Source organism: Mirounga leonina, unplaced genomic scaffold (genome assembly GCF_011800145.1).
Source record: "Mirounga leonina isolate KUSES-001 unplaced genomic scaffold, KU_Mleo_1.0 Mir_54, whole genome shotgun sequence".
NCBI lineage: Eukaryota > Metazoa > Chordata > Mammalia > Carnivora > Phocidae > Mirounga > Mirounga leonina.
Genome location: NW_023270812.1, coordinates 2487276 through 2559364, shown reverse-complemented (window position 1 = coordinate 2559364; position 72089 = coordinate 2487276). Strand labels below are relative to the sequence as shown.

The 72089-nt window shown below is 42.5% G+C and overlaps 1 long non-coding RNA gene across 1 annotated transcript; it reads right to left on the bottom strand.

Annotated features, from left to right (window-relative positions):
* Nucleotides 1-18263: 18263 nt before the first annotated feature.
* LOC118001810 lies at nt 18264-63445 on the bottom strand. Its single transcript, XR_004676843.1, has 4 exons — nt 62023-63445; nt 60629-60661; nt 45208-45428; nt 18264-18610 (listed from the first exon to the last, which is right to left on the bottom strand). It is a non-coding gene; the product is annotated as an uncharacterized LOC118001810 (long non-coding RNA).
* Nucleotides 63446-72089: the final 8644 nt, after the last annotated feature.

The window sequence follows — 72089 nt, the reverse complement described above, 5'->3', positions numbered from 1 at the left end:
TTCAAAAATGATTAAGAATTTCAAAAGAATGAAATCAATCTTATCTCACACCATATACAAAGGTCAACTTGAAATAGATTAAATGTAAGATCAGAAACTATAAATAACTTCTAGAAAAAAATGTAGGGGAAAATCTCCTTGACATTGGTCCTGGCAAAGGTTTTTTGTATCTGACACCAAAAATACAGCAAAAAAGCAAAAATAAGTCAGTGGGACTACACCAAACTAAAGAGCTCTGCACAACAAAGCAAACGACAAAATGAAAAGGCAACCTATGAAATGGGAGAAATATTTGTAAACCACATATCTAAGGGGTTAATATCTAAAATGTATAAGGAAGTCATATAACTCAATAGCAAAAATCCAAAATAACCTGATTAGAAAATGGGCAGAGGACCTGAATAGACATTTTTCCAAAGAAAATATACAAATAGCCAATGGGTATATGAAAAGGTATTCAACATTGCTAATCATCAGGGAAATTCAAATAGAAATCACAATAAGATACCATTTCACACCTGTTAGAAGGGCTATTATCAAAGACAAGACATAACAAATATTGATGAGGGTCTGAAGAAAAGGGAACCCTTGGGCACTATTGGTAGGAATGTAAACTGGTGCAGCCATATAGAAACCAGTATGGAGGTTTCTCAAGAAATTAGAAATAGAACCACCATATGATCCAGCAATCCCACCTTTGGGCATATATTCAGAGGAAATGAAATCACTATCTTGAACAGATATCTGCACTCCCATGTTCATTGCAGCATTATTTGAAATAGCTAAGTTATGGCAACAACCTAAAAGTCCTTTGACAGATGAGTGGATAAAGAAAATATGACACAATGGAATATTATTCAGCCATAAAAAAGGACATCCTGATGTTTATGACCTAGATGAACTTGGAGGACATTATGCTAAGTGAGATAAGCCAGATACAAAGTGACAAATACTACATGATTTCACTTACACATGGAATCTTAAAAAAAAAAAAAAAAGTCAAGTTCATAGTACCAGCAAATAAATGATGGTTTTTAGGGGCTGGAGGGTGAGGAAAATGGGGAGATGTTGGTCAAAGGGTAAAAATTTTTAGTTACAAGATGAGTAAGTTCTGGTGATGTCATGTACAGCATGGCGACTATAGTTAATCATACTGTGTTGTATACTTGAAATTTGGTAAGAGAGTAGATATTAAGTGTTCTCATCACACATACAAAAATAACTATGTGAGGATAGATATGTTAGTGAACTTGATTGTGGTAATCAATTTCACAATGTATACATATATTAAATCATCATTTTGTACACCCTAAATAACAAATAATTTCTCAATTATAAGTTAAAAAAGCTGGAACAAATGAAGAAAATTTAAAATAAAGCTGAAAAAAAAAAAAAAAGGCAAAGATCCCAACAAAAACACTGGGTGAACAATGTTGGAGAATTCAGGACAGAGTTAAAGGATAAGTGGGATGTGATTAAAAGGGGAGTAGAGAGCGTAGAGAGGAATTGATATCAGAAGAGAAAATACAGAAGCCCGTTCCAAACTGATGAAAGACATCAATCCACAGATTCCATTTTCAATTAACTCCACATCCCCTAAGCAGAGTAAGTACACAGGAAACAACAAGCTACACTATCATCTAAAGAACAAAGATAATGAGAAAGATTTTAGAGAATACAGAAGCCAAATACACAAGAAAAAAGCTGATAGCTGAGATCTCAATATAAACAAAATGAGACATCAGTGAAGCATCATTTTTAAAGTGGTAAAGAAATCTCTTGGTAAAACAGAATTCTATGCCCAGTGGCAATACTGCCCCCAAATAAAGATTTCTTTTCTTTTTTTTTTTTTTTTTAAGATTTTTATTTATTTATTTGCCAGAGAGAGAGAGAGCGAGCACAAACAGGGGAGCGGCAGGCAGAGGGAGAAGCAAGCTCCCTGCTGAGCAAGGACCCCCCGATGCGGGACTCGATCCCAGGACTCTGGAATCATGACCTGAGCTGACAGCAGATGCTTAACCTACTGAGCCACCCAGGCATCCCCAAATAAAGATTTCTTAAGACAACCTTAAGCTGAAATATTTTGTTATTAACAGCATTGATTTAGAAAAAACACTAGAGTGAGTTCTTCAGTCCAAAGGAAAATAATCCCAGGTTGAACTGGAAATGCAGAAAGGAATGAAGAATAGCAAAAAAGATAATTCATAGATAAATATAAACGAATACTTTTTTTTTTTAAGATTTTATTTATTTATTTGACAGAGAGAGAGAGAGCTAGAGAGGGAACACAAGCAGGCGGAGTGGGAGAGGGAGAAGCAGGCTTCCCGTGGAGCAGGGAGCCCGATGCAGGGCTCGATCCCAGGACCCTGGGACCATGACCTGAGCCGAAGGCAGACGCTTAACGACTGAGCCACCCAGGCACCCCTAAACGAATACTGTTTTATGAAGTGATACTGGAAATGTCTCATGGAAATTAAAATATATGTAGAATTAAAATGAATGACAAGGGTAATACAAAAGTCAGTAAGGGTAACAATAGAATTAAAAGTGTTTGAAGGTGTTAGAATTTGAGGGTATAGTTTATTAGACTCCATTAAGTATTCATGATTTAGTCATTAGTGTAACTACACAAAGATTTGTGTATGATTAAAACTAACAAGTTTATAGAGGGGTCAATGGAATAATAATATACTTAATTCAAAGCAAGGGTAAATACTTATTTAGGTAAAGAGATTAAGGAAACTTTAACCAGTTAGATCAAAGCTTGGGGTAAGAGTAAGATGGTTGAAATAATCTCAAATTTACATCAATTACATGAAATGTAAATTTACAAAATATTAATTTCTTTTTAATGGCTGTGTGAATTTTTGACAAATATTTTGGACATTCCTTTATTAAAAAAAAAAGAATTTCAAGACAGCAAGAGCAGAGCATTAAACCAAGTGTGGGGCCCTTTTAAGCATGGGGTTCCTGTGCAACTGTACAAGCTGGACCCCAATGATGCCTGCCTTGACAATTATTAAGTTTTTCCACAAGAGATAGTTGTCACCTATGGTTGGTATAATCAGAAAACTTCAAAAGAAGGTAGAATCTGAGCTACATCTTGAAAGACAGGTGAATATTCAATTTTTTAATGTAGAAAGAATGGTGTAAGCAAGAATACAACAACGAAAGAGTTCAGGCTGTATTCTCTTGATGTCAATTAGACCAAGTTTACTGGGGCAGAGGTTGTCATGTGGGAAATAGAGCCTGAAAGATAGGGAAAGGGTAGATTATGACTTGGGAGGCCATGAGAAACCATTAGGAAGTGTCTGAAAGTAATGTTTCTGGAAAATGAATCTGGCAGTGATATGTAGGAAGCATTGGAGCAGGTGGACCTGATAGGGAAGGAGACAGATGAGAAAACCCTAGTAGTTAAAGGTATTCATTCATATAGTAGTTATGGCCACACTATTCTGCAATGTCCTACTCTCTTACCTAGGAACTTGGGACTAAGAGAAATGATATACCTGTTAGATTCTTAAAGGTCAAGACAAGGCTGATAAGAGCAGAAATATCCAAAGACCCCTTAAAGAGATAAAATTGTTCCTTGGCATGCAATATTCAACAATAATTAGATTAAAGGTATTAACATTATTTGAAGAAAGGAAGCGCTTGTCAGTAGGGGGCGTTTGACTTGATTTGGTAACAAAGGAAAGGAGAGCCCAGAATTCAATGTGGCAGGTATAGGAGCACCTATCCAGGCTTCTGGTGCCTTCCTTGTCTCGGCCTTGTGGGGAAGACTACCTTGGCCTGATGCCAGTAAACATATGCAAAGCATGATTAACTTTCCGGACTCCGATTCCAAGCCCATAAAACACTGTATAGCTTGCCTAGAGGGAGAGAAGCTGGTAGCAAAAGGACTCAAGTACCCCACACCCTCGTCAGTTAGACTCCATTATAGGCGAGTATATTGGCATTCCAAAGTAGCTGTCACTCTCCTGAGCCTCGTTCATGAGATCTGCCCCTCTGATGTAGAGCCACGACTAAGGTGGTGACAAATCACTTTCTGAGCCTGAGAGGTGGGTGGCCACAAAGCACCCAAGGCAGATGCACTGAGGAAACATGCCACTATGGCCCTCTGGTGTGACAGGCCAACATTTCCCAGGGAATACGCTCCTCAGCATTGCTACTCGTCAAGTATCTTCTTGCTTCCTTCAATGTCTGAACAATGGCATGGGAAGAAAAGAATCATCATGAGAGATAATTTTGTTGTTTTTAAAATTTCTATTATGGAGAATTTCAAACATTCAAAAGTAGATAGAATGGTAAAATGAACTTCCATGTACCTCTTATCCAGACCCAGATATCATCAACCCATGCATGGCCAATCCAATCCTACACGCACCTGCTGTTTGCCTCCCCTATTATATTTAGTAAACCCTAGACATCATATCATTTTATTGGGAAGAGCATGCAGGACTTAGTGGCCAATCATATGTATGCAGTGTTGGGAGGAAAAATTTTATTCTACCCTCAAGATTCTTTTGGCTGGTCTAAGAATTTAATCAACCTGAGACAGATTAACAGGAGAAAAATCACATTTCATTGCATATGTATGGGGGCTCCATAAGAATTCAAGGCCACCATGCAGTCAGGCAATTGAGGCTTACATGCCATCCCGAGGTAAGGAGAAGGGGGTAGGGTCTGGGACTTCCAAAAGAGGGAAGATAATTCATAGGAAAATGAAAAAAAGGAAATGTTTGTTGGGCCATTCATAAACAGTGGGACAGAGAGTGGAATTTTAACAAGCACACTGCTAATTTCCTCCCTGCCTACATACCTAGCTCATGTTATACTCTAGTTATCTAGATCCTTCCTGGAGCAGCTCGTTTATCGAAATTCTATTAGGCAGTTAGGAGGAAAGTCGAAGATTCTTCCTGAGCTTTCTGTTTCTTAAAAACAATCGGTCTAAATAATCCACATGCCACAGAGACACATTTTGGGGTGGTGAATTTTGCTCTCCTACAGTGGAAAGGGAAAAATTAAGGTAGCCATGGTTCTACTGCTGAATAATAGTAATTGCTAACATTTTCTTAGCACACACGGGGTGCCAGAGACAGTCCTTGGCGCGTCACATACTAACTTTGCTAGAGAAGGGTGAAGCCGTGAATAAAAATGAGGTGCTGGGGAGGAGCCCAGTGTCTGACTCCCTTTCCCTGCAGCTGGGTTTCTGCACATCTGAGACTAACATGATCTTTGAAAAGAAAAATTTTACGGGCCATGGCCCAACAACACTTAGGGAGAGTCTCAGAGGTGGGGGTGGCAAGGGGGTGAGGGTCAGTGATGGCAAATGAGGGTCAGTGATGGCAGTGAGTGCAATTTTAATGATTATCAGAGGCCATATGCAAACCCTTCTACAAGACCCTTCTACTCTGATGCTAGATATTTGCTTGGCCTGCTATTGTCTGTGGCTTTCCCTTTAGCCTCGGAGCGTTAGCGGGCTTCCTCCTGGGGCGGGCAGCCCCTGCAGTTCTATCCCAGGTCTCCTTCACCCGGAGGAGGGGTCAAATTCTCAGCTCCAGATCCCCCCGGATGGCTGGGCTGAGCCTGACTCCGTCTTAAGAGCTGTTATCAAGATGGAAACACTCAGGAGATGTCTGGAAAGGGGAATGGGGTTCTACAGAGAAATTAGGCCTGAAAATGAAGATTTTGAGATGATAGAGCAAAGATCTGAGATGTTGGAGGGATTTCCTGTGGAAGCATTGTAGCAGGGCCGAAGACCAAGCTCTGTGTAGTGTGACCAGGAACACAGGAATTCCTAGCAGGTCAGGAAAGATGTGGAGAGAGAAACACAGCTTTTCCATATGTCCTGTGGTGCAGGAACAAGCTCTTTCATTAAAGATGCGGAGCTTTGTGTACTTTAATGCTATGAGAACCAATTTTTTGAATTATAAATTTTTAATTGAAATAAAAAAATTTGTATTTGTAAGGGTCTTTTCCAGCTCTAAAGTCCCTTAGACAGCAACAGAATCGACTTGCAATTTGAACACAAAATGATTGTATTTCAGATACTAAACCTAGAAGTATAATTTAATAACGTGTTGATTGAAATGTTCAGATCAGGACCCCCGGCTGGCTCAGCTGGTAGAGCCCTCGACTCTTGATCTCAGGGTCGTGAGTTCCAGCCCCACGCTGGGTGTAGAGATTACTTAAAAAAATGTTTCGATTGGGGCACCTGGGTGGCTCAGTCAGTTGAGCGTTGCCTTCAGCTCAGGTCATGATCCCAGGGTCCTGGGATTGAGCCCTGCATCCGGCTCCCTGCTCAGCAGGGGGTCTGCTTCTCTCTCTCCATCTGCCTCTCCCCCTGCTGTGCTCTCTCTCGCTCACTCTCTCGCTTTCAAATGAATAAATAAAACCTTTTAAAAAAAAATGTTCAGATCACTTGAACATTATTTTAGCTTTTTTTTTGTCATTACCAACTCCTTAAAATCACATGAAACTTGAGAAAAGTTAGCATAAACAAAGAGTTTTAATTTTTTTTTTTTTTTCCTTTTATGTTCAGCAAAATGTTAAGTGACACACGAGAAAAAAAAAAATTTCAGCCTCTGGGATGAGTAAAAGAGAAACAAACGACCCAGCCCTTTCCAGCAGTCATCCGCCCAGTCAGGTCCTTGGATGCATCGCCACAGCTCCGGGGGCCTTCCTTGGTCATCTCCGGAAGATTCTGCTGACTTCTGAAAACTGTTTTTACAGGGTTGGTTATAAGCTTCTCTACCGTTCACATGGTATCATATTTCTTGACAGCATCATGAGTATTTCCATAAAAGAGACTAATTTTTTCTCATGCTACAGAAAATGGAGTGTGAGGAATCACAAAGTCGATACCACTCAAAGATCCTGGCCTTTGTTGTGGGAGGAAGAAGCTCCTACTGCGTTAGGACGGCGTCTGGTGAGCTCAGGCCGGGAGGCTTACATGGTAGACGTGTACTGTCTTCGGGTACTGGAGGCTTGAAGTCTGACATCAGGGTTGGTTTCTTCCTTCTAAGGGCTCTCAGGAGAATCTGTTCCAGGCCTCCTGTCCCCTACTATGTTAGTTAGGTTTCTCCAGAGAAACAGGACCAACAGGGTGTGTGTGTGGAGAGAGAGAGAGAGAGGGAAAGAAAGAGAGAGAGAGAGATTTATTTTAAGGAACTGACCCAGGGAATGTGGAGACTTGGTGAGGCCAAAATCCGATGGAGTAGGCCAGCAGGGGGGAGACTCAGGGAAGAACGTCAGATCAAGCCTGAAGGCAGTCTGCTCCCGTCTCTTTCATTCACTGAACACATTTTCGTGGCGAGTCCACCGGACTTTTATGGTAGGCAGCCTCTAGATAGTCTCCAGTGATCCCCTGCTCCTAGTATTTATTTCCTTGTATAACCCCCTCACTTTGAGCATGGGCTGAACTTACAGGAGCTTTTAATGAATAGAATAGGGCCAAAGACGTGGATGTCACCACTGAGGTGGTTCTAAAAAGACTGTGGTTTCCACCTCGGATGCTCTGGCACTCGCTCTTTCTCTCTCTCTCACTCTCTCTCATCCCAGCTGCCATGTCATGAGGATATCTGGGCAGCCACCAGAGAATTCCTCATGGCAAGGAGCTGGGATCTGCCTGCAAAAACATGGATAAGCTGGGATTTTCCTGAGCTCTTCTGAGGTCTGCCAACAGTCACGTGAGTGAGCTTGGAGATGACTTCTGCCCTGGCTGACAGCCTGAACTCAATCTCAGGCGACCCCCAGCTGGAGACCCCCAGCTAAGTTGTGCCCTAGACGAATGTTGGCTGTTTTTAGCTATTAAATAGTGGGGTAATTAGTTATGTAGCATTAGGTCATGAACACAAATTTGTACTAGTAACTGGGAACAAAGTAATTAATAAGGCACACCTTGATTAATGAGTCACCGTCCATACTCTCCTCCCAAGTATGAAATCTAATTCTTACTTTAAAAAATGGGTGCCCCAGGGAGTCCCAACGTCAGTTGTCCAGATTGACCCCATATTTTTAGCGTCCACTTTGGGACGTAGCCTACCATCCTTCCCTGTCTTCTCCTGGTGTGCTTTCCTCTACCTCCCTCATTGTCTGACCCTGCGTTAGTAGCAGTTAATCTCTAATTACTCCAGTTACGCCTTTTACTTATTACATTTATTTATTATAATTAATTGAGTTATATAAATATAATTTATACAGGACTATAGTACTCTAAACTTCTGGATGGCAGAGTGGGGAGGCCCCCCCAATTGTAGCTCTAGCATAGACTGCATAGTGACTCCAAGTCTGCAGATCTGGGGAATGCAGGAGGACCCTCTCGAGATTATGCAGATGCAAATTGCTATCATTCAGGTTAGTTGCGTCTTTAACACTTTAAGAAAAGGATTCTTTTATTTCATAAATAAGGAGCAAGGAAAGATAAGAACCGGTAAAGGGCCGTTCCTTAAGTGTGGTATCAAGCTATAGTTTTTGTTTTTGTTTTTTAAAGATTTTATTTACTTATTTCAGAGAGAAAGAGAGAGAGAGAGTGCACGAGGGGGTGGAGGGGCAGAGGAAGAAGCAGACTCCCAGCTGAGCAGGGACCCTGACGGGGGGGCTCGATCCCACAACCCTGGGATCATGACCTGAGCCAAACGCAGCCTCTTAACTGACTGAGCCACCCAGGTGCCCCGCATCAAGCTATAGTTTTAAATGAGCATTGCCAGATTCACATCAATCACTATTCAGTGAGCGTTTATGGAATTCCTTCTGTGTGTTGGGCTGAGGAATTAAAAAAAGATGAATAACATGAGGCACCTGGGTGGCTCAGTCGGTTAAGCATCTGCCTTCAGTTCAGGTCATGATCTCAGGGTCCTGGGATTCAGCCCCACATGGAGCTCCCTGCTCAGCTGGGAGTCTGCTTCTTCCTCTCCCTCTGCCTGTCCCCCCAACTTGTGCTCGAGCTCTCTCTTAAATAAATAAATAAATAAATAAATAAATAAGTCTTTAAAAAAAAAGATGAACAATGCCATGGTTGTGTGCTGTTGAAGAATTTATAAATCAGTGGAGGGAAAGCACCCCTAAGCAAATGATTGTACCACAGTAAGTAAAGGATTAAGGAGCAGTATCAGATTGGCTACAGTGACATTTCCTCTCTCTAATCCCGGTCCCAGGCAACCCACTCCTTGTAACCATATTTTTGCCATTTATAAAATGACATATAAATGAAACCATACTATAGTTATAGTCTTTTGTGGCTGGCTTTTCTAGCTTAGCATGCTAGTTTTTGAAATTCATTCGTGTTAGCTGTCATTCTTTTTTATTTCCAAGTAGTATTCCATTACACGGACGTGGTACTATTTATCTGTTCTCTAGTTGATAAATGTTTGGGCTGTTTCCAGTTGGGGGCTCTAATGAGTAGTGTTTTGATGGACATGGCAGCCTATTTTTTTTTTTCCAGACATACATTTTTATTTCTCTTGGATAGATACCTAGAAATGGAACTGAGTAATCATGTGACCAGTGTATTTTTTTAAAAAAGATTTATTTATTTTAGAGATAGAGAGAGTGCACGAGTGTGGGGTGGGGCAGAGGGAGGAGAGAGAAACCCTAGCAGACTCCTCACTGAGCTCAGAGCCCAACACGGGGCTCATTCCCACAACCCCGAGATTATGACTTGAGCCAAAACCAAGAGTCAGACGCCCAACTCACTGCTCCACCCAGGGGCCCCTGATTAGTGTATGCTTAATTTTACAAGAAACAGACATACCTTTTTCCATAATGACTGTATCATTTTCCATTCCCAACACAGATACATGAGACTTTCAGTTGCTCCACATCCTCACCAACACAGTGTTGTCAATCCTTTTTGTTTTCATCATTCTAGAGGGGAGATAGTTGTATTTCATTATTCTAACTTGCATGTTCCTGATAACTAGTGATGTTGAGTATCCTATAACTCTTTCGTGTGAAGTGTCTGTTAAAATCTTTCATCCATTTTAAAATTTGGTCATTTGTCTCATCATTTAGTGGCAAGATTCTTAATCTATTTTGGAAACAAGTTCTTTAATCAGATATATGTTTTGTAAATATTTTCTCCCAGTCTGTGTTTTGCTTTTTCATACTTTTTTCGCCTTTTTCTTTTTCTTCCTTTTTTTTTTAAGATTTATTCATTATTTGAGAGAGAGAATGTGTGTGTGAGTGGGGGGAGGGGCAAAGGAAGAGGGAGAGAGAAATCCTCAAGCAGACTCCCGGTTGAGCCTGATGCAGGGCTAGATACCAGGACTCTGAGATCATTACTTGAGCCGAAATCAAGAATTGGACACTTAACCAATTGAGCCACCCAGGCGCCCTTCATTTTCATTTTTAATGTTATTTTTCAGAGACCAAAACACTTTAGTTTCAAAGTCCAACTTATATTTTTCTTTTATAGTTTGTGTCCCATCTAAAAAAAGTCTTTGCCTACCACAAGAGCACAAAGATTCTCTCATTTGTTTTCTGACTTTAGCTCTTATATGTAGATCCATGATCCATTTTGAGCTAACTTTTATGTATGGAATGAGACAAAGGTTGAGGTTCAAACTTCTTGTCGGGACAACCAGTGATTCAGGCCCCATTGGCAGAAGGGGCTTTCTCTCCTCCAGGGAATCGCCTTGGCAACTTTGTTGCAAATCAATTGAGCAAAGAATTGTGGGGCAATTCCCGGGCTTTCTATTGTGTGCTGCACATCGTCTTGTATATTGTCAGTGAATGTAAAGTTTTGAAATCAGGTAATGTAAGCCCTTTAACTTTCTTCTTTTTAAAAACTGTCTTGTCTATTCTAAGTTCTCATTTTCAGATAAATTTGAGAATCATTTGTAGTTGAGTTCTACGAAAAACAATTCTGGGATTGTGACTGTGATTGTTCAAATCCATGGACCAATCCAATAAGATAGAATTGCCATCTCCACCTTAAATCTGCCAACACAAGAATGATTAATCTTTCCATGTATTCAGGTTCTCTTTAATTTCTCTCAGAAGTGTTTTATAGCGGAAAAAAAAAAAAAAAGAAGTGTTTTATAACGTTCAGTGCTTAGGTCTTACATGTTGTCTTTTAAGTTCATTCCAACATTTTGTGATGCTATTGCAAATAAGCGTTTTAGATTTTATCTTTGAATTATTCATTCATATAGAAATACAAATGATTTTTGTTGACCAGCTTTATATCTTACAGCCTTGCTAAATTCACATGTTAGTTCTAGAATATTTTAAAAGATTCCTCAACATTTTCTATATTAGACAATGATGTCCATGAGAAAAAGGCAGTTTTATTTATTCCTTTCTAATCTATATGTCTTTTGTTTTTTCTCTTACATTATCATACTGTGTAGGCCCTTCAGAACAATGATGACTAGAAATGATGAGTGTAGATATACGTGCCTTGCTCACAATCCTAGATAGGAAGCTTTCATTCTTTCACCATAAGTATGATGTTAGCCAGAGTTTTTTCACAAATGCTCTTTATTGGGCTGCCTGGGTGGCTCAGTCATTAAGTGTCTGCCTTCGGCTCAGGTCATGATCCCAGGGTCCTGGGATCAAGCCCCACATCGGGCTCCCTGCTCAGCGGGGAGCCTGCTTCTCCCTCTCCCACTCCCCCTGCTCGTGTTCCCTCTCTTGCTGTGTCTCTCTCTGTCAAATAAATAAAAATCTTAAAAAAACAAATGCTCTTTATCAGGTTGAGGCAGTTCCCTTCTATTTCTCATGTACTGAAAATTGATTTTTTAAATCATAAATAGGTATTAAATTATATCAAATGTGGTTTTTTTGCATCTACTGATATGATCACATTTTTAGTTTTTCAGTCTATTGATATAGTGCATTACACTAATTTACAAATTAGTGTAATGCACTATATCAATAGACTGAAATACAACCAAACTTGTATTCATGGAATGCAAGTGGAGATAAACCCCACTTCATTAGGAATATGTTATTCTTTTTAGACATTACTGCATTCGATGTGATCACATTTTATGAAGATTTCTTTGCATCTTTAATCATAACTAGTATAGATCTTTCCGTGGAATGTTGTTGACTGGCTTTAAGAGCAGGGTGGTACTGGGCGCCTGGGTGGCTCAGTTGGTTAAGTGACTGCCTTCGGCTCAGGTCATGATCCTGGAGTCCTGGGATCGAGTCCCGCATCGGGCTCCCTGCTCAGCAGGGAGTCTGCTTCTCCCTCTGACCCTCCCCCCTCTCATGCTCTCTCTATCTCATTCTCTCTCTCAAATAAATAAATAAAATCTTAAAAAAAAAAAAAAGAGCAGGGTGGTACTAACCTCATAGGATGAGTTAGGAAGTGTTCCCTCCACCTTTACTTTCTTGAAGACTTTATGTAGACCTGGTATTGTTTCCTCTTTAAAGTTTTGATAGAGTTCATTGTAGGGTCAAAGATGTAGCCTGGGAATTTCATTGTGGGAAAATTAAAAATTACAAATTCAATTTTTTAGTTGATATAGATTTATTTATATTTTCTTTTTTCCTTGAGTTAGTTTTGGTAATATGCATCTTTAAAGGAATTTTTCCACTTCATCTAAATTATCAAATTAAATTGTTAATAATATTCCCATATTACTGTTTTTGAAAGAGTTGTAAAAAAACACATTTATTTATTTATTTGAGAGAGAGAGCTCACGAGTGGGGGGGAGGGGCAGAGGGAGAGAATCTGCAAGCAGACTCCCGGCTCAGTACGGAGCCAGTCACGGGACTCAATCGCATGACCTATGAGATCATGGCCTGAGCCAAAACTAAGATTCGGATGGGGAAGCCATGCACACTGCAAGCACGCCAGAACCAGAAAGAATAACTCTGCCTTTCTACAATGTTTGCCAAGTGCTCACAAAGCTTAACATCAAGCCATCTGGCAAAGGAAAAATAAGACTTAAATATTACTTAAATCTATAAAGGGCCCAGATCCATTTTCACAGAACTGGCAAAAAGTAGAATTTAGAGCCAAGAGGCCATAAGTCGATAAGCAGCACAGAGTGCTTTGTTAAGCAGCAAAAGCTAACTCATATATGTTAGACCTTCTTGGTTTATCTTCCAAGGGTCTAGATTTCTCTTTTTCTAAAACTTTCTCTGTGTTGCGGTCTGGGAAATTTCTTTAAGATACAAGACTTTTTTTTCAGCTCTGTCCAACATCTGTTGTTAATCTACCCACTGGATTTTAAATTTCAAAAATGAATTTTCTTTTTTCATTTCTAAGGAGCTATTTGGATTTTGTCACAGTCCTATTTTTTCATGATGATTTCTACATCTTTTAAAATACAATTTTAAACACCCTTATTTTATCATATCTTTCCAATTCTTCTATTATCTCAGGTTCTTGCTAATCTTTCTGTTTCATGTATTTCTGGTGAGTTTTTTCTTGTGGTTTATAATTTTTGTTTGTGAGCTTATTTCTTTAGGATTTTTTTTTTTTTTCCCTGAGAAAGTCACTTGTATTTTCAACTAAGAAAATATCCCTGGAGAATAGTTTATATTTTCTTCTTCTAGGCAACTAGGAGTTTCACCAGCCTGAGACTAATTTTCATGCTAAAATCTAGCTTGGAAACTCCCCCATAACGAGGGTACTATAAATTTCAACTCCACACCCCTACATGGTGCAGGTTTGGAACCTCAATATTTCATAGGAGGTGTTTTTCCAGGACCCTGGGCAGAGTTCACTTTATTGCTTCTTTCTTGGGAAAGTAGGGAGAGTTTTTTAGCCCCTTTTTAATGAAAGGACAGCTCGTTCAGGGTTTCAGTTTGTTTAAGGATCTTGGTTCCAGCTCCTTGCTTCCTGTGGGTCCAAGAACACATTTCCTGCCCTTGCTTGAGTGTTAAAATCCCATTCCTAGCCTTTGGGGCCCACATCCAGATCTAATTCCTGCCCTCACCCCACATCTGAGACATCAGGTTGTAAGTTTGTGACTCACTCTGACACCTGGAGCTTTTGAGCTCGTTTATGCATTCAAAATAATTCCTGCTATCTTTTACCTAATATTTCTCTGTGATTGTGAAAATGTTATAAGGTTGGCAGTAAGGTTTGCATTAACTCAGTATGCCATATTTCTGGAACCGGAATTTTAGATCTTTCATCATTCTAGAATTTACAGCTGAAGATTTTAAAGAGGAGAGGGACACGATCAAATTTGTTTTACAGTGATCACTCTGGTAGATCTAAGAGTGAATTTTAGAAGAAAGTGATTCATGACTGGAGGATCCTTTAGAACACTATTGCAACAGCCCAGATTTAAAGATGATGAGATAGTGAAGGGTCTCCCTTCCCCCACCTCACTCAAGGAGAATCCTTGTCCTTTAAGAAGGGAAGACTGAACTTGCATGGTCGAGGGACGATTCAAGGAGGAGGTGACCCCTGTTTTCATCTTTGAAAAAGGGAGAGGAATTATTTGGATGGTGAGAAGAGTAAAGAGCCTTCTTTTAGGGTGGACAGGCCCAGGATGAGGCCAAGAAAGGAAATGGTAGGAATGCACATGGCTTATAGTAAAGGACTGGGGAGTAGGACAGCATGACCAGAGTGGAGGGCCAAACGGGGGACCATGGGATGTAGTTGGAATGACCACTGAAACCTGATTGGGAAGCTGTTTAATCCCCCATAGATATTCTCCTTGTGGGTGATTACTAATATTTTTGGAAACACAGTCCTGGGTTTTGCCAGTGCAGAAGCCACAAAGGGTATTTTGGTTGGATTGACATATGAAGGAAGTTGGATCCCAAAATGTAGTTGTCCCAATTTTCAGATCATCTACACGTTCTGTTGCCATGAGAATCTAAGAAAATAAATGTTTGGCAATTGATTTAAATCATCCACTTCCAACTATATCAAAACAAAGTATTGGTTTGGTTGCTACCTGCTGCCATTTTCCACTTGATTTTAAGATTATTTAGTAGAGAGCAGGACACAGATGGGTGTTTGATTTGCTTTGTGTTTTTTAAAAATGAGATGGGTGGGTGTTTCGAGAGAAACTTTAGGATGTTTTATTTTTCCCACTCAAAGTGGCATAGCCAAAATTATATGCATGGAGTAATGTCTCACAAATGTGCTCCTTTCCACAATTATCAAATATTTTGGAGAGTTTGAGTAACGGTTCCATCTGTTAAAGATAAGTCACTCAGTAACCTCTGGCTTATGCAGAAATCAGAATGGAAATAAGGAGACAGAAAAAACCTTAGGTGATGGATTTACCATACTGAGCAGAAAAAGAAGCCAAGAGAAAGAGACACTTTTTATTTTTTGTTCTTTTTAAAATGATGAGTAGTTACAGAGAGGCTTACTTCTAGGCCAGAATTGTTTTGGCCATTTATCTTTCTTAATAGACTGGTGAGTGAGATAAACACATTTTTATTAATTTGTGTGTGTGTGTGTGGAGTTCCAATAAAATGTTCAAATAACAATTTTTGACTCACAGGCTCCCAGCAGGAAGGGTGCCTATTACCGTGGCAGGCACTTAATAGTCCTACCCGGCTACCAGGCCCATGGCCAGGAAGAACTGATGTATGTGCTAAACCGTAACAGACGGGCCTTTTCTGACACATCTGGGAACATTCAGTGCCTGACATGGTACCAGACGGACGGGAGACACTCAATGAAGCTTCGCTGAGTGACTGAGTATGTGTGTAAATGAACACAAGATAGGGTTCCATAAATATATATTTAGATAATAGGTTATATACAATAGGGGCTATTAACTGAGTGAACACTTTATCCAGAAAGTGCATCTAAGTGGAGTGACTCTAAGCTTCATTTTACCTCCTCAGGTGGGAAAAGTAAAATTTAAAAAAATTGTGTACTTTCCACCTTTTTATTGGCATCAAGGTGTTCTGTTCTCATTTGTGGTGGGACACAATGCAGCCTAGCACCTCTATCTGTCTCAAAACATCAGAAAATTCTGTCAAGAGTCCCCTACATCTGGCAAATTGGAACAGGTGCTGCCTGTCTCCATATTCTGAGCATGGGACCCACACTCCGGGGATGGGACCCACACTCTGGGGATGGGACCCACACTATGGGGATGGGACCCACACTCCGGGGATGGGACCCATACTCCGGGGATGGGACCCACACTCCGGGGAGGGGACCCACACTCTAGGGATGGGATCCACAGGCAGACGGGCAAGGCTCAGAACAGCGGGGTGTGTGTCGTTTCTCAGAAGTCAGCTCTGAGGGCCTAGAAGGATGGTTAGAGGTGGCAGAGAAGGGAGTATGGGAGGCAAGATCAACTGGGAGATTCAGGTTCTAGTCCAGGTGAGACATGATGAAAACCTGGGCCAGGCTGGTGGCCACAGGGACAGAAAGGAGGGATATTTGAGATGACAGGATTGGGGGCTGATGGAATGTGGGCACTGAGGCAGAGGAAGGATTGAAGATAAAGTCCAGATTTCTGGTGTGGGTGCCCAGGGGCTTGTGATGTGGTTGCCCAACATGGAAGAGTCTGGAAGAGGGAATCACTGTGGGTGCGGGAGCTGCTGGGTTAGAGGGTGAAGTCACAAAATCCTGCTAATGTGAGTCATGGTCCTTGAATCTCACTAAAAGCTTGCTGCTAGACCTGAAAGCCCTTAGTGAGGAGAAAAAGATATTTTTTTGTTTATAACTGCGCCAAATGTTTGTCATTTTTGACGCTGTGCAGGCTTTAGCTTCCCCTCTGATGTCTGGGCACCCCTCATTAGGGAGGACTGGTGAGGCACAGAGCCCCACTTCTCAGTGTAGGAGTGAAGGTGGGCTTCTCCCTCCCCCCACATTCTGGCTGCCAGGATTCCAGCAAGCTCCCGGGTTCAGCAATTGGATGCTGTGATAGTTAATTGTCCATTTCCAACTTGCCTAGGCCACAGTACCCAGATATTTGGTTGAACGCTAGTCTAGATGTTGCTGTGAAGGAATTTTTAGATGAGATTAACATTGAAGTCAGGAGTCATTGAGTAAAGCAGATCACCCTCCACAATGTGGGTGGGCCTCACCCAATCAGTTGAAGGCCTTAAGGGGGGGCAGGGGAAGACTGATGTTCCCCTGGAAGCAGAGGGAATTCTGCAAGTTGCAATATCAGTTCTCCCCTGAGCCTCCAGCTTGTCTGCTTGCCCTGCAGAGGGAAGATAGCCAGAGTCAGTTTCTGCTGCTCGCAATAATGAGCCTTGCCTAATACAATAATACATGCTCATTGTTGACGAATCACAAACACCAGAAAAGGTGAAAACAAAACTAAACTAAACTAAGACTAAAAAATTCACATATACCCTGATACAATGAATTTAAACATTTTCCCAGTTTCCTTCCAGATTCTTCTATACATGCTTTACACAGTTGCGTCCGTATGTGTATGGTATTTTATCCTGCTGATTCACTGAGCATTCTATTATCACTAAAGCATTTAGATGTGCCCTTAACTACTGATTATCTTACTGATACTCTTGGTCCTGTTTCAGTCTTCTTGATGTATGCTTTCTGTTTGTTAGGCTTCTTAATTTCTTTGTCTGTTTCCTGCCATCTGGGACTTATGCTGTATTTTATTTGCATTTAGCTCCAAAATTTTTGGAAGTAGACACCCCATTTAAATTTGTTTGGGGTTACCTTTAAGTTTAAGAGCCACGTGGTTAAAATCAATTTCTCTAGTTACTAAAGTTAAGAACAGATGCACAGATGTACAGATCTCCTTTCCCCATATCCTCTCCCTGGTTTTCATGTAATATCCTAACATATGTTAAATATTTGCTCATATAAATATTTTCTTAAGAATTGTTTTTTGCTTTGTCGATTTTGAAACCGTATCCCCCAAATTATGTATACGTTCAATTGGTTTTAATACTTATTGTATGGCATTCCTATTCTTGGAAATGGTGCTTTCGGGAAGATATTAGAATGGTGCATTTTTTTGAGCCCTTGTCTATTTGAGATCATCTTTGTTACTTTCACACATGAATGACAAGTTGGCTTGCTCAGAGAAGTGTTCTCAAGCTATTAATAGAAACTTTTAATAGAGGTGAGTCAGACCTCCTTACCGTCTTACTGGCCATCCATTACATCGACAGGGAGGGATGGTTCAAAAGGGTAATTTTCTTTTTTTTTTTTTAAAGATTTTATTTATTTATTTGACAGAGAGAGAGACAGCGAGAGAGGGAACACAAGCAGGGGGAGTGGGAAAGGGAGAAGCAGGCTTCCCACCAAGCTGGGAGCCCGATGTGGGACTCGATCCCAGGACTCCAGGATCATGACCTGAGCCGAAGGCAGTCGCTTAACCAACTGAGCCACCCAGCGCCCCCAAAAGGGTAATTTTCAATCCAACCTCATCCATTCTGAAGTCAGTGGAAATCCCGCCCCCCCCCCCATTCTGGCCCACGTGCTCTCCCCTCTCTAATATCCAGTGACGTCACAAGTTCCCATATTTCTGTATACCTTCACAGGTATTCCAGTGGACGGTTCGGAGAAGATCTACGAAGTAAGGCCTGAGATCTACCATCACATTACCTCCAAATACCGGCACTGTGTTTGTCAGCTCCTCTTAGGTCCTTAGCTTCATTGGCAGTAGTCACTTTAGAGTCAGCCCTCTTTCATCTCTGTTAGTCAAGCTTCTGTGGTTTCATGTTCGCTGAAACTAACCTTAGTGTAAGCAAAAAAGGAACTATCTTAGAAGAATGCAGGAAAGCTTCATGGAACCCAAGAGCAAACAATGTAATTGGGTCTTAATAGGGAAGTGGAAAGTTCTTAGGACCTCCACTTCTTATTTCTGTTTCTCTCTGCAGTTGACTCATAGAGATAGACAGAGATTGCTGATGTCCACTTAGTACTTAGTCTTTGCCACAAGGACTCTTGCAGAAAGGTATCCGTTAGCATCTCCACTGTGCAGATGAGGAAGCCGAGACATAGGAATTAAGTTGCCACTCCATTTGGAGGTTGCAAACACAGGATTTAGATCTCCAGCGTTGACACCGCTCATCTGTGTCATACTCACGTGTAGCTACCCTACACACATAACTTAAAAACAAACATAAGGTTCTAATTATGAAATTAAGGAAGAATAAGGGAAAGTAACTTATGAGAAACTAATATGTAAATGCTGATGCAGAGCTACACTGGAAGGCACAGGAAGTGGTTATTTGCACTTTCTTATAATAAATATCTGTAGTCACAACAAGTAAGAAGATCAGGTGGCTCTTTGTAGAAAAAGTATAGAAAAAGAAAGAGTAAAGTTATGAGTAAGCATTAGGAGAAATAACAGGCCAAAATTATTTATATATGATGAAAGAAAGAGGAAAAAAACCTTCTTTAAAGTCATGATATGTGTCAAAAACAAATTATAGACTTCTGAAAATGAGGAAGTATGATTTTCTCACAGGTGACCTTGTAAGAATTCACTTATAAGCATACTGTCAAATAATTTCCTGACTTTTGACATGGGACAGTGGGTTGCCAAAAGCCTATCTGCTACACTGTTTTCCTTAAAGTCACTCTGCAGTCAATGAAACTTTGGAGGCTGTGGGCTTCGATGGGCCACGGGGCAGAGAGGATAGAGTAGAAAGAGAAACAGTGGAACAGGGGCGAAAGGGCCTGGGGCAGACCCCTGGCCCAGCGTCAGGAAAAGACTAGAAAATAAAATGGGCACAAAAGAAGAATTCCAATATGCAACTTCACAATGCATGTCTCATCCTTGAGCGACAGAATCAATATACATATGATAACAATCATAGGAAGTATTTTAAAAGAATCCTTTTAGTGAAATTAAACTCGATCTCTGTATTCACGTCTCTGCCAATTTAATAAGTTTCTGGTTGGAAGGCAGTTACAAGGAGACTCCAGACAGCCCTGTTGCCTAGTTGTGTGTGAAAATTGCAAAAGCAGAGCTAGCAAGGTGTGTCTACCAGCCCCTTGAACACCACAGGCAGGGAGCCCTGTGAGGGGTGACCTCATTTTTCCCCAATAGTGAGCAGCTTCTTGGTAGACTTTCAAACACAACACAGGAATCTTCTCTCCACTTACATGGTAGTTGTGTTCCCGGAAAATTCAGTGAATGTGAAAAGTGTAAGAAGAAATATTTTGCATTTATAGACGGAAAGTGGCATTCTAGGCAGAGATATTTGTAAAAAGCTTTTTCACCTTACAAATGGCTGGAGGGCAGTTCTTTATCTCCCGGTCCTGCCCACCCACTGCAGGAGGCCTGGCATCTCCCACCCTCACCCTCTAGGTTCCAGCAAGACCCCTCCCCCGTCACAGCCACAATAGAAAAATGTCCGCACCAGGTGCCCAATAGCCCTCAGGGGGCTGCTGCCTGGAAGACCCCTTGTGTAGAGAAGTCCATGTGAGTCTCTTCTCGAGGACACAGGCAAGCATGGGGCGCACAGATCGTTCCACACACACATTCGCAATTTTGGTTTAGAGGACAAACCAGTTTCAAATGTGTCTGCTAGGCAACCGTTTCCTTCTCTAATTTGTATTTACCATCTTCCTAGTTTTTAAAAAAATTGTGGTAAAAACACATACATTTACCATTTTTTTAGATTTATTGATTTTAGAGAGAGAGCACACATGAGCAGGGGGAGGGGCAGGGGGAGAGGGAGAGAGAATCTCAAGCAGACTCTCCCCTGAGTGTGGACCTTGACATGGGGCTCGATCTCACGACCCCAAGATCATGACCTGAGCCGAAACCAAGAGTCCCACGCTTAACCAACTGAGCCACCCAGGTACTCCCATAAATTTACCATTTTTAAGCGTACAATGCAGTGGTATTCAGTACACTCATTGTTGTGCAACCATCCCCACCATCATCCCTAGCTTTTGTATATTTGACATTTATTCACATTTAGAGAAAGGTTGTAAAGATAGTACAAAGAAATTTTTCCCACAAGCTCGTGAAAGAGAAGCTTGCTGTTGTCATATTATTTTAATCCTGAATGCTTTATCGTGAAATTCTAAGAACAAGGACATTCCCTTAAATAACCCCAACACAGCCATCAAAATCAGGAAATCAATGCTGATAAAGTACCACCGTCTGGCCCTCAGACCCCATTTAAGGCTCGCCAGTGGTCTCCACACTGTCCCTTCTGGAAAAGACCCAGGCTAGGATGAGGTGCCATGTTTAGCTGGGGCCGGGAAAGGACAGGCCAGGCCGAGGGCATCATGGGCCAGGTTAGATGGCTACTTACTTTCCCATCTGTCTTTGGTCTTTGTCGATCAGTTCCTCAGTTTGTTCTTGACTTTCACCCTCTCTGCACTTTCAAAGACTACAAGCAGATTATTTTCTAGAATGTCTCTCAGTTTGGATCTGCTGGGTGTTTCCTCCAATTACTTCAGGTTATGCTTTTTGGCAGTCATGGTGAATTTTTCTCGCTGTACCCACTCAAGTGGTATAAATTTGGTTCGTTATAGGTGGTATTAACTTTGATCATTTGATTAAGTGCTATCTTCCGGGTGTCTCCACTGTCAGGTTGTTCTTTTTCTTTTGTGATCAATAAGACTCTGAGACCATGTAAATACTCTATTCCTTATCAAATTTCACCCGCTAGCTAGTTTTAGCATCTATTAATGTTTGCTGGCTACGCCAATAATGACTATGTTGTCAAAGAGTGATTTTCTAATTCCAGCCTTCCTTGTACATTTATGAGTCGGCATTTCACTGGAAGGAAAGCTTTCTTTTCTCCCCATTAGGTATTATGCCATTTCACTGTGTCAGTATAGACTCATAGATTGCTATTTTGTTCAGTGGGCTATGATCTCTTACTATAATTATTTGTTTTGATACCACATTATTTATTTTGCCCTGGATTTGTCCAGTGTGTGGGCCCCTTGAACTGGCTTCAGTGTCCTTTGAACATATCCCTATCATGCACCGAGATCTCCCAACATTCTGGCACAAGATGTTCTAAGCCCATCTTGTACTTTCCCTGTCCCAGTCCCAGGATCACCCATTTCTACAAAAATCCCTAATTATTTTTTAGTAGAGAATAATTAGAAACCAAGATCAAGACTCTAAGAGTGCATATGGTTAATAGCATATCACTGATTTCAGATAAACTTAGGGCTCACTCTATCATCTATCTATCTATCTATCTATCTATCTATCTATCTATCTATCTATCATCCATCCATCCACCTATCTACCAATCTATGTCTCCATACACACCACACACATCATGTATGGATCATTTACGTTTATTTCTTTATCTCTGTACACTATAAGCCATGAATTCATACCAAGACTTCCAATTCCAAATCTAATGCCGCAAAGTTCATTCTAGTTTATTTGTCTCCTATATTTGTAACTTCCTTCTCTGACAGTGAGAAAACTGGCTCCCATTGTTCTTAATATGTTTCCTTATTGCTTCGGTGTCCTCTGTAAGTAACCAGCCTACTGCACCCCTCTCCCAGACGCCTTCCGCACCCTGCCTGGGTTATGACACCCTTTCCCAGGCCCCCAGACGTGGACGGTGGCCTTGCTTGCTCCCTCACTTAGTGGCTCTCGAACCAAACCATTCAGGAAGGAAGGGTGGCAGGGAGGTAGGGAGGCAGGAACTTCCTAACCAGTTGGATCCCATTTTTGTGTTATTTTAAATTATTTGACTTTAATTAGAAATTATGTGTTTCACACTACAGAGCACCTGCTGTCTGGATACTGTGTGCGCTTTACACGCATCATCGCATTTAATCGTCCACTGAGGTACATGATATTATTCTTTAATTCATCTTACAAGGGAGACATCTGAGCCTTAGTTTCCATGGTAGGTGACACCGCTAAGACAGGAACCCATTGCGTTTTTGTCCAAAGATCACCCTCGATATTAATTTTTAAAAATTTAAGTATTTCCAATATGGAACACCTTCTAGATATATGTCATCTATACATCAGCAAACACATTTTCACCTCTGTTTTTGAGTTTATATTTTACGTTCTGGTGAGCAGTACAAAGGCAGGACTCACTATCTCCTCAGGATGACAGAGCTCCTCTATGAAACGCAGCCATTGAATTAAGTCTCTGCGTGTCGTCACTGCCCAGGATAGTGCTTGCACATAGTGGGTACTCCAGCAGTAGTTTTGCACATGGATGAGTGAATGATCTAGGCATCTACAAAGCAAGTGATGGTAATGAGGTAGAAAGAGTGCTCACCAAAACATGGTTACTTTTCCTTCACTTCTCTGCTCCCTTGCAGTTAGATGGGATTTCAGGATCAGTTCTTGTCAAAGAAATGTAGAGCAGCGGTGACTGGTGAGAAGCCCCTGTAGTATGCCCTAGTCCCTCTTGTCCCGCAGGGGCAAGTCCCAGATGGTGCAGCTACAAGGGGGGAAGCCTCTGGCAGCCTGGTGCCCTACCCAATCTATCTCCCCCATCCCACCCACTGCTTCGCACACCCTGATTTTACTTTTGTGAGACATGAATCCTCAAAGAGATTTTGAGGTTATCTTGTTTCTGCAGCATAACCTCGCCTATCCTGACTCCCATCCTTCTTCTCTAGTCTCAGAGATATGATTTAAACAGAAAAAAGTTACATTCACTATGCAAAGTCCAAACACAATTGAATTGTAAGGTGAGCAAATGTCGGTTGTGAGATCTATAATAGAAACAGCATTGCAGGATATTCATGTAAAAAGGAAATGTTGCAGAGTGCAGGAACATTAATAAAAGAAAAGAAAAAAAATGCCCAAACTCCTGGAATAGAAGGAGGACCGACAGAGCTACCTGCCTTGTCATCTCACGTAAATCATTCCCGAGAATGACTTCAGGTTCTAACTTCCCTGATCCCTAGAAAGCCAACTTTTTGTCACACTTTCTCTTTAAAGAAAGAAAATACCGATTTTGTTCATAGAGTTGTTTTTTTTGAGGTTCTGACACTTTTTTGCTATAGGAAGGTGAGAAGTACAATTTCGTCCAGCGTCTGGCTAGCTTAGTACTTCCTCATCAAAGATAATTTTACTGTTACACTTGTACAACCATCACTTCAACAAAGAAGTAGTATTTAAGACGAAATTAGGAAGATTATTCCTTCACCTAATGTGCTTTTCAAGGTTATTCTCATGAGAACTTATAACAATTTTATGTATAGAGAGAATAATATAATGAATTCTCATAAAAATATCATTTCAATTTTGTAAATTAACATTTTGTCATATATCCCTTATTTATTTTTTTCCCTTTGCTGAAGTGTTTTAAATCTCAGATGGAAAAACAAGGAAAACTTTTGTCCCCCCAACATTTCACCCTTAAATGCTTCACTGCACATACCCCCAAAATAAGGATCTTTTCTTACGTAATCATAGTACCGTCATCACGCCTAACAGAATTAACAATATATTTCTCAGAACATTTGAAACCCAGTCCATATTTAAATGATCTCAAAAATGCAGTTTTCTTTTATTTTTATACTTAGTTTGATTTGGGATCTAAACAAGGTCACATATTACGGTTCATTGTTCAGTTTCTACTCTCTGTTAATCAACTTATTTTAAAATTCACCTCGATGTGTTCCCTTTTACTACCCCCCCATTTTTAAAAATTTCTACTTTTCCAAATGTTTTCTTTCTTTCTTTTTTTTTTTTTTTTGCAAGGTAAGTCTGAGCAAGACTCTCACCTTGTATCTGGGGAAATCTAGTATTTTTAAGAAGCATCTCCTAAATATAAAATACATATTGGCCAAGTGCTTTTAAAAAGTAAATCATTAAAAATATCTAGCTAGTAAGGTGCTGGAGAGTAAGAGAAAAACTTCTTTGGATGATATGACTTAAGTTTCATGTTTGAGTTTGCAAAGTTTATCTGGGTCAGAAAAAGAAGCTCTCTTTTTTTACAAATCTTTAAGTGTGATGGCCTTCTCTTAGAATTAAGACTTATCTTACTCATTCCTTAAAGAAGTTTTCTAGTCAAAAGAAGGATAAAAACATGTTTATTTGTTTTTAGCAGTCTCTAAAGACAATATGATACAGTAGTAGGAAAAAATACTAGCTAGAGCTTTAGGGAGTTAGATGTTCTGCCTTTATGTTAAACTAATGATTAGAGTAAGGCCTGTACCTTGTCTGAGCCTTGTTTTTTTTTTTTTTTTTTTTTTCATGAGAAAGGTTGGTCTAATTGATAAAGATATACCTGCAACATTCTAAAATTTCATAATGATATGTGACCTAAAAAGACCAATGAAATCCTTTTTGTCTCCCCAGCAAATATACCAAGGTCTTAGGCTTCCATATGACGGCTGTTCTTCAAAGCAGGCCCTTTGGTACTGGGAACTAATTTCCCTGAGGCTGCTACCCCTCAAAACATTTTAGTAAATACATCCAGACTCAGGTTACAGGCCACACAAGAAAATAAGTACTATTACTTGATGGCCACATCTCCTGTTTGATTTAATAAGCATTCATTGCAGGTTTGCTACTGAGATGAGCTGTGCTAGGTGCTGAGGTCACCAAGGCAGAGGTGGGCGCAGAGATGAATAAGACCAAGTCCCTACCTGCTAAAGAATTGGCAATCTGATTGGAGTGGGGAGATGGGTACATGCAGGACACAACCAAAGGGAATGAATAAAATCTTTGAGGGACGGGGAATATTTTCTGCATTGCATTAATATCTCCAAAGCCAAGATCCTTATATAACTTTATATTTTGAGGCTGATAAAGTTGGTTAAGTGTCTGCCTTCAGCTCACGTCATGATCCCAGGGTCCTGGATCGAGCCCCGCGTGGCATCGGGCTCCCTGCTCGGCGGGGAGCCTGCTTCTCTCTCCTCCCCACTTGCGTGCTCTCTCTTGCTATCTCTGTCTCTCTCAAATAAATAAAACATCTTTAAAAAAAAATCTTAAAAAAGTGATTTTAGGGGTGCCTGTGTGGCTCAGTTGGTTAAGCAACTGCCTTCGGCTCAGGTCATGATCCTGGAGTCCCAGGATCGAGTCCCGCATCGGGCTCCCTGCTCAGCAGGGAGTCTGCTTCTCCCTCTGACCCTCCCCTCTCTAATGCTCTATCTCATTCTCTCTATCGAATAAATAAATAAATAAAATCTTTAAAAAAAAAGTGATTTTAGTGTAATCACTAGCATTAGTGGCAAGGGGGGAGATATGAACAATCATTATCGGTTTAAAAGTTAAAAAATTCAGAGCATCCTTTCAGCAAGGTTGAAGCCAAAGAAAACATACTATACCCTCACTAATTTAAATAACCGATAAATAAATGTAAGGACATTTAAGGGTTTATAACACTGTGAGGGAATTTCACTATTTTTAATCCCAGTTAACCGCAGTTGAGTATTTTAGGGTACAGGCGTTTTCTTTTTCTTTCTTTTTTAAGATTATTTATTTATTTATTTGACAGAGAAAGACAGACACAGAGAAAGCACAAGCAGGGGGAGCAGCAGAGAGAGAAGGAGAAGCAGGCTCTCCGCAGAGCAGGGAGCCCGATGCGGGGCTCGATCCCAGGACCCTGGGATCCTAACCTGAGCCGAAGGCAGACGCTTAACCAACTGAGGCACCCAGGCGCCCCTGGGTGCAGGTGTTTTCAATGGGATTTGATTTCTGCTGGGTTAGTTTTCCCCAACATGTTAAATGATTTCTTCATAATCATACCAGTAGGTATCTCTTAATGTTGACCAGAAATTTTAGTAGTTAGCCACTCATTGATGTTACTTGGTGCTGACTTCCAGCTACAAAACTGGTCAGAGAAAAGCCACTGTTAACGCCCACGCAAGCCAGGAGCTTGTCCTATTAGATGTACCAAGCGTTTCTTGAAGTGGACTGACCCGTGCTTGTCACATTGCTGGTGTAACCCCCGTGGTTGGTGCCAGGAAGAAAGGTGTCACCTTGCCAAGCGCTGAAGGTGTGTTTGTTGAGGAAGATGAGCCTGGCTTTTCAAAAACGTCACTTAGCTTAAAATCATGATTCTCATGTATTTATTCAAGAAATAGTTATTAAAAACCTACCAGGGACCAGGCCTGGGTGCTACGGTGTATGGTTACATCAAGTTCTCAGTCAGGAGACCGACTGTATTGTCCCAGAAGGGACTGGTTGACATTCAAAAACAGACTAAATTCATTCTTGGCTTTGCTATTAGGAAAGGTAATTTCCATTGTATGTATTAAGGCCACAAAAATCGCTTCCGAATGCAACAGACAATAGTAATAGAAGATTATCATCAGTAATTTAGACTCACTGAATTCATTTAACCTGCATCTGCAGTTTGGGAAGGTGAAGAATTATCGATGACGTCAAAGCAATTCAGCAGCGTAAGCTAGAACTGCAGGAGTCTGATAGATGCCCATTTAAGAATCCTCTTAACACAGTCTGTTTATAGACAAAACAAACAAAAGGAAACAGTAAAAACAGCCTTACTAAAAAAACCCCACAACACAGACCTAAAATGCATGAAAGTGACTCAGATAAAATTTGTTCTCATTCTATGGTTTCCCAAAATGATCCACCCATGATTATCCAAAGGGTTAGGAGCTAGACCCAACAGGTCCAGAAAGGCAGCTTCCTCCCCATTCCTCACCCCCACTTGCTGAGAACAGAGGAGGTGGAGGGCGAGGTTCTCAGGGGTAGAGGGCACAATTGGCTGGAGGCAGGGTGTGGTTCCAGAGACAAGCCCCAATTGCACAGTCTAAACTGAGCTGAGAAGCAGTGCTAGGCCTTAATTCTCCAAGGGGCCACACCTACTCCTGCTGATCTATCGCTGTCCTGCTCAGCTTGAGAGGAGAGAACCGGGAGGGGAATATGCCTGCAGTCCTTTGTAAATGGTGACAGAGAAGAAGGGCCATTGGGCATGATTCCTGTGCCCTGACCTTCCTTGTCAACCTCCCAAGCTGACCATGAATGAACAAGATCCAAGAAACCTCTTGAGTGGCCTCTCTCCCTCTTTTCCCTTCGTGCTCTTCCTGTTTCAAATTCCCCTTCTCTATCAGCCACTCTTCTTCACACTTGCTGTCAATAGACTTTCCTCAATTAACAGCTTTTATTTTCACATAGCATGTTTTGGAAAGCCGAGCTGTGTGAGACGCTGCTGATTTCCTCCCATATCTGTTTTTCCTCCTTAGTAACAGAATTCCCAAGGGAAACCCGGAATAGTGACTCTATTTCCCAGCCCGCTGCAGGGAAGTCCCACACATCGTCGAGGGTCATGGGAGCCACAGGTCGTCGAGGTTGGTGGAGCAACAAGCTGGAAGGTGCCTGTGTTCCTGCCATTTGTGGGCTGCCCTAGTAACCCTACCATATAACTGAGCAGAGGGTCAAATAAAATCTCTCATTCAAGCCTTTGTTATCCTGAGTTTCTTGTTACTCAGACTTAATCTTAACTGATGTAGGAGTTGTAAACTGCTTTAAGCTGAAACGATACCATCGTTTGAGCACTTACTCTGTTCTAGGCAATGTTTTAACAGTTTTAGGCTTATTAACTCATTTAATACAACAACCCTACGAAAAAGTACTGTTATTATCCATCCTCATTTTACGGATGAGGGAAAAACAGGGATGCTAAGTCACTTGCTCAAGGTCACACAAGTAAATGGCAGAGTCAGAACTTGAACCCAGGCAGTATGATTCCCAAACGTGTGCAGTCTTACCTTCTACAACAGAGGTTGGCAAACTAACTAGGGCCGGTGGGAAAATCCAGCCTGATGATCCCTCTTTTTGTCAATAAAGTTTTATTGGAACACAGCCATGCTCATTTGTTTATGGATTGTCTATGGCTGCTTTCACCCTGTAAGGGCAGAGTTGAGTAGTTTCAACAGAGACCAGTTGACCCCAAAGTCTAAAATATTTATTATTTGCCCCTTTATGGAAAAAGATTTCTGATCCCTGTTCTATGATTATACCACCTCTACACCTGATTTGGAAAAACATGAACTTATATAAAAGATAAACCAGGGGTGATTTTTCACTTTAGAAAATAGTTGACAATAGAATTGCCTAAATGCTAAGGGAAACAACAATTTTGGTGACATCTTCTGTATCAGGAATGGCATTAGGCCCTTTACAAAATGAGTTTTTTAAATTCTTTATAATCACCCTAGAAGGGTTCTTATCCCCATTTTGAAGATGAGAAAACTGAGACCTAGAGAATTAAGTAACTTGCCCTCAGTTTCACAGCTATTAAATGGCCAAGCTAGGATTTGAGCCCAAGTTTTAAATTTTAATCCTATAGTCTTCAGTTACTATATCATGCCATCCCACTTAAAATATTTAAAATATAATTTGATTTATAGAAAAATGGGCTTTTCCAGTATGTTATAAACCCTCCTATAAATTTGTTTAGCAAAATTTAATAGAGAATTATTTAAGCCTTCATTATAGGGTGATGATTTCATATCAAACTGGTCTCTGGTGGTTTTGATCTAATATATGCCAACCTAGAAACTCTGAGAAAATTGTTCATAGAATATCATTCTAGAATTCTGATTTTCCTGGGTTGTAAAAGGAATTAGCTATTTCTAGAACTGCACTTCAAGTAGAAGGCCTTTTATTGAGAAAAACAAGACATGGCAATCTTTCCAGATAAGCCAGTCCAGACAAGCCCCAGTTCACTGTCGATGCCTTAGCCAGGCAATGATTCATTGATCGCTAACCAGGCAATGGCTTTTAATCTTCTAAGGATTATACACCTCTAAGAGGACCTCTAGATGTTTTCCCTTGGAAAAATTAATACACATACTTAAAAGTTTTCCAAGACCTTTGGAATATTGTGGACAACATCCCAGAGTCCCTCGGCCCCCAAGTTAAGAGCTTCTGTGTTATCTCTAGTATCTTCTATTATTAACAAGAGGACTTTGGACAAATTACTTAAACTTAGTAGGCAATAATTTTTTCAACTGTATAGTATGAGTAACAACAGTATTTACAAGTTTACTGTGAAGACTAAGATAATCCACAAAGTGTTGAGCATATGTCTGTCACATAAGCATTCAATAAATATTAGCTGTGGTTATTAGAGTTGGTTTATCTGTTTTGTTTCCTAGCTTTATAATGTTACAAACAAGGCTTGGTTCCAATTGATGAGGCCTCATTGGCCACTGCTTATGTCTGGCACTGTGCTAGGATTTGTAGGTGATATCAAAATCTCATAAAACCAGTGGTCATTCAGTTATGCTATAGAATTTGTGACTTCTTAAGAATATATAAGGAAATAATAATTTATAAAAATTTTATAGAAATGATAATTAGTATTCTATTAATGAAATTGAACCTTTTAGAAATTAAATATAAGGGGTGCCTGGGTGGCTCAGTTGGTTAAGCGACTGCCTTCGGCTCAGGTCATGATCCTGGAGTCCCGGGATCGAGTCCCGCATCGGGCTCCCTGCTCAGCGGGGAGTCTGCTTCTCCCTCTGACCCTCCTCCCTCTCATGCTCTCTGTCTCTCATTCTCTCTCTCTCAAATAAATAAATAAAATCTTAAAAAAAAAAAAAGAAATTAAATATAAAATATTTCCCTATTTTCAGGATTCCCGAAGATGCTGTTAGTGACTAATGTGGATATACATTATATGTATATTATGTATACTATAGTAATATAGTATATATATTATGTACTATACAATCTTGGGCAGAAAGTGATGGCATAATCCCCTGAGCTGCTTCTGACCTTGGAGGGCAGGATAGGGGATATTTAATGATGTTTCATGGGAAGCATCAGGGTAGCCATGTGTTAATGGAATGGGAGAGTCATTTTTTTTAGATTCAATCAAGTAGGGGTTCTTTAAGCCTCTCTCTTTGTTACATGGCACAGAACTCAGGGTAGAAAGACAGGGGACTGTAGACTCAACAGCCACAGTTAACATTTCTCTCAGTAATGTTTTATAGTTTTCAGGGTAGAGGTCTTTGCACATATTTCGTTAAGTTTATCCCAAGTCAGCCGTCAGAGTCCTGTGACTGTGATAGATTTTAGAGCTCAGTGACTGGGGTCCTCAGTCAATTACAGTTTCTTTAGTGAAAGGTCTACAAAGTATATTCTTATGACCACCACAGAACTCTAGTACAATGTTTAATAGAAGTGGTAAGAGTGGACATCTTTACTTTTTTCATGACCTTATGGGGAAAGTGTTCAGTATTTCATCATTAAGTATGGTGTAGGCTGTAGGTTTTCTATAGAAAAGAGGTTTTATATCTCTGCATCTGTTTGAGAATGTAATCTTCTATTTCTAGTTTACTGAGCATTTTTAAAAAAATTTATGAATGGGTATTGATTTTTGTTGAATGCCTTTTTTATATCTATGAAATGATCATACATTAGCCTTTTTATCCTTTATTCTGTTAATATGATTGATTTCGTTGTTTGATTTTTTTTTTTTTAAGATTTTATCTATTCATTTGAGAGAGAGAGAGAGCATGCAAGGGGGAGGGAAAGAGGCAGAGGGGGAAGCAGACTTTCCACTGAGCCGGGAGCCCTATTTGGGGCTCTATCCCAGGACCCCAAAATCATGAGCCAAGCTGAAGACAGATGCTTAATTGACTGAGCCACCCCGGTATCCCCATTGTTTGATTTCTGAATGTTAAACTGACCTTTCAATCCTGGAATAAACCCCACTTGGTCATGATATATTATCTTTTTTATATATTGTTGGATTTGATTTGCTAATATTTTGTTAAGCATCTTAAGGTATCTTGGTCTATAATTTCTTTGGTAAGTTCTCTGACAGGTTTTTCTATCAGGATTATGTTGGCTGCCTAAAATACATTGGGAAGTGTGCTTTCTTCTTCTATTTTCTGAGAGTTTGCATAAAATAAGTGTTATTTCTTAAATGTTTAATAGAATTCCCGAGAGAAACCATACGGGAAGTTTTTGAGTGTGAATTCAATTTCTTTCATAGACATAGGACTATTCATGTTTTCTATTTCATCCTGTATCAGTTTTCACAAATTATTTTTTTCAAGGAATCTGTTAATTTCATCTAAGTTGTCAAATTTATTGACATAAAACTGTTCATAATATACCCTTTGATAACTCTTTCATTTCTGATATAAAAAATTATCTTTTAATTAATCTTGTTAGAGTTTATCAATTTGATCAATATTTTCAAATAATCAATTTTTGGTTTTGTAAATTTTTCTATTCTTTGTTTATTTTCAATTTCATGGATTTCTGCTCTGATTTTTATTTCTTTCTCTTTGTTTATTTGGATTATCTTGCTCACCTTTTCTAACTTCTTTTTTTTTTTTTTAAAGATTTTATTTATTTATTTGGGAGAGAAAGCATAGCAGAGGACAGAGGGAGAGGGAGAAATAGGCTCCCCCTTGAGCAGGGAGCCTGACTCGGGGCTCTATCCCAGAACCCTGAGATCATGACCTGACCCAAAGGCAGATGCTTAACCAACTGAGCCAACCAGGAGCCCCCACCTTTTCTAACTTCTTTAAGTGGATACTTGATACTTGGATAATTGAGTTTAAGCCTTTTTTCTAATATAAACCTATGAAGTTATAAATTTTCCTCTAATCACTGCTTTAGCTACAGTCCCCAAATTTTGATATCTCATATTTTCATTATCATTCAGTTTGAAATATTTTTTAGTTTACCTTTTGATTTTTTTCTTTGACCTAGGAGTTATTTAGAAGAATGTTGTTTAATTTCCAAATAGCTGAGGATTTTCTATAGATATTGATTTCTAATTTAATTCATGTGTAGACAGAGAACATACCTTAAAAATTCAATTTAAAAAAAATTATTGAGACGTTATGATTCAATGTATAATCTACCTTGGTGAATTTTTTAAAATTAGTTTTGGAGGTAGAATTTAGTGATTCATCAGTTGCATATAACACCCAGTGCTCTTTGCATCAAGTGCCCTCCTTAATGCCCATCACCCCATTATCCCTCCCCCCACATACTTTGGTGAATGTTTTATGTGTACTTGCTGCAAATAGGTATCCTGTAGCTCTTGGGCATGGTATTTTATAAATGTCTATTAAGTCAAAGTGGTTGATGTGTCCTTCAAATCTATATCCTCAATGATTAAAAAAAATATTTTTTTGTCTATCAATTTCTCAGAGAAGGGTGTTAAAATCTCAAACCGCGGTTGGAAATCTGTCTGCTTCTCCTTTATTTCTGTCATTTTTCGGCTGCATACGGTTTGAAGCACTGTATATTGTTATGTCTTCCTGATATATTGATTCTTGTGTAGTTATGAAATAACTCTTTTTTCAGTAATACTTTTTGCCTTGAACTTTGAGTCTATTTTGTCCAAAATTAATATAGCTACCTCAGCTTTCTTATCCTTCTTATTTTCATAGTAATTTTTTCATCTTTGTTTCTTTCATCCTATTCAGGCAGCTCTGTTTCAAGTGCCTCTCTTGAAGGCAGCATATAATTAGGTCTTGCTTGTCTGATATGGTTGAGTGTAAGTCTACCATCTTCATATTTGTTGTAACTGTCACATGTTTTTCTTTTTCTTATTTATCTTTCCCGACTTTCTTTTGCATTACTATTTCTGACATCCCATTTTAATCCTCTACTGACCCTTTAGCTATGCCTCTTTGCATTTAGTAGTTGCTGTAGTTACTTTACTGTGATAAAGTAAAGGCACATGCCTGTACCACTTACAGGTAATATTGTCCTGCTTCACAGAGCTCATGGGAAGCTTACAGCAGTAGAGCTCCATGGGCCACATATACATGTGCACACACTTAGTGTTCTGTGTACATTACATCTACCTCAAGCCAGTAAGGCTGATGTTTTCTGCCTACAAGGAGTGTGGCGATTCAGGAAGTTTCCGCAAAGAAAAGAAAAAGAAGCTGCAAGCTTCCAAATATCACTGGTGCAGTTTCCTTCTTTCAAGGGTAAAGTCCACTCCAGTTTCTGCCTCCTTTTACTCACTCTCCATTGCTTTCAAATATGAAAGAAAAATTTTTCCCTTATTATCTCAAGGCTTATTTTCACTAAACTACTTTGTCATTACCAGAACCTAATCGCCACAGCAAACCTTTTTCAGAGAATTTTGTAGGAAATTAAAGCCCTCCATTGAAATCAATTAGCAAGGGACATCTGGGTGGCTCAGTCGGTTAAGTGTCTGCCTTCAGCTCGGGTCATGATCTCAGGGTCCTGGGGTTGAATCCCACCATCGGGCTCCTTGCTCAGTGGGGAATATGCTTCTTCCTCTGTCTGAAGCTCCCCCTGCTTGTGCTCTCTCTTAAATAAATAAATAAATAAATAAATAAATAAATAAATAAAATCTTAAAAAAAAAAAAAGAAATCAATTAGCAAACACTCACTACTGTGGGAAAATGTGCAAGTGTAGGCTGAGACTTTGCCTTCAGGGCCTTAATGCAATAAGCATATACCCTCATGGAGACAGACCATGTGGTCACACAGAAGTGAATCTGAATTGGATTACTGAGGAGTCACTGGCACCTCATGCAGAGCCCGCTTTAGATCCTTGATGGTTTCTTGAATGGTAGCCTAGATGTTGAACCATGTGAAATGGCCACTGTTGACTGGTTTTTGACCTTAAAAACCACAAATGTTGTAAATTCAACCAAATGGTCTCTTATAGAATGTGGGTTTCAATCCTCCTTGGATATTTTCTCATCTTTACAAAGTCTTAGAGCTAAAGAAACACTCTCTACATTATTTTATATAGAGAGGAGGAACACCACCTATGAGAGTCACAAGTCTAGGAGGCAAAGCTAGGCGAGCAGCCCCATGGAAAGCATTCTGCCTTAACAAGGAGTGTCACCTGATGTGGTGGTGGGCTGACATGTCAGGCATCAACAGTAACACCAATTACTGGGAGCTGTGCTTTCTGGAAGGGAGGAGTTGATCATTGTGATGTCTGAATATCCTCATCCTGAGATGGTCTTCATAAAACAACATGGATTCAAATTAGATAATCTGGAAGAAATGGATGCATTCCTAGAGATGTATCAACTGCCAAAACTGAACCAGGAAGAAATAGAAAACCTGACCAGACCTATAACCACTAAGGAAATTGAAGCAGTCATCAAAAATCTCCCAACAAACAAAAGCACAGGGCCAGATGGCTTCCCAGGGGAACTCTACCAAACATTTAAAGAAGAATTAATATGTATTCTTCTGAAACTATTCCAAAAAATAGAAATGGAAGGAAAACTTCCAAACTCGTTTTATGAGGCCACCATTACCTTGATCCCCAAACCAGACAAAGACCCCATCACAAAGGAGAATTACAGACCAATATCCCTGATGAACATGGATGCAAAAATTCTCACCAAAATACTAGCCAATAGGATCCAACAGTACATTAAAAGGATTATTCACCACGACCAAGTGGGATTTATCCCTGGGCTGCAAGGTTGGTTCAACATCTGCAAATCAATCAATGTGATACAATACATCAATAAAAGAAAGAAGAACAAGAACCATATGATCCTCTCAATAGATGTAGAAAAAGCATTTGACAAAGTACAGCATCCTTTCTTGATCAAAACTCTTCAGAGTATAGGGATAGAGGGTACATACCTCAAAATCATAAAAGCCATCTATGAAAAATCCACAGTGACTATCATTCTCAATGAGGAAAAACTGAGAGCTTTCCCCCTAATGTCAGGAACACGGCAGGGATGTCCACTATCACCACTGCTATTCAACATAGTACTAGAAGTCCTAGCCACAGCAATCAGACAACAAAAAGAAATAAAAGGCATCCAAATCAGCAAAGAAGTCAAACTTTCACTCTTTGCAGATGATACGATACTTTATGTGGAAAACCCAAAAGACTCCACCCCAAGACTACTAGAACTCATACAGGAATTCAGTAAAGTGGCAGGATATAAAATCAGTGCACAGAAATCAGTGGCATTCCTATACACCAACAACAAGACAGAAGAAAGAGAAATTAAGGAGTCGATCCCATTTACAATTGGACCCCAAACCATAAGATAGCTAGGAATAAATCTAACCAAAGAGGCAAAGAATCTGTACTCAGAAAACTATAAAATACTCATGAAAGAAATAAAAGACACAAAGAAATGGAAAAACGTTCTATGCTCGTGGATTGGAAGAACAAATATTGTGAAGATGTCAATGCTACCTAGAGCAATCTACACATTCAACGCAATCCCTATCAAAATACCATCAACTTGGGGCGGAGCAAGATGGCGGAGGAGTAGGAGACCTGGATTTCGTCTCCTCTCAGGAATTCAGCTGGATAGGGATCAAACCATTCTGAACATCTACAAACCCAACAGGAGATCGAAGAAAAGAAGAGCAACAACTCTCATAGGAAAAGCGACCACTTTCTGGAAGGTAGGACGTGCGGAGAAGTGAATCCGAGGCGATATTCAGGAGGATAGACGGCGGGGGAGGGGCCTCCGTCGGCCGCTTCTGGCAAGTGATAGAGCCGCGGGGCACAAAATCGGAACTCTTAAAAGTCTGCTCCGCCGAGGGACGTCACTCTGGTGGCTAAGCGGGGGGTGGAACCCTCCGGGACAGTGTGGTCTCGGGACCCTCGGGGTCACAGAAAGACCGGGGGTGCCTGAGTGCGGCAGAGCTCCCAGGTAACGGAGCAGGGAAGCCGGCTGCAGAGGCGGAGCCGAGGCGCGGGCTCTCAGCTCGGGGTCGCCATAAACCGTGATCCGCGGCCCAGTCGGGCCCCTGCTCCTCCAGCAGGGACCCAACAAGCGGCAGATCCGGGGAGACTCACCTTCCTCCCCGGGAGGAGCCGCGCGGGAGGGCACCGCAGGGATCTGCTGGGTTTGGAGACTCCACCCGGGGTCGGTGCCAGAGACAGAGGCGCGCGGTCACAGGCCGGGGGAGCACGGAGGGCGGCCAGAGACCGGGAGACGGGAGTGACTGACGGCTTTTCTCTGGGGGCTCACTGAGGAGCGGGGCCCCGAGTTCCCGGCTCCTCCGGGGCGGAGATTGGGAGGCCGCCATTTTCACTCTCCGCCTCCAAAGCTGGACGGAAAGCTCGCAGGGAACAAAAGCCCGGAGAGCAAACCCGAGCAGATGACTTAGCCCGGACCCGGCAAGGGTGGGGCAATTCCGCCTCCGGCAGAGACATTTGGAAACCACGGCAACAGGCCCCTCCCCAGAAGATCAGCGAGAACAGCCGGCCAAGACCAAGTTTACCGATCAATGAGAACGGCAGAACTCCAGCACTAGGGGACTACTGCACATAGAAGTCACAGCTTTTTTACCATGATTCTTTAGTCTTTTAAAGTTAATTTTTTTTAACTGTCTTTTTTGTCTTTTTATTTCTTTTTGAATTTTTCTTTTTCCCTTTTTCAACCAACAACTTATCAATCCCTTTTTAAAAAAAAATTTTTTTTATTTTTCATTTTTAGAGTCATATTCTATCCCTTCATAGTAGTTACCCATATTTTTATCTTATATATATAAGTTGTTCTCTCTTTAAAATTTTGAGATAGTTTCTTCTAACAGATTAAAATATACCCTAAATCTCTAGTATATTGTGTTTTCTATTCGCCTGCCTGATCACATCCTCTCCCTTTTTTTTCTCTTTTTCTTTTTCCTTTTTTTAAATCCTCTTCTTTCTTTTTTCAAACAACTTCTTATCAATTCCTTTTATAAAATTTTTTATAATTTCCATTTTTACAGTCATATTCCATCCCTTCATCATATCAACCCTTATTTTTGTACATATATAAGTTTTTCTTTCTTTAAAATTTTGGGAGGCACTTTCTTCTAAAAGACCAAAATACACCCCAAATCTAGTATGTGGCACTGATCTATATACCATATAGATCATATTTGATCACATTCTGGTTTTTCTTTTGTTGTTGTTGTTTTGTTTTGTTTGTTTTTGTTTTTATCTTTATCTTTTTCTTTTTTTTCTTTCCTTTTTTCTCTCTTTCCCTTTCTTATCCCACTGCTTCAGGTCTTTTCTGATTTGTTTAAAGTATATTTTCTGGGGACGTGGTTACTCTGCTAGCATTTTGTTCTCTCATTAATCTATTCTCCTCTGCACAAAATGACGAGACGGAAAAAATCACCTCAACAAAAAGAACAAGAGGTAGTACCGACTGCCAGGGACCTACTCAATACGGACATTAGTACGATGTCAGATCTAGAGTTCAGAATCATCACTTTAAAGATACTAGCTGGGCTTGAAAAAAATATGGAAGTTATTAGAGAAACCCTTTCTGGAGAAGTAAAAGAGCTAGAATCCAACCAAGTAGAAATCAAAAAGGCTATTAATGAGGTGCAATCAAAAATGGGGGCGCTAACTGCTAGAATAAATGAGGCAGAAGAGAGAATCAGTAATATAGAAGATGAAATGATGGAAAATAAAGAAGCTGAGAAAAAGAGAGATAAACAACTACTGGATCACGAGGGCAGAATTCGAGACATAAGCGATACCATAAGACGAAACAACATTAGAATAATTGGGATCCCAGAAGAAGAAGAAAGAGAGAGAGAGGCAGAAGGTATAATGGAGCAAATTATAGCAGAGAATTTCCCTAATTTGGGGAAAGAAACAGGCATGAAAATCCAGGAAGCACAGAGAACCCCTCTCAAAATCAATAAAAATAGGTCAACTCCCTGACATCTAATAGTAAAACTTACGAGTCTCAGAGGCAAAGAGAAAATCCTGAAAGCAGCTCGGGAGAAGAGATATGTAACCTACAAGGGTAGAAACATTAGATTGGCAACAGACCTATCCACAGAGACCTGGCAGGCCAGAAAGGACTGGCAGGATATATTCAGAGCACTAAATGAGAAAAATATGCAGCCAAGAATACTCTATCCAGCTAGGCTGTCATTGAAAATTGAAGGAGAGATAAAAAGCTTCCAGGACAAACAAAAACTAAAGGAATTTGCAAACACAAAACCAGCCCTACAGGAAATCTTGAAAGGGGTCCTCTAAGCAAAGAGAGAGCCTAAAAGCAACATAGACCAGAAAGGAACACAGACAATATACGGTAACAGTCACCTTACAGGCAATACAATGGCACTAAATTCCTATCTTTCAATAGTTACCCTGAATGTAAATGGGCTAAATGCCCCAATCAAAAGACACAGGCTAACAGACTGGATTAAAAAACAAGACCCATTGATATGCTGTCTGCAAGAGACTCATTTTAGAACCAAAGACACCCCCAGATTGAAAGTGAGGGGGTGGAAAACCATTTACCATGCTAATGGACACCAAAAGAAAGCTGGGGTGGCAATCCTTATATCAGACAAATTAGATTTTAAACCAAAGACTGTAGTAAGAGATGAGGAAGGACACTATATCATACTTAAAGGATCTATCCAACAAGAAGATCTAACAATTGTAAATATCTATGCCCCTAACATGGGAGCAGCCAGTTATATAAGGCAATTAATAACAAAAGCAAAGAAACACATCGACAACAATACAATAATAGTGGGGGACTTTAACACCCCCCTCACTGAAATGGACAGATCGTCTAAGCAAAAGATCAACAAGGAAATAAAGACTTTAAATGACACACTGGACCAAATGGACTTCACAGACATATTCAGAACATTCCACCCCAAAGCAACGGAATACACATTCTTCTCTAGTGCCCATGGAACATTCTCCAGAATAGATCACATCCTAGGTCATAAATCAGGTCTCAACCGGTACCAAAAGATTGGGATCATTCCCTGCCTATTTTCAGACCACAATGCTTTGAAACTAGAACTCAATCACAAGAGGAAAGTCGGAAAGAACTCAAATCCATGGAGGCTAAAGAGCATCCTACTGAAGAATGAATGGGTCAACCAGGAAATTAAAGAAGAATTAAAAAAATACATGGAAACCAATGAAAATGAAAACACAACTATTCAAAATCTTTGGGATGCAGCAAAGGCAGTCCTAAGAGGAAAGTATATAGCAATACAAGCCTTTCTCAAGAAACAAGAAAGGTCTCAAGTACACAACCTAACCCTACACCCAAAGGAGCTGGAGAAAGAACAGCAAATAAAGCCTAAACCCAGCAGGAGAAGAGAAATAATAAAGATCAGAGCAGAAATCAATGAAATAGAAACTAAAAGAACAGTAGAACAGATCAACGAAACTAGGAGCTGGTTCTTTGAAAGAATTAACAAGATTGATAAACCCCTGGCCAGACTTATCAAAAAGAGAAGAGAAATGACCCAAATCAACAAAATCATGAATGAAAGAGGAGAGATCACAACCAACACCAAAGAAATACAAACAATTATAAGAACATATTATGAGCAACTCTATGCCAGCAAATTAGATAACCTGGAAGAGATGGATGCATTCCTAGAGATGTATCAACTACCAAAACTGAACCAGGATGAAATAGAAAACCTGAACAGACCTATAACCACTAAGGAAATTGAAGCAGTCATCAAAAATCTCCCAAAAAACAAAAGCCCAGGGCCAGATGGCTTCCCAGGGGAATTCTACCAAACATTTCAAGAAGAATTAATACCTATTCTTCTGAAACTGTTCCAAAAAATAGAAACGGAAGGAAAACTTCCAAACTCATGAGGCCAGCATTACCTTGATCCCAAAACCAGACAAAGACCCCATCAAAAAGGAGAATTACAGACCAATATCCCTGATGAACATGGATGCAAAAATTCTCACCAAAATACTAGCCAGTAGGGTCCAACAGTACATTAAAAGGATTATTCACCATGACCAAGTGGGATTTATCCCTGGGCTGCAAGGTTGGTTCAACATCCGCAAATCAATCAATGTGATACAATACATTAACAAAAGAAAGAACAAGAATCATATGATCCTCTCAATAGATGCAGAAAAAGCTTTTGACAAAGTACAGCATCCTTTCTTGATCAAAACTCTTCAGAGTATAGGGATAGAGGGTACATACCTCAATATCATAAAAGCCATCTATGAAAAACCTACAGCAAATATTATTCTCAATGGGGAAAAACTGAGAGCTTTCCCCCTAAGGTCAGGAACGCGGCAGGGATGTCCACTATCACCACTGCTATTCAACATAGTATTGGAAGTCCTAGCCACAGCAATCAGACAACAAAAAGAAATCAAAGGCATCCAAATTGGCAAAGAAGAAGTCAAACTCTCACTCTTTGCAGATGATATGATACTTTATGTGGAAAACCCAAAAGACTCCACCCCAAAACTGCTAGAACTCATACAGGAATTCAGTCAAGTGGCAGGATATAAAATCAGTGCACAGAAGTCAGTGGCATTCCTATACACCAACAACAAGACAGAAGAAAGAGAAATTAAGGAGTCGATCCCATTTACAATTGCACCCAAAACCATAAGATACCTAGGAATAAATCTAACCAAAGAGACAAAGGGTCTGTACTCAGAAAACTATAAAATACTCATGAAAGAAATTGAGGAAGACACAAAGAAATGGAAAAACGTTCCATGCTCATGGATTGGAAGAACAAATATTGTGAAGATGTCAATGTTACCTAGAGCAATCTACACATTCAATGCAATCCCCATCAAAATACCATCCACTTTTTTCAAAGAAATGGAACAAATAATCCTAAAATTTGTATGGAACCAGAAAAGACCCCGCATAGCCAGAGGAATGTTGAAAAAGAAAAGCAAAGCCGGCGGCATCACAATTCCGGACTTCAAGCTCTATTACAAAGCTATCATCATCAAGACAGCATGGTACTGGCACAAAAACAGACACATAGATCAGTGGAACAGAATAGAGAGCCCAGAAATGGACCCTCAACTCTATGGTCAACTAATCTTCGACAAAGCAGGAAAGAATGTTCAATGGAACAAAGACAGTCTCTTCAACAAATGGTGTTGGGAAAATTGGATAGCCACATGCAGAAGAATGAAACTGGACCATTTCCTTACACCACACATAAAAATAGACTCCAAATGGTTGAAAGACCTCAATGTGAGACAGGAGTCCATCAAAATCCTAAAGGAGAACACAGGCAGCAACCTCTTTGACCTCAGCCGCAGCAACTTCTTCCTAGAAACATCGCCAAAGGCAAGGGAAGCAAGGACAAAAATGAACTATTGGGACTTCATCAAGATAAAAAGCTTCTGCACAGCAAAGGAAACAGTCAACAAAACCAAAAGACAACCGACGGAATGGGAGAAGATATTTGCAAATGACATATCAGATAAAGGGCTAGTATCCAAAATCTATAAAGAACTCATCAAACTCAACACCCAAAGAACAAAGAATCCAATCAAGAAATGGGCAGAAGACATGAACAGACATTTTTCCAAAGAAGACATCCAAATGGCCAACAGACACATGAAAAAGTGCTCAATATCGCTCAGCATCAGGGAAATCCAAATCAAAACCTCAATGAGATACCACCTCACACCAGTCAGAATGGCTAAAATTAACAAGTCAGGAAACGACAGATGTTGGCGGGGATGCGGAGAAAGGGGAACCCTTCTACACTGTTGGTGGGAATGCAAGCTGGTGCAGCCACTCTGGAAAACTGTATGGAGGTTCCTCAAAAAGTTGAAAATAGAGCTACCATATGATCCAGCAATTGCACTACTGGGTATTTACCCCAAAGATACAAAAGTAGGGATCCGAAGGGCTACGTGCACCCCGATGTTTATAGCAGCAATGTCCACAATAGCCAAACTGTGGAAAGAGCCAAGATGTCCATCGACAGATGAGTGGATAAAGAAGACGTGGTATATATATACAATGGAATATTATGCAGCCATCAAAAGGAATGAGATCTTGCCATTTGCAATGACGTGGATGGAACTGGAGGGTATTATGTTGAGTGAAATAAGTCAAACAGAGAAAGACATGTATCATATGATCTCACTGATATGAGGAATTCTTAATCGCAGGAAAGAAACTGAGTGTTGTTGGAGTGGGGGTGGGGTGGGAGGGATGGGGTGACTGGGTGATGGACACTGGGGAGGGTGTGTGCTCTGGTAAGCACTGTGAATTGTGCAAGACTGTTGAATCTCAGATCTGTACCTCTGAAACAAATAATGCAATATATGTTAAGAAAAAAAAAAAAGAAGAAGAAGAAGAAGAAGGTAGCGGGAGGGGAAGAATGAAGTGGGGGAAATCGGAGGGGTAGACGAACCATGAGAGACAATAGACTCTGAAAAACAAACTGAGGGTTCTAGAGGGGAGGGGGGTGGGAGGATGGGTTAGCCTGGTGGTGGGTATTGAGGAGGGCACATTCTGCATGGAGCACTGGGTGTTGTGCACAAACAATGAATCATGGAACACTTCATCTAAAACTAATGATGTAATGTATGGGGATTAACATAAGAATAAAAAAAAAATACCATCAACTTTTTTTCAAAGAAATGGAACAAATAATCCTAAAATTTGTATGGAACCAGAAAAGACCCCGAGTAGCCAAAGGAATGTTGAAAAAGAAAAGCAAAGCTGGCGGCATCACAATTCCAGACTTCAAGTTCTCTTACAAAGCTGTCATCATCAAGACAGTATGGTACTGGCACAAAAACAGACACATAGATCAATGGAACAGAATAGAGAGCCCAGAAATGGACCCTCAACTCTATGGTCAACTAATCTTCGACAAAGCAGGAAAGAATGTTCAATGGAAAAAAGACAGTCTCTTCAACAAATGGTGTTGGGAAAATTGGACAGCCACATGCAGAAGAATGAAACTGGACCATTTCCTTATGCCACACACAAAAATAGACTCAAAATGGTTGAAAGACCTCAATGTGAGACAGGAGTCCATCAAAATCCTAAAGGAGAACACAGGCAGCAACCTCTTTGACCTCAGCCGCAGCAACTTCTTCCTAGAAACATCGCCAAAGGCAAGGGAAGCAAGGGCAAAAATGAACTATTGGGACTTCATCAAGATAAAAAGCTTCTGCACAGCAAAAGAAACAGTCAACAAAACCAAAAGACAACTGACAGAATGGGAGAAGATATTTGCAAATGACATATCAGATAAAGGGCTAGTATCCAAAATCTATAAAGTACTTATCAAACTCAACACCCAAAGAACAAATGATCCAATCAAGAAATGGGCAGAAGACATGAACAGACATTTTTCCAAAGAAGACATCCAAATGGCCAACAGACACATGAAAAAGTGCTCAACATCACTTGGCATTAGGGAAATCCAAATCAAAACCTCAATGAGATACCACCTCACACCAGTCAGAATGGCTAAAATTAACAAGTCAGGAAACGATAGATGTTGGTGGGGATGTGGAGAAAGGGGAACCCTCCTACACTGCTGGTGAGAATGCAAGCTGGTGCAGCCACCCTGGAAAACTGTATGGAGGTTCCTCAAAAAGTTGAAAATAGAGCTACCTTATGAACTAGCAATTGCACTACTGGGTATTTACCCCAAAGATACAAATGTAGTGATCTGAAGGGGTACGTGCAGCCCGATGTTTATAGCAGCAATGTCCACAATAGTCAAACTGTGGAAAGAGCCAAGATGTCCATGGACAGATGAATGGATAAAGAAGATGTGGTATAGATATACAATAGAATATTATGCAGCCATCAAAAGGAATGAAATCTTGCCATTTGCAACAACGTGGATGGAACTGGAGGGTGTTATGCTGAGCGAAATAAGTCAAACAGAGAAAGACATGTATCATATGACCTCACTGATATGAGGAATTCTTAATCTCAGGAAACAAACTGAAGGTTGCTGGAGTGGTGGGGGGTGGGAGGGATGGGGTGGTTGGGTGATAGACACTGGGGAGGGTATGTGTTATGGTGAGCACTGTTAGTTGTATAAGACTGATGAATCACAGACCTGTACCTCTGAAACAAATAATACATTATATGTTAAAAAAAAAAAAAGAAGAAGAAGATAGCAGGAGGGGAAGAATGAAGGGGGGAAATCGGAGGGGGAGATGAACGATGAGAGACTATGGACTCTGAGAAACAAACTGAGGGTTCTAGAGGTGAGTGGGTTGGGGGATGGGTTAGCCTGGTGATGGGTGCTAAGGAGGGCATGTACTGAATGGAGCACTGGGTGTTATACGCAAACAATGAATCATGGAACACTACATCAAAAACTAATGATGTAATGTATGGTGATTAACATAAAAAAAAAAGAAATCTGTTACCTGAAAGGGGGCCCTCACCTGACCATGCTGGCTCCCTAATCTAGGACTTCCAGCATCCAGAACTGTGAGAAATACATTTTTGTTGTTTATAAGCTAAAAAAAAACCCAGAAAAAAACAATGTGGATTTAGTGTTGCCAGGTTTTAGCAAAAACAAAAACCCAGATAAATACAAACAGGATGCCCAGTTAAATTAGAATTTCAGATAAACAACAGAAACTTTTTGTGTATGTTTTGCTTCTTTTACAATTATTGCCTGAAACATAGTTATACTAAAAATTATTTGCCATTGATCTGTAATTCAAACTTACCTGCAAATTTACCTGGCAACTCCATGGTCTCCATTAGGTGCTGCCAAAGAGGACAGAGTTCTGGCCCTGGAAATCTACGCTGTTAGGGAAATGGGCCTCCAGTTGGGATGTTCATGTGATTCCATCTCTGGGAGATAGCAGGCATCCCCGGCTGGGAGGCCAAGTTCACAAGGCACCCGGAGAGTGGACGCTCATAAAGAAAATCTTCCTTTTGAGAGCTCCTATAAAAATAATAATTAGCTTTATCAGGAGCTTTGTATGTGAGTATGCTCTGTAATCATTCATTTGTTAATTGCTACAGCATCCTGTTGAGGTTGGTAAATACTTCTACTACTTTCATTTTGCAATGAAGTAAACAGCGACAGAGGAGGAGGCTGACTCACAGGGCAGCCCAGCAGGCCAGGAGAGGAGAGTCGGGTGTGGCCTCACGTCCTGTGCTATGGGTTTGCAGGTGAGCTTGCCCTAGGGCTGGTCCTAGCAACCTAAAGGCCCAAATAAAACTGACGAAAGGAATAAAGAAAATGCTCTGAGCTGTCTGAAAACTCCCGTTCAGAACAGCTCCATTGTTGGTAAATGAAACAGCTCCAGAACAAATACGTGTAGAAAGGAAACTATTGAAAACAGATGATTTTCCCCAAAGGCGGGACTAGCTTCTCCAGCCTTTGTTTCTCTCCAAGCACAGGTGAATGTTCTTGTCAGTGCCTGGAAAAGGAAGACAGTAAGAGCAGCAGAATCGTTCCACCTGTAATAACAGCAGTCGACACTGACTATCTCCTGTACCAAGGAGTTTACATATCGGATTGAATTTAATCTCCACAACCAGCCCACACGCTCCGACTGTCCCCACTTTGCTGACAGGCAAGCGTAACTCAGAGGGTAAGAGAGACTTCTGGAATACCCACAGCTGTGAAGAGAGGAGGAGGCCTTCAAAGCGGGCCTGGCCTGACTCAAGTGCATGCACCATTTTCTGCATAAACTCTTCCACCCACACCCAGAAAACATCCAGCACACCGAAGCTCTCCCAGAAGGCTCTAGGGAAAGATCCTTCCTTGCCTCAGCCCAGCTTCTGGCGACTGCTGGCAAACCTTGGTGTCCTTGGCTTGAAGACGCAGCACCCTCGCTCCGCCTCCGGCGTCCCATGCTTCTCCCCGTGTGTCTTACTGTTTGTGCCTAGATTTCTCTCTTCATACAGGGACACCGGTCATTGGACTCACTTAGGATCTACTCAAGTATGACCTCATCTTAGCTTGATTGTGTCTAGAAGGACCCTCTTTCCAAATAAGGTCACAGGTGCTGGGGGTTAGCATTTGAGGGTATCTTTTTGGGGAACACAGTTCTACCCACTTGAGCCCACTATCTTCTTGTCTCTTCCCTTCCCTCTCCTTCACTTTCTACATCCCAGGCCATTTGCTGCATTTCTTAAACATCTCTCCTCCATCCCATTGTCTTGATTCTGTCCCTAAGTGAGCTGGATGACCCCAGGGGCCCCCTCTCTCTTCCTCTTTGTCCTGTGGGTTTCTCTTTCAGCCAGCTGCCTCAGGGAGCCTGGTGCAATGTGAATTTTGTCATGGCATCTGCTGCCTAGAATTCCAAATGGCTCCCACAGTCTTTGGGATCAAATCGGGAGCCTGATTTCCCCTGCGGGCTAACCTCCGGGCCTGTCTTCATTTGCAGTGGTCTCAGGAGTACCAGGGTACCTCCCAAAGCCCCCCACACCTTCAAGTTCCTACGCTTCACAAGCATTGTTCCCTCTGCCCACAATCCCCCGGCCTCTGCTCTCTTGCTCATTTGCCTCCTCGTGGATGCTTCCCACTCCCTCCCACCCCTGGGCTGAGTTAGTTGACTTTCATTTGTGCCTCTAGAGACCCCGATTCTAGTAGAAGGGATCTGCCACAGGAAATCAGGCCCCAGGAAATGAGGTCAGGAAGGTGGGCACTGGCCAGGTATGGCGGGGGCTGGCCATCTCCCAAACAGCCTTACAAGGTGGAGTTAACTCGGTGCAGAGTTAATGGTGGGGGGAGAGAGAGAGAGAGAGAGAGAGAGAGAGAGAACACATCTTTCAGGGACAGACTTATTAGCCAGGCTCATGCTTTGATCATTTGTAGCAGGAAAGCTACTTTATTGATCTAAGTAGGAGCTGAAGTGCTAGACACCAGGGTCCTCCAGCCAACCCACACTCTCCTGGTCCTGCCACCTGGAAAGGTAAGGTGTCAGAAGATCCTGTGAGCCTGGAGTCAGACAAGGAGAATCTGTTTCACGATTTCCACGTTGAGTGGTACCAGGCCGAACAGCCTTGGATGTCCTTCTGCATCCTGCAGACGTACCTGCCGTGCCGCCTGGACAGGTGAGTTTTGGGCAGGATCGGTCCTCACCGGAGGTGCCTGAATGGGTCCTGCACCTTGGATCGGGTCACAGGCCGTGTGGCTGTATGAGGTGTGCGTTTAGTATAAACTTTACCAGAGATAGGGGAGAGGTGGGAGTGGGATAGAGGCGTGTTTACCCCAGAGCTTTCCAAAGTGATGTGCTGAGAATGGGTTCCGGATGTGATGTCCCTCGGGGACAGCAGAGTCCCCTGGCTGGTCACCTCTAGCTGCACTGTGTCTATGCCGGTGGTGGGTTGAATCGTATCCCCTAAAAAGACAAGTTCAAGTCCTAACCCCCATAGCTGTAACCGTATTTGGAAATACGGTCTTTACAGATGTAATTAGTTAAGACGAAGTCATACTGGTGTAGGATGGGCTGATGTCCTCAGGTCCCAGTTACCCCTCTGGTGAAACCAGCGCACCAGCTCACCTGCCTCTCCCTCATCCTCCCCACCTCCGTCCCTTTGCTTACAACTTCTCTGAGGGAAAAACACCAATTCCTTCACCTTCTTGTCATCTGCAGGTCAGTTTAGACCAGCAGCAACTGGGCCTGCTCTCAGAGCCACTTGAGCGACTTATCCAAGGAGTGGAGGCTCATTTTGAAGGAAATTGATGAAGATTCACACAGATAACTGTGCACTCAATTGCCCTTGAGCAGTTATTCAAAAAGTACAGCTTGAAAAAAATATAAATTATTGAATAATTACAACATGCAGATTACAAACAGAAAGTAAGGATCACCTCCATTTGCATATGGGGAAACTGAAGCTTAGCTGGGTAAGCAACTTGCCCAAGATGGATCCAGGCATTGAATCTGAAACGATCTGACTTCAAAGCCCTTCCTTTAAACTATATTACTAAATCGACTTCAAAAGATAATAGCCTTGTAAATATTCGGAAGGGCTTGCCAAATTTTCCCTATTCTTTCTGTAATTTTAGTATTTTATAGACATTTGCTGCTGTAAGTGGATATAAGATACCTAAAGAAATTCAGAATGGTGATCTATATCTCAGTTATTCTTGACAGTTTATTTTCTCACTTAGTAGTAAAAGTAACAGTTATTAGTTGGTCTGGAGCCTACAAGCCTGTATAGCAATTCTGGTAAATTTATAGAGAGTTCCCTGAATAATCAGTGCATTGTGTTATAGCTTTGGTAAAGGACTGTCTCTTTTTTCTTCCCTGAAGTTCAAGTACAGACATATTCATATATTTTCTTTTAAACCCTTGAATAATAATTCTCTTTCAACGCAAATTTGGTGTTGCATGAGCTTCAGGCATCCTATGAAATTCTTAGCCAAATAAAATAATAAATTACTCATTTTTTCAAAGTCTTTTCTGCCAAACAATATCCAGTTAGCTTCGGCTTAAATGAAGTTTTTTAGCTTTAATTACTAAACTAAATGAAACTGGGGTGAGGGAAATCCCTCTTTTACTCAAGCAGCAAATTCGAAGCTCGTGTTACTAAAATGCCCTCAGTCTTCTGTCTCCAAAGCCAGTAAATGGTCTTCTGTCTCCTTGCTCTCGGGAACTTTAATCACAGGCCATCCTTGATATGCTCACAGACACACACTGCACGGAACGGGGTCCAGTGACCCTTCTTTACACGCATGTCCTGCCTGACAGGATAAATCAACAATTTCATGGATGGAGTCCAAATGCCATTAGCGGAGCGAAGATTCTGCACCAACATGCAAAAGACAGTTGGCTCTGGGCAGGACCAGCTATGTAATTTGCAGGCCTCTTGCAAAATGAAAATGCCCCTTGTTCAAAAATGATGAAGCATTTTGAGACAGCAACAACAGAGCAGTAAGCCGAGGACTGGGCCCTCTGAGGATGGGCTTGGGCAATTGCACGAGCCACACACCTGTGGGGGGCTGTCCTTCCAGCTTTCAGACCCCTCCTTCTGCCACCTGCCATCTGGACCTTTCCTCCTACCCCAATATTTCATCAGTCACTGAGGCTGATTCTGACCATCGCAAACATACCCATTTTCCCTCTCCCTCTCCGGATGCCTCTTACCTCCAGTCACTCTCTGCCACACCCACCCTGCTCTCTGCAGCCTGGCTTGCTCACTGTAGAGGTCCTGTCCTGCCCTGTGGATGAGCCTTGGGAGGCTTCCCATTGCCCTTGGTGGAAAGCCAAAAACAAGCACCTAGACCCTCATACCTTACCCTTTCTGTCCCACTTCCTCTAGCATCTTCGGCTCATGCTGGTATCTTAGTGACCCTGGCCTTCTCCCGTGTAGCTTCTCTGACGGAACACTCCTCCAGCCTCCTTGCCTTCTCCGGGGCTGCCCCCTGGTCTTTCTCTCTGTCTTCACCTGGCCCCTCCTAGTCAGCTGGCAGGTCTTGGCGTGAGTATAATGTCCTTGGGAAGCTTTCTCTGCCTCCCAGGCCAGGACAGATCCCCTGGCTGCCCACTCCCTGGCATCCTCTCCGCTCATTGATACAACTCAGTCTGCTCACCCAGTGTGTCTCCTGCCCACGAAGGTGGGGTCCCAGGGTGCCTGCTCCCTCATAGAAACTGCAGAGATTTGTTGGTGGATGGGTTGTGGTTCAAATTCAGCATCCTGGAGAAAAAGAACTATTGTCATTTAGTAACAAGGGAGCTGTTTATGCTCTGGCTGTTTCTCTGTAAAAGGCTGTAGAACACAGACCTTCTGATCAGCTAGCAGCTCCCGCGGAAGACGGTGTAACCCATTGGAAGGAGTATTGCTCACTGAAGAGTCCACTGCTTGTGTTGCTACTCAGTATGTTTGAAAAGCTACCATCCTGGGATTATGTATGATTTTTAAGGTTCCTTCTGTATTCTTCTAGTTTGTGACAATATGCAGATACTACTTTGATAACCATGATGAACCACCCCTCCCCAGCAAATTTCCTTTAAAAAAAAAAAAAGTACCAGGCAAGAGGAATTTCCTACAGGGGTTCATTTTCTTTGCAAATGTGTTTCCTCTGGCTGGAAAGGGGAAACATCTTTCCTCCCCTGTTCCACACACTGCAGAAGAAGGGGTATGAAGAGGAAGTTAAGTATGGTGTCAATGGCACCAATTAATATTCGTATAAAAAATTATATGAAAGTAAGAGAACAAACATAGCCATAAAGCTGCTGATCCCCAGGGATGGCGTTTACTGCTCTTGAGGTCCTGAGCTTTGAGAAAAGGGGGGACAATTGCCTTCAACTCCAAGACCATGGCTGTCAGAGCAGTGGTTTCTAGCCTCCTGGATTATCGATCCTCAAACACTTTTTTCCTTCTGTTATATTTGTCTTCTGCTGTTTAGGCAAGAAAGGAAAAGAAACAAATTTAAGACAAGTCTATGGGATAGACTAGACGGGGATCAGAATGTGTAATAAGGCTAAGGGGTTAGATGAACATGAAGCAGTTTATACCAGCGCCAGATGGGGTGACCCACTGTCCCTGTTTGCCTGGGACCGAGGAGTTACCTGGACCCCAGACTTAAAACTGAGATGATCCTGGACAAACCAGAGTGAGCTGATGACTCCTGAGAAAGCAGACGGGGCTCCAGGCAGTGCCTGTCTTGGGCCCCGCCCCCTGTGGGCCCCGCCTCTTCTGGGCCCCGCCCCCGCGTGTTGCCTCTTGGCTCAGCCTCTGGCCCCCAACACTCCCCACCAAGAGCTCATAGTACCACCATTTTCCAGGGCAGTTTTGAGAATCGACTCTGACCTGAACTTGGGAACCCAGACCATAATTTCATCTTTAGCGTGACCCTCAGTTTTTCATTTTCTAAAATGAAACCCCTTTAACTTTAGTTTTAAAATGGTTTGTGATTTCAGAGAAAACAGGATCCTGGTATGAACTCAGATTTTGATACATTCGAACTGTCAAAATCGTTCCCTTTAAGTTGCACTCAATGCAAATTTCAGTTCCTAAAAAACCCAAATAAGGTAATAAATGTTAAGGGAAGGAGGTTTGATTTATCTCTTCCTAAACTGATGACCTAGTAGGAAAATTGCTGATCGAGGAAAAACACGTCGGGGTTCATGCTAACACAGAGACACACTCATAGCTGTCGGAGTGATGATTCTATTTCTGCTGCAGGGGGTGAAGACAGGAAAGTTAGGGCAGCTTCTAAGGGAGGGCTGTCATTAAGATATTTAATGTGGTGTCCCACTTCATATACACCACCCCGAAGGGGTCCAGTATCCCAGGAAGTAGATGACGTCAGCATCCCACTTTACAGAGAGAGACGCAGAGAGAGTAAGTGGCCTGAGGACAGGCATCCAGGTCTGGTTGTCTCCCACCCCTACCTGGCCACGTCTCCTTTTCTTCAAAGGGTGGGGAACTCTATTTCCTACACGTCTTATAGCCCCTCAATTGTTCTTTATTGATTAGGAAGAACTTTCACATTCACTGAGACGACAAGGAAGAGCTGCAGCAGTAATGACAGCAATAGTATTAATAAATGTGCCCATAATGCAGGACTCGTCGCATGCCAATGAGGACACTGAGGCTCTGGGAGGTGACTGAACTGGCATTTTGTCCCAGGCTAACCCCAACGTTCAAGCTTTTTGTGCTTTATCACATGGTCATTTCTTAGCTTATTTATCTCATTTTACAGCTGAGGAAACAGAGACGCTTGGAGGCTAAAGGACTTGCTAAGTTCTCACGCTTTGAAGGCGCCGAGCTGGAGCTCACACCCAATGGCCAGTAGCCTCTGCACAGAGAACACCAAGCAGGTGCCCGTGAGACACTGAAAGGCTTTCGATGTTGAATCAGCCCAGAGCCCATAACTCCATGGAATGATGTGCCTCTGAGATAGGAATTCGTACCAGTTAGTGATCTCTTGGTTGCACGGGGCAGAAATCGCCAGAGCTAAACAAATAAGGAAAATGTAAGTTTTCAGAAAATGTCAAATAGAAGCTGGAATGAGCTTGCAGCCGGGCCTTGGGGAGGTACCAGACTTCAGCCTGGGAAGAAATCAGGGCTTTGTCTCTGGTTTCTGTAGACCAGTTTCCCTTGCTCCCCAGTGCAATGGGTGGAACATGGCCACTGGTGGAACATGGCCACTGGCCACACCCACATTTACACATTTTAAGTCCAGCTTGGGAAAAGTTTCTTTGTTCCATTTCATTCTCCGGGAGAAGGACCAGTGAGTGGCCAAGTCTGGGTAGAGTATGTGCCTCTTGTCCCCACAGCTGTAGACAGGAGGCAGGTGACAGCACAAACAAGGCCAGCCCAGCCCTTTGGGACCGGGGAACGAGGGTTACCAGAGACCTGGGAATCACATAGTAAGCTGGGCATATGACCCAGTGTGTATGTCCAGGTGTCAGAACTCAAGTCAGAACGAAGCAGTAGAAAAAACATCTAGACAAAAGCCATGGTCCAATTAAACAGTGCTTACATTAGTGAATGTATATTTAACCAGCTATTTATCCATTAAAATCTTCCAGAAAACATGTATGTACCATAAATATTGTCTTTGTGATCAACTGTTTTTAAAGTTGTTGTTTTTTTTTAATTTTATATTTGTGTAATGATAACTTAGTGGGCGAAATGGGCTAATATAACTTCCATCCAATCATGTGGATGGGCCCAAGACTTTTAATATGTTTTCTGGAACAAAGGAGTCTGCTGTGATAGATTTTCCCAGCTAAGATCCTCCTTGTTCCTGAAGTTCCCTTGTGAATAAATATCACGGTCTTTTTGCAAGAGAGTCAAGATGGAAAATTAGCAGATGTGAAATATTTGGCTCTTGATGATGGATGCTGCCCAATCCACCCCAGGTCCTTTCTCTCCAGAAAGTTACTGAACTATATTCAGATGATAAAACAAAAAGCACAACACCTGCAACCCCGGTGGTTGTTAGCTATGTGCCCCAGTTCATTCCCGAAATGCGGTGGGACTGGGAATATCGACACATCCACGCTGGCCCGTAAGGATTTCAGATCTAATTCCTTGTGGAGGAGAATGGGGTCCGAGTCAGAGGGATAGCTCTCTCTGAGGGTGACGGTTATCGTGGAGCAGGGGCAATCTTCTTCTGCTCCTAAAAGGCTGTTTAAAGCTTGGCCTTCCTCCTGGTCTCTTTTCAGAGAATCTCCGCCACAGGTTCACACTCAGCCTTTGCTACTATTTTAAGTTGGTTGGGATGATTTCCACGCCAACTCTCAAAGCATCAGGATCTGTAATTATATTTTGCAAGAGGTATTAGGCGCTGCCAACACATTTTACAGTTTCGTGTTGCAAGGCGGGAGCCGTAACTTTTTGCCACATGGTTATTTAATTCCATACAGTACAGAGAGGCTTAGTCATATCTTTAGTCATATCTGTGGCCTCCACAAGGAAGTGGGGGGGCATCCTGCTCCGGCAACATTCCTGCTGGGCATGGCTTCCCTGCATGGAGGTGTTTCACGCCCCCCACGTGACCGCCCCCTGCTGTCAACAAGTGATTCATTGTCAGCTCCCAGGGAAAAACAGACTGTGGAGGAAGGTGCTGTACGGTGATACATTTGGGGGTTTTTCTGCCTCCTACTGGGTAACCAGGACCTTATTGTCATGCATTCGAGGTGGAAGTGTGACGCAATTAAACTGATTTACAAAAGCCACATACAGAAACTAGTCTTTTTTTTTTTTAGCCTCGGTGTGGTTAAGGTTTACTTCCTCTGCATATTTATAGTGGAGACTTTGGCGCATCGCTGGGGGAGAGCTAGCTTCTGAGAGCAGGTCTATTTGCTGGTTACTGCTTCTGCAATTCATACTTTCCCCGCAGTTTTACAAGGAAAAGGCCTTCCTGGTCTCAATTAGACATGAAGGTTGTGTTTCTCTGCAGTCATTGGCCGGTCCAATGTGGAAGCCAATGAGCACGAGCAGGGTGACCAGTTGGAAACAGATCCAGAGAGGGGCACAGGGATGGGAAACACTGCACCAGATTATTTGAGATCCAGAATATCAGAGTTTAAACTCTCTTGATTCAGTGTACCAACTGGCTCAAAAATAGACCTGAAAATGCATATACAAAGCAAGAATAATTTTCTATCATAGGCAGCCTGGACATCTCAGTGAGTCCATTTTTAGAAAGGGAAGAAGGTAAGGTTAATGAACCTCAACACCTGCTTTGTTTTCTTCCTCTGCTCTAAAAATCCCGCCTGGTGAGGTTCTTCATAGATATTATATTTAAAGAACAAGAAGCAGCATGGCTGGGCGGTTCATGAAACATGCTAGAAACATAATGAGGCCGATTCTAGACTCGCCAGTAATTCATTGGGAGCCCCTGGCCATGTTTCTTAACCTGCAGAGTTTTCCAGGATAAAATTCACACTCCTTCACCTTGGGGTTTTGAGGAGTTGCCAATGAGACAGCTTGTGAAGGCTGGGAAAATATAAGTGGTTCATTAGATGGTGGATTGGGCTGCTGGAATCGGGCAAATGCACAGGGAGGGGGTGACTCATGGAAAAGGCAGGGTTCCACCTGGAAAGGAAACTCACTTGATGTGTCAACAGGAAGGAAGAACAAGTCCCTAGATTCATGGCTCCCTGCCTGACCTGCTCCTGGGTCAACATCTGAACCCCAGGATCATCTCAATGGCTCGTTCCTTCAAATCCAATCTGTCCTGTTCTCAGCCTTACTCTAGTTAGCAGGGGGAGCAGACACTTTTCTGCAGTGACCCGTCTCTGCCTTTAGTTACGTAAATTCCATGGGGAAGGCCTGGAGATCTGCGTGGAAATGCTTCTTTCATTCCAGGAGGGTCTGATCTAGAAGCACAGAGCACTTCCCCAGCCCTCCCCCCTTCCCCTGCTCTGGCAGAGGGGCCCCAGCCCCCACTCCGCACCAAAGAAGGCAGGTGGACCATGCCTGGGAGGGCTGACAGCCCATCACCCATCGTCATGATGCCAACATCAGTAACCTCTGGGAGCAACTTTCCATCCACTTCCAGCTAGTAAAGAAAAAGCCAACAGAAAGAGAAGACGCTTCTGGTTACAGATCGAATCTGCCAGTTGGCAAATGGTATGGGAGATGTTGCTCCAAGAGCTTCTTCTGGACCCGACTTCTCCTTCTCAACCAGACACAGCCACTCTGAACTTGTGAGATGCGCAGTCTCAGCCACGGCATCCCTGTTCTCTGGAATCTTCTTCTTCACTTGGCTTCCTGGAGTGAGCCCCACACCGGAAGAGGCCTGGCCTGGCTCCTTTTCACACTGAGCTGTTTATCCAGTGTCCAGATTTCACATGTTCACTTTGGTGTCCTCAAACTTTGCTCAGCACACTGTATTTGCAGTGGAAATTAAAGTTCCAGATCTAAAGCTACATTTAACCTCCACAGATATGCTTGCTCTGGGCTCCACGTTTCCCCTTCTTGAATCCTGGAAAGCACCATGCTTTATAATATGCATCACCCCTTCCTATACCTGGTTTCACTGGACTTTTAGAAATAACCTGGGAAGTAGCTGGCCAGGTGTTCTTAGCCCCATTCTACAAATGGAGAAACCGAGGCTCAGAGCAGTTAAGTAGAATAGTTCTACGGTCATACAGTTGATATGCCCCAGAACTTGATTCTAGGTCAAAGCTTCTACATCTGCATGCTCATCTCTTTTTAAAGAGCCCTTTTTTATGCGTCAAACCTCTTTCTGCTCTGCAGGGTTCAACGCTAGAATAATAGGAAAGTGGTGACTCATAGCTAACTTCTGACTTCTTTTGTTACGTGTACAAAATAAGGCTGTCTACCAATTTTTTCCAGAGAACACATTACATCTCTAACAGTGCTCTTAAACTCCTCGCACACAGCCAGCACCCCACAGACGCTTGATGCGTGTTGTCGTCCGAAAGGAAAAACAGGACATGCCTCCAACGCTCTAAAAATAAGGGATTCTATGAAACTAACGACAAAGAAGAACGGAAGAAGAGCGTGTCACCTGTTCTAACACAATCAGCCGGTTACCTAGAACCCCATCAAAAGTGCCGCTCTGTGCGGAGGGCTTCCGAGGCGGTGGCCTGCCCTGAAGCACCGTCTTATCACCACTGTCGCTTAGAACTGCCACGTGTGGTGATAATACAAAAGGGGCCGACTGGTTGGTTTTCTTCTTACGTTTTAATTCTCTACAGACCAGGGGCGCCTGGGTGGCTCAGTGCGTTAAACGTCTGCCTTCGGCTCAGGTCATGATCCCAGGGTCCTGGGATCGAGCCCCACATCGGGCTCCCTGCTCCGTGGGAAGCCTGCTTCTCCCTCTGCCTGCCACTTCCCCTGCTTGTGCTCTCTCTCTCTGTCAAATAAAGAAATAAAATCTTAAAAAAGAAAATTCTCTACAGACCATGTGACTCGCTTCCTCCTCTCTCTTCGGTACACCACCAAGTATAACCAGTGATTCATGTTACCCATCAGATCAGAGTTTTTCAAAATTATTTTATTTTATTTTATTTTTAATAAATACATTTTACTTCCTTCTGCTTGGTTGCCAGATCCTGCCTCCCCCAGCCTGGTTCCCCTCAGCTGCCTGCAGGCTCCCATCAGCCAGGCTTGAGGCAGTGAGAACGAACGCCCGCTCCCCATTAGGGGGTGGGGACTGGGGTCCGTCTGCTACTCCCACTCCCACCCAAGCACGGTATGGTTGAGCAGTCTGCCAGGTTGGCCTCTGCCCCAATCCTGGTTTTTTTCTGGCCCTGAAATCCAGCACTGAGTGTCAGGCCAGGAAATTGGCATTTCCGTGCCCCCCCCACCCCGTCCTTGCCACCTACTTTCTCCCTGTCCCCTGGTCCTCTGTATCCTCACTAGCTGACCCCTGCATCACCCTGGACAGAACTCCCTAGGACAGTGACACTGGCATTTCCTGAAGCTAAGAACTGTCCTTGTGCAAACCCTCTGCTGTCGGCCTCTCTTCCTACACCAGCCTCACCGGACTGAGATCAATGCTGCTCCCTGATAGGCAACCGTGGAGGGGGCCTCCCCTGGTAGGAGGGGGCCTGCAGTCAGCGGGGTGCGTAAATGTGAACAACCAACTCTCTGGAAAAAAAGAGCCCTGAATTGTAGGGTTTGCTATGCAGTGTACGTATTCCCACCGGGGCCTATCTCAAGCCGTCCCCCTGACATTGCTGAGCACAGAGTTGGGAAGAGATGTGTGGGGACACACAGGGATAAAGTCTTTGCGCTAAACAAATACAGTCAATGTAAATCACCTCAACAGCATAGCGAAAATGTCAATAGTGAGGAAGTGATGAGTTTCCGGTGGTTATTGCTTCTATTTTTGGTATATTCAATGTGTAAGTTTATATAGTTTAACTTTTAATAATGGCTGTGTTTAACACCAGCTTGCAAAATTCCTGAACATTGAGCAGTTGGTTCTCTTGAGCCTGCCCAAGCCGCTCCCACACATTGCTGCCTGGTGTGACCCCCGGGCCCCGGCCTCCCATGGTTGCTGTTCAGCTCACTTCACCAGCAGCGCAGGATCTCAGCATTCCTACTAGCCAGGGCCATGGGGCCTCTATTCTCCGGGCTGCCAAGTTCAATGCATAAATCCCAGTTCGCATTCTATTGGGCGTCCAGGGGCCTGTGACAGGCCCTCCTTCTTGGAACTCTACCCCACCATTCCTTCTTGCCTTACCTTTATCTCTTTCCAAGGGCCTTTGTTCTTCTGGGGAAACTGTCCATGTTTCCCAGGGTCTGACCGTGACTTCTTTTATCTGCCGTTCTCCTTACTCTGAATATGAACATGGATGCTTCCCCAGTCCAGACCTTTGGCCCAGATCCCTCTTTTGAACCCCAGTGTCTCCTGTACAACCATATCATGAGCATCTCATAGTCCACACATACCACCAGCCAGACCCCACCCTCCCATTGTTCTTTATTAATATTCCACACTCAGGCACTCATGCTCTCATTCATTCCATCAATATTTATTACCTCCTGTGTGCTTGTCACTGTGCCTTGTGCTGATAATGCAGCCCTGAATAAGCCACTGTCCCAGGCCTCACCTAAAAGAAATGGCGTCACCATCTACTTGGTGACCTAAACCAGAATCCTAGAGTCATCCTCCCACGTTGCATATTTACAATGATTTGGTCAGTAAGTCTAAGCTCTTCTTCTACTTCCGAAACAAGTCTGGAATCCTTCTTCCTCTTCCTCCCACCATGACCATCTTTTCTCAGGTCCTTGTACTTTCTCTTCTGGATGCTGCAGGAAGCCCTTCACTGGCCTTTTCATCCAGGGACTGCTGCATCCCAGCCCATCCTCCATAATGCTGGCATAATGAGACTTCAGAAACCACATTTATGACATCGCTATTTCCCTGTATAACATTATCCTAAACACCCTCCTAACCTTTAGAACAAAATCTATGCCCCTTGGCATGATAGAAAGGGTCTTCTGTATTACCCGGCTCCTGTCTACCTCTTGGTCTTCTCGTCCCCATTCTTCTTGGGACTTAGGCTCTGGTCACAGAGACCTTTCTCAGGCCATTCCCTTCGCCTAGAATCCCTCCACCCTCCCACCCCACCCCACCCCATTCCCTTCTTTGACTCCCTGCTCCCCATTTATCTTTCAAAACTTGTTCTGATGCAAGTCTGCCAGGATGGCTGTGCAGGGGGCCTTGCAGAGCAAGGGAGGGGCGCCATGCACACCTGTAGTCGGCACAGATCATCAGGACAATTTTAAGGCATATGGTAGTCGAGTGTATATGGTAGTCAAGTGCGGAGTGCCACTGAGACCATCAACAGGGCTGCTCCTGTCAGGTCCTCTGGGAAGTGTCTGCTGGGCCTCCCCATCCGCGTTCGGAGGCTCTTGTCAGTCATGGCCGAGTCATACCATCCTGAAATCATCTGTTGATTAGTCCCGGAGGTTCTTTGGAAAACGAGCTCTTAAAGGAGGGGATGGGGTCTTTCGTGTCTGTATCCCTGACAGCAAGGAGTATGCAGGGTCCCTAGTAAATGGTCCATAAATGTTGGTTGAGTGAACGTAATACAGGGGTAGCCAAGGGCACGGACCCCCGAGCGAAACCCAGTGCTGCTTCTCCCCGGTCATGCGGCTGGGGCTCGTCACTCCGCAGGGCAGTCACTTCCTGTGATGAGTGCGAGGCCTCAGGGAGGAGGGCGGCTGTCCAGCTTCCAGCCAGCACACACCGAAGAACTGGCAACTCTTATAATGATGGAATATTTGCAGGTGCCCAAGCTCCTTCTCTGTTGTGCTTTACAGTTCACGTTTCTGGTCTCCCTCCATCGCTTTATTGTTATTTTAACCTTCCTGATTTTTACTAGAGAAGCGGCATAATCCTGATGTTACAGGTATTTTTGACTGGCAGCTCTTGGGTCGGAGTGGGCGGGGTGGGATGCGGGGGTGGGTGGGAGAGATGGATTTCGGCTCCACGAGCGATGTGGGAGCGAAGGTAGCGCACGTCCATGCCAGCTAAAACCCCACGGAAGGGCTGTCAGAACCCTCCGGATTGTCTGGCAATTCCAACTGCCTGGGGGCTTGGAGGCTGGCCTCATTTGCATATTGGCTCCGCGGCCTTCCCGGGTGGGAGGTGCGCTTCCTGCCGCCGCCCACAGTCGGCTGGAGTCCGACCTCCCAGATGTGTTTGACGATGTTGCCCCCTAGGGATCAGGCCCAGTTTTCAATGATGATTGACTTGCTCGCTAGAGCTCGCCTATCTGTGTGCTGTGTCAGCAACTAGAGGGGTGCAGAAGTGACCCCTCCCTTCAAGGAACTGGACACCTTGATAAATCCTGGAAAAGCGTCAGCCAGGACTGGAACGCTGAAGAACTCTGTGTACAACAATAGAGGGGTTATTGTGCCCTGACGGGGATTGCAATGAACGAGGGCGAGCAATCGTATTTAGAGAGAGCTTTGCAATTCACAGGGAACTGCGATGTGCATTTTCTTGTTTGACCCTTTCAACCACACCAGTGACGATGGTATTAATGAAATAAACATTTTGTTGGGAGACCGACAGTTAATATCATCACATTGGCCCTGGATGTGACTACTGACAACTGCTAGACAGTCAATCGATATTATGTCTCATCGCAAAGGTCACACTTGAAAAAAAGGGTAGTTTCAGAGGGGAAAAAAAAGTCCCCATGAGTATGACTCACCAACATGACTTTTCTGTAGTACCTGAGCTTTCTCCTCTGGCGTCTGCAGGAGCGTCTGGAAAGATCAAAGCATGAGGTAGACAGATGTGATGCCTGGACAGGCCTTTCGTGGATAATTTTCAATTTCTGCCTTGCAACCGTGATCTCAGAAATTATGAGAAGGCACTTTTAGAATTAAAAGCATTTATTTTTTCAAAAAGATTTATTTATTTATTTGAGAGAGAGAGAGGGAGAGAGCATGAGCAGGGGGAGGGGCAGAGGGAGAGAATCTTTAAGCAGACTCCCCACTGAGCACGGAGCCTGGATCTCATGACCCATGAGATCATGACCTGAGCTGAAACTAAGAGTCGGGTGCTTAACTGACTGAGCCACCCAGGCACCCCATATTAAAAGCATTTAGCTTCATATATTCATAGGAATGGAAAATCAAAATTATTCTGAAGTCATGAGGTTTTTTAAAGATGCAAAACAACTCTCAAGCAATTGCTTTTAAATCCCTCACATTAGGGGCGCCTGGGTGGCTCAGTCGTTAAGTGTCTGCCTTCAGCTCAGGTCATGATCCCAGGGTCCTGGGATTGAGCCCCGCATCCGGCTCTCTGCTAGGCAGGATGCCTGCTTCTCCCACTCTCACTCCCCCTGCTTGTGTTCCCTCTCTTGCTGTGTCTCCCTCTGTCAAATAAATAAATAACATCTTTAAAAAAAAAAGAGGGAGAAAAGGTTTAAAAAAAAAATCCCTCACATTCAAGCTTAAATCACAGTGGCATTGTCACATCATAATCTATTTGAGTGAGTTAAACCAAATAGTGGCGAAGGGTCCTTTTCTTCCTTTAATCTTTGAGAAAAAAGATAGGGATCTCCAAAATTATGCTGAACAGTCTCTATCAGTAGTCTCTATTGCTCCAAACATTCAACGTCCACACACGTTGAGCTGGTGTTTTTCTATCCCAGATGTAATCTTTTCCCCTCCAAGAAGTGAGGAGTGACTAACCCTCAGGAATATGGTGCCAAGAGCAGCCACTAAAAGAGAGAGAGACAAATCAGAGAATTTCTCCCTGGAGATTGTGAAACACTCTTTTTCAGGAGACAAAGCATCTTTCCCAGCTTGCCCTCACATTTCTGTGGCCAGGGCTGGGTCACATGTTGATTGCATCTCCCACTGGCCAGGGAGTTTGTTTGGACAATTCTTTGGCGGGGGAGGTAGAATGGATATTGGGATGTTAACCACCACTTTGGATACTGTTTCTGGAAAATTTGATAGCCAGACCAGCTGTTCTCTGGTTTAAGGCAGATCAGAGGCCTTGCTGCTTCCTTTAGAGGGTCTTTAGTGATTAAATGAAAGCAAAAAAAAAAAAAAAAAAGAGAGAGAGAGAGAGATGTAATTATATTTGTACTCAAAATTTGGAGAGCAGGGCATACCTGTTATGTACATGCAGACAACTTATGTTCTCATGGAAAAATTCTTCAATTCCAGGAGCCGTCCCATCAACAAGCAGGGGAGGGGATGTTTGTTGGGTCTCTCTCCATGATGTGAGTCTCTCCATGACTCTCCAGGACAGTGGAGAGATCCCCTCAGGACATCTGGGCAGTCCCTGGAATCACAGTGAAATTGCCCAAATAACCTCAACCCCCGGGAAAATACAGTTAGCCAAAATTAAAGTCTTCTGGTTTGCAATCAGAAGAACATTATAAGTAAAATGGATCTTCTGACCTTACTTTCAGAGGGCTGGCCGCTGAATGCAGGACAATTAGAGTTTGTTTTCTCTAGGATCTGTCTTCCCTGTGAGACCAGCGGGGTCCCTAAAGTTCAGAAACAACAGGTACAGGGCAGAGTTTCCTTTCCCTGAGATTGTTGCTCTTTCCAGAAATACCTTAGCATCCTGAAATAGTTTCCTGGAAGTTGTAACTGGAGAACAGCCAGACCAGGGGAGATGCTTAATTTTGGGGCAAAAGTGAGGCTTGTGAGGTGTCCAGTGGGGAGACAGGCAAGAGATCTCCTCAGTTATGTCTCTGGGTCTTTTTAGTTCTGGGGGTCTTGGGTTCCAATCTGTTAAGGGATGAGCCTTTAACACATGTCCCTAGTAGTATATCTACCTTCCTGGATGGCTGCATATCCCCTTTCCCCCCTGCACTTTTATCTGACTATAACATTGGATGCTTTGAGGTTCTGAAAGCTGCGTAGTTACAAGAGAGAGCTCTTAATCAGAAAATTTGCTGCGGAAACCCAAAAGCGTAAGGCAGAGTTATGATGTGTTAATGTCGACTTTTACTATGAAAATGCATGCCCAGTTCACACAATGTTATGTATGTGTAGACCCAGTTTCAAGAAAGCATGTTTATGTCTCAAATCACAGTAGCATCCGGTAAGTGCAAACACTGTTGGTAGTCTACCCAACAGGCACTCGGACATCTTCCTTGCTAACAGAACCCTGATTTTGTGCAGGTGTCTGTCCTCTCTGGGTTTCTCCTTTCCAACCCTAGAAGCAGAATCTTGATGACTCTGGGACTGGTAGTCCCGATGACTGGTTTAGAGTGAAGATATGACTAGTTCTGGCCAATGAGACATGGTGGGGGGAATCTGAGGCTTCTGGGAAAGGTTTGTTTCTTAAAATACAGAGAAGAAAGAGAACAGCCCCTCATCCTCTTCTGGACTTTGTTATAGCTGTTTGTAATCTTGGGATGTGGCAGCCATCTTGTGATGATGAAGGGAACTAGCCTAAGGTCAAAACTGACTTACTGAGCACGCTAGACTGAAGAAATATAAACTTGCCTGGATCCTTGCAGACTTTGGAGTTGCTGAATGAATCAACCCTGAAGCAGCTCTACCCTGGAATTTCTTGTCATCAGATTAAATCCCTTGTTTAGACCATGTTGGGTTTAATCTGAAAGCATCCTAAACAATAATCCATACCCAACTACTGTCCCTGTTCACAGGGTGCTGTATCCCCTCCTCCCCAGAGCAGTTCTTTTACCCTCCATCTGAGCAGGAGTCCTTCTAAGATCTGGGGAGGCTCTCCATGCCTGAAGCTCACTTTGAAGGACAGAAATACTCATTGCTGATGGTAACCACCCGCATCCCTTCAGTATCCGCTCTGTGAGGCCAGCACCAAACCCTTTGCCTACACTGTCTTATTTCATTGTGAAATGCCTCCACGAAGTGGGGACTCTTGTTATTTCCATTTGATAGGTAAGAAAGCCAAGGCCCAAAACTTAAGTAGTTTTCCCAAGGTCTCAAAGCTAGCAAGTGATGAAACTAAGGGTCAAGACAGACTCTGGTCGCGCCCTTACCCATCACCCTGACCTTGCAACTCTACCATCACGGGAACAGCACATATACATGGGGCAGAGACCTCGTTGCCTGACGGTGTCTCAGAATCAATACGTGAGTTCCCTGGGAGAGGTGAAATCTAATTAGATTCTAAAGGTAATGGAGTATATAAACCTCACGGCTTGACATGAATTCTCTTGTGAGTTTTATTTAACCTCTCTGTACTTTAGATTCTCTATTTGTGAGCTCATGACAAAGAGACTTTCCACTGCTGCTTCCTCAGGATATGAGAAGATACATATGATAATGTATCTAAAAGCATTTTGCAATATTGCGAGGAAAAATACACCGAAAGCCAGGCCATTGTTAATGTGATTTTAATAATTCCTCCCAACTCTGGGTGTTGATAGTGCAATGGGACATGATAATTTGTTGAAAATTTTCCATACTGCTCCTTAAAGTCTGAGGAGAAAAGGCTTTGTGGAAATATACATGAGAAATCAGATGAATTGGCAGCTACCCATCAAATATGTTTTAATGCTCAAGATTTTACAATGGACAGAAGGTAAGGTTGTGTTAAGTAAGGGGACATTGTTCCTATTTTACGTTGGTGTTTATAAAACATGGAAAGAATGGGCCCTTTTTTCAAGGAAAAATTTCTTGCAGATATCTGATGTCAACCTAAATTATATTTTATGTTATTTAAATATGAACAAACTAAGACTAGGTACAACTTACAAACTAAAATTAATATGGTCTACCAGTCCTTATAGATCAAATACCATTATAGAACTAAGATAAATTTATAAATTAGATAAAAACATAATGACAAAACCAAGAAAGTTCAGACTAGTAAAATTAATTTAATAGGATGGGTGATACTGTTTTGTCGAAATAAAGTAAGTTGGGTTTAATAATATATAGAGCGAAACTCTTGTTTGGTCCTTTACTTACAGGTTCCAGTTTGAGGATTAAAATCCCAGCTCTGCCTCTTACCGGCTGTGTGACTGTGGGCAAGTTAGTTAACCTCTCTGAGACTTGGTTTCCTAATAGGAAAATGGAGATAATAATAGCACTCATCTCGAGAGTTCTAGAAGGAGTTTTAGGAAGATGGTACTATCTGTCAATTAGCTGGCACAGTGCCTAGGACATAATAGGGGCTCAATAAATGTTAGTATGCCAAAAAAAGTAGTACTGCTACTACTAATATTACTTTTTTTTTTTTAAGATTTATTTTATTTATTTGAGAGAGAGAGAGAGAGCACAAGTTGGAGGGGCAGAAGGAGAGGGAGAGAGAATCTCAAGCAGACTACACATCAAGCATGGAGCCCAATGTGGGGCTTGATCTCACGACCCTGAGATCGTGGCCTGAGCCAAAACCAAGAGTCAGGCGCTCAATGGACTGCGCCATGCAGGCGCCCCTAATATTACTTGTTTTACTTCATTAACACTAATTACACTAATTAAGAGGATTCCTATTCTCCGTAAGTGTGATTTGAATGGGATTAATAATTTCCATACTTTGTGTCCAAGGTCAAGGTGAACAAGCTTTATATTTAAGCAAACGCTGTGAGCAAGCAGTCGTTGAAAGTAACAGTGGATGAGGTGTCACAATCAGATGAGACAGCCTTGTCATTTGAAGATAAGCTGAAGTTTGCAGCGGTATTGAAATTTGCTGTCAATGAGTAATGAACACAATTACTGCTGGAATTAATAAAAGAAAAGCTTTTCATTACAGGTTTTTCTTGTAGTTAAAAAGCCTCCCTGATTCCCCACCTGGGACAAGCATCTAGCATGGGATCCACTTGTCACACATTTCTTAATTCCACTTGCCCCCTCACATCTTTCATATGCTTGTTCTTGGATTCACTGAAGTGGTTGCTCCTTCAGTGACTCGCCTTTTCTTAGCTCGCCTACTTTAGGCTAAACTCACCACCGGGTAGAATGGAAACACGGAACTTTCCAAGTCAGCTTTTCCTGAACCAAACAGGGGCTGGGGAGGATCAAATCCTCTTTTCTTGGATCAACAAATCATAGAGGGAGCAACAACAATATCATTTTATATACGGGAAATGCTTCTGTGCCCACAGAGGACTTTACTAGGCTGGATAAGGGAGAAGAGAAGGAAGAAAAGTTTCTAAAGCCAAATATAAAAATCTAGGTCCTGGGAAAATGGCATCTTTACCTGCCTGCTGCAGACTTCACAAACACCTGGCCGCAGCTATAATAATTGCTGCCACTAATTGAGCAACTACTGTATACCTGGCCTTTGACATATATAATTTCTATTCCTCAAATAAACGCTTCATAGATGAGGGGGACAGAGGCTCAGAGAAGTTTGAACGTGTCCAAATCATAAAACCAGTAAATAGTGAAAATTGGGCTTTGAACTTACCTCTGCCTGACTCAAAACTTGCTCTTTCTTTTTTTTTTTAAGATAAATTATTTATTTATTTGGGAGAGAGCGAGAGCGAGCGAACAAGAGTGGGGAGGGGAGCAGAAGGAGAGGGACAAGCGGCTCCCAGCTGAGTGCAGAGCCTGATGTAGGGCTTGATCTCAGGCCACCGAGACCATGTCCCGAGCTGAATCCAAGAGTCAGACGTCCAACCAACTGACCCACTCAGGCACCGCAAAACTTGCTCTCTATTTAGCATTCTGTTTTTGCTTATTGCAGAGACTCTTGTTTTCCTTGAACTTGCAAAGAAAGACAATCCAGATGGAGCCAAGAAAGTGCCATTGCTACCCCATTGGGACACTAGTGAGGATTCAATGGAATGAAGTGCTCAGATGGACGGTCTTCCAGGTCCTTCTCGGTCCCAAGTGGTGGGGAGATGCCATGAATCTTCTGTGGCGTAGGGAGACTGAATAAGGAACTGGGATGTCAGGACTGCTCCCATGGGGTATTTGATTGCATTTGAGAGAATCCTGGAAGCAGGAGAAATAAATTTTCTGCTAATTATTACCCCCCACCAATCTGCAAATGGTCAGTGGAATTAAATTTTCTTACACATTTTCTTACAGATTCCATGAGTCATGTCCTAAAATTATATTAAAGATTATACCTGGAGACTAATGCAATATAGTAGAGGGGCTATCAGAGCCTCTTAAATATATAGATCATTTGTGGGGAAGAGGGAGAGGTGGGGTGTGTGTGCACAAAGGCCCTGGCCTGGGAGTCAGATGGGTGGTCTAGTCTCTGCTCCGCCTCTCAACTACTCAGGGCCAGCCAGGAGTAATCATGACAATATAAAAAGAATAGCTTCTGTTTTCCATATGGAGCACTTACCATATTGCAGGGGTTATATTAGTTGTTTTATATACAATCCATCATTTAATTCGCATGACCCCTCCTCCAACTCACTCTTAAAAGAAAGAGATTTACTTATGATTAAAACAGGTATTTCAGGCAGGGTAAAAACCTCTGAGAATCCAGTCTCCATTAAAGCAACAAAAACACAGTCAAAAATGGTCAAAATCCACTCTTTCAGAGCTCTGAAAGCTAACCAAAGGCTTACAACAATATCAGAAACTTTCATTCAAGAAAAATGTCTGGATCTTGGTAAGAACAGTGATCTTTGTGGAGTTTCAACTGGCCCGATTCCAGCCCCTTCTCCCCTTAGCTCCTCAGGAGCCTTGAGGATCCGTAGACTTGCAACTATTCATACGGCGGCATATTATTCAGCTGTAACCAGGAACGGAGCACTGACATGTGCAACAGCGGGGATGGACCTTGAAAACAGTATGCCAAGTGAAAGAAGCCAGACACAGAAGACCATACATTGTGTGATTCCTTCCATGTGAAATGCTCAGAGCACGCAACTCCATAGAGACGGAAAGCAGGTGACTGGTTGGCAGGGGCCAAGGGTGAGGAGTAATGGGAGCGACTGCCAAGGGGTATTGGGGTACTCCTTGGGATGATGAAAATGTTCTGAAATCAGGCAGTGGTGATGGCTGCATACCCCATGAATATACTAAAGACACTGAATTATATACATTTTAAAAAGATTTTATTTATTTGAGAGAGAGTGAGCACGAGCAGGAGGGGCAGAGGGAGAGAGAGAGAATCTCAAGCGGACTCCACGCTGAGCACGGAGCCTGATGCGGGGCTCAATCCCACAACCCTAAGATCATGACCTGAGCCGAAATCAAGAGTTGGTTGCCCAACCAACAGAGCCACCCAAGTGCCCCTGAATTATATACATTTTTAAAGGGTGTGCTTTATGGTATGTAAATTGTATCTTAATAAACCTGCTATTAAATAAAATGAAGAGAAAGAAATAAAATAGGTAATTCATGTCCATGGTAGGAAAGAAGCCAAACAGCCCAAAAGCGTTTAGAATAAAAGGTAAGTCTGCATCCATTCCTGTCCCCCAGCTGCTAAGTGTCTCTCTCCCATATGTTACTGTGAGTCCTTTCAGAGATTTTTTTTTTTTTAAGAGAGAGAAAAAGAGCACGCAAGCGCACGTGTGGGGTTGGGGGAGGGAGAGAGAGAGAATCCGAAGCAGGCTCCACACCCAGCGCAGAGCCCAATGAGGGGCTCGATCTCATGACCCTGAGGTCATGACCCCAGCTGAAATCAAGAGTCAGGTGCTTAACTGACTGGGCCACCCAGGTGCCCCACCTTTCAGAGATTTTTAATGCATTCCGAAGTACATAAGTACATGTATACACACATTTGTATATAAATGGTAGCATACTATACGTTCTCCTCAGGTCTTTGCTTTTTCATTTAAATGTCAACACTTGGCAATCATTCCACATTAGTACATACAAATATACTTCATTTAAAAAAATTGCCACAAAGTATGTTTTTGTATGGATGTGCCATAATTTGTTTATCTGGTCCCCTAACGATGCATATATTTACATTGTTCCTAATCTTACATTATTAAACATATACAGGATCAGTGGATTTATGTATTTTTGATTTTGATAGATATTGCCGATTGCTATGCCACCACGATTGCTTCTTTCCCACTGGCCAGAAAGCAATCGTAAATCACAAAGCACCATTTAGCTGCAGTAGAAGCTTGGAAATGCATTCTGTATTCTGGGTGGCAATGTGCCTTGTTAAAAATGTAATTGCAGTGGAAGAAAGATATAGAGAGTAAGAAACAGATCTTCCTGGAAACATTAACTCCTTTGACTTTTAAAAAAACTCTCCATGTCCTCTTCCTATTGTCTGAGCGACTGTCTTGAGTCTCCCCTGAGGAGGGATCCTCTACTGTCCTCCCCTTGCTACAGTGCTGCTGTTCCCAGGGTCGGACCTTGGCTGCTCAGTGTACCTACTCTCCTCGGGCAACCCGCGCATCCCACTGACTTTGCTGCCATCCCTATGCTGATGACTCCCTCATCGTACCTCTGCCCTGTGCCCGGGCAGGGCTGCCACGACTCTCTACCATCTGGCATCTCCCTATCCATGAGCAGAACCATCCCAGGCCTACCATTTTCCAGTATCCTCTTGAAATCAAGATTTTGTTAGAAGTCCAAGCTGGGATTTACAGGATTTAGGTGAAATTCTCAAACCCCAAATCTCAGATGCACCTGGATCCCTCTTAAGACTTTTCAGAGGTTCATGGGATGGTGCTTATGGAGGTGACTTCTAAGGCAAACGCCTTCAAACTGGTGATGAAATTCTCATATGCAAGTTTGGCAGAGTAAGGCTCCTTTTACTTATTACGGGATGGGTTACTTGGGGGTGATGGTGGGGGTTTGCTGAATCTGGAGAGAACCGTGAAGGTGTTGCAAAGAGGGGGATGCTTACTGTGTGTCACCCTTAGTCAGATGTCTCCGTGGACCTCAAGCCTGGGACTTTACATCTCATACGGCCACGACACTGACAGTTGCCAGGTGTCAAATTCTAAAAGGACACACTAGATTGCTCTGTTTCCTCTGTGACATAGGAGAACATGGAGTCTATGACCCTGGAGGGAAGACCCCAGCACTAATAACCTACTATCTACTGGACATCTCCACAGGGCTGTCTCTTGGGATCTGGGCAGGTGTCTTATCAGAACTCAGGCTGCCCCCTTCCTGGCTGCCTGAGGACCCACTCTCAGCCATGAAGGCTGAGCTCCAGTGTGGTCTGAAGCCTCTCCTGACCTTTCAAGGAGAATTTGGCTGGCTCCTCCTTGAAACTCTCACATTGCCCCCATCCATACTCCTACCATCTGCATCCCATTCCCATCCAAGGAAGGCATAATGTAGCTCCTAAGTTGTGTTTCCTTCTTACTTGTTTTATATTTTGCTTTATTTTGTTTGAGTGTCTTGGTTGGATAGTAACTTTTCCATTTCTAACAAACTTTGAATGTGCATACCTTTGGTTGTGGATCCTGTGAGATCAATTCCTATTGTGAACAGTGTATGATGTACTTTGGCTGAAACCACCAGATCAGTGAGCTCTGAGTTCGCCTGCTACTGTTTTTACTGACTCTTAGACTTCTCTCCAATTTTCAAGCCTGCCTTTTGCCCAGGCCTTTGGCCTCTGACACCAACTCCCATGAATCTTTTACGATGTAGGAAGTAATAGTTGTCGAAGGAAGTGAGTGTGCTCAGAGCCATCTAGTACATTCTCTGTTGCCAGTGGAATAAGTACGGCACTGGGAATTCGAAGACTTAATGTTTGGTCCTGGAGGTGTTTCTTTGCTGTGTGTAGAGAAATCACTTACATGGATGGTGGCTTTTTTCACCTCGAAAGTAATATTACCTCACAGAGCTTTTGTTGGCATGGTGTTTGGTCTATTAGACATTACTAGCACAGTGCTTAGGGCTTCTATGAAGCTTCAAAGTCAAAATTAATAAGAATTTAACCAAATGTTTGAAACTCTTTTAGTTGTTAAATTCAGTGTTTATGAAACTTTCATTATGTCAGAAAATGATTTGTGAATTAAATTTCTTTTTACTTTGTAAAAATTCCTGAATATCTAGATTATCTCCAAGACATGACTGCTGACCCTAAATTGGTTACTTGAACAAAACAAAAAATTTCAAAGTAATACAATAATATTCTAGTTAAAGTGAGATGTGGGCACATTTCAGTGGGTTTGCTGTGATGTGGGGGCCACAAAAATCAGAGGCCGAGGACTCAGGAGACCTTAAAATGCCCCTGGATTAAGGGCTTTATATAGGTAACTAGTGAATTACAGAAAAATGCATTAACTACTATGAAAAATATCTAAAACAAATGCCATTGTCCCAAGAGGCCACCAGCCAGGCATGTCTGGTTAAACAGTGTTTCTGAATTCTACTGGATCATTCAAATTGCCGGGGAAGAGCGTCAGGGTTGTGCCTGAGAATGGGTCTTCTAACCAGCGCCCCAAGTGAGTCTGGCAGCTGGGTAGATTTGGGAACCACTGGACTATAATCAGAGCTCCTCCTATCTCCTCTCATTTCATTTTGCTCTTGGTTCGCCTTCTTGGAAAAGAACAGCGGATCACCCTCCTCTCCACCACATTTCTTCATGAACTTGACTGCTGCCAAGTCTTTCTTAGCCAGGCAGGATAAGCCCAAGGCCATTCACAACACAATCAAACATGGCTCCGTCTTCAGCCCTTTCCTTCTCAAACTTCTCCCCATCTGTAAGAACTCATGTCCCAGCACCTCCTCCCCACCCCCTACCAAGCCTCATTCTTTGCACTGTCCTTGAATTTCCTTCTGAACTCTCAGATGCCGGCTGGAACATCTTTGTCTTCCTTGCTCTCTTGCTCCAAGTCCCAGTTGCTGCAAAATGTTTTCTATTTCAGTTTTGCAATAACGGGCAGTAGCAGGGATTTCCGGGTGAGACTGCTGTAATTGCTAAAAGCCAAGAGACCAGAAACAGGAAATAAACGGTGTTAGATCCTCCTGAGACCAGTCAGCGAGGCCAAATTGTTTGGGAGAGGGAGGAGGGGAAGAGGGAGGTTCACCTTTGGTCTTCTGGGTGTATTACCTTTCCTGAGGCAGGAAGTCAGGTGAACAGACAGAGCTCTAGAGCCAGGTGGGGCCTGACTCTTCACTAATCCAGGCTGGAGGTTGGAAGGATGCTGTCTGCTGGAAATGTGACACTTGGTATTTTTAGTAAGAGCCTTATTTTGGCTGCGAAGGTAGAGGGGGTGCTTTCCTTCCCTGGGGGAGGCCTTCCTCGCCTTGAGGTTGGTGCATTTGGTTCATCTGTGGAAGGAGAATGCCACCAGAATTATTCGGCATCCCGCCGTATACCGCAGAAACTGCAGATTTCATT